Genomic DNA, 72,089 nt, shown 5'->3' on the forward strand with positions numbered 1-72,089 from the left:
CCAAAATCCCATTGGCTTTTTTTGCTGCCACATCACATTGTTGCCTCATGTTTAACTCGTCCACGCGGACTCCAAGATCTTTTTCACGCGTACTGCTCTCGAGCCAGGCATTGTCCCCCATTCTGTATCTTTGCATTTCATTTTTCCTGCCAAAGTGGAGTATCTTGCATTTGTCACTGTTGAACTTCATTTTGTTAGTTTTGGCCCATCTCTCTAATCTGTCAAGATCGTTTTGAATTCTGCTCCTGTCCTCTGGAGTATTGGCTATCCCTCCCAATTTGGTGTCGTCTGCAAACTTGATGATCATGCCTTCTAGCCCTTCATCTAAGTCATTAATAAAGATGTTGAACAGGACCGGGCCCAGGACGGAACCCTGCGGCACTCCACTCGTCACTTCTTTCCAAGATGAAGAGGAAGCATTAGTGAGCACCCTCTGGGTTCATCCATTTAACCAATTACTGATCCACCTCACCGTAGTTATGCCTAGCCCACATTGGACATGGCAAAGCCTTTCTAGCATAGCACCTTTTAAAAATGTCCTACCATTAGAGATCCAGGCATCTTTATTTATTGAGCCTCTAGGTTAAAAAAGGAAGTGCCTTATTTGTATTTTACTGTTTCTTTGCATTGTTTTATTGTAAGTTTGTCAGTTATTTGTAACTTATAGTTTTAGATTTTTAAAATTTATGATGTCAACAGTATATTTTGTTTTATAATATTAACTGCACTGGATTCTATGAGATTGGGCACATCATATATTTATATGGTCCATATTATTCCAGGGCACCACAGGCAGATCCCCTCCAATCAGTCAGACTTGGGTAAGACTGCTATTGGATAAAACATTATTCTACATATCTTCCATTATATCGGTATTTGATCCTTGACTGTATCCCATGAGATCAACTGTAGCAAATTCAGATGTTTCATATGATGTTTAAGATATTCATTCATCATGAGCCAACAATGTGATGTGGCGGCAAAAAAAGCCAATGGGATTTTGGCCTGCATCAATAGGAGCATAGTGTCTAGATCTAGGGAAGTCATGCTACCCCTCTATTCTGCTTTGGTTAGACCACACCTGGAATATTGTGTCCAATTCTGGGCACCGCAATTCAAGAGAGATATTGACAAGCTGGAATGTGTCCAGAGGAGGGCGACTAAAATGATCAAGGGTCTGGAGAACAAGCGACTAAAGGAGGAGGGCGACTAAAATGATCAAGGGTCTATGATTCTATGATTCTAAGTGGTGCTTCTATTACTTATAATGACCCTGCTCTCTTTGATCCTTGAACATTGCATAGAAAAACTTTGTTTGCTATTTTTAGCAGCCTTCATATTCAGTTTTGCTTTCCTCATTTTTTTTGATGTGTAATGGCCCAGCATGGCAAATACGACCTTTTAGGAGTTTGTTTTATTTATTGCTCTGCAGTTACCAATGTGACTCACACAGTTTGTCTCTCAGGTTGATTTTATTCCTTGAAGGTTCCTCTGTTTACATTGTAGATTTTTCCCCCTCCTCCTCTTTTTCTTCCTTTCATTTTATAGGGAATGTGTCCAGAGGAGGGTGACTAAAATGATCAAGGGTCTGGAGAACAAGCCCTATGAGGAGCAGCTTAAGGAGTTGGGCATGTTTGGCCTGAAGAAGAGAAGGCTGAGAGGAGATATGATAGCCATGTATAAATATGTGAGAGGAAGCCACAGGGAGGAGGGAGCAAGCTTGTTTTCTGCTTCCCTGGAGACTAGGACACGAAACAATGGCTTCAAACTACAAGAGAGGAGATTCCATCTGAACATGAGGAAGAACTTCCTGACTGTGAGAGTCATTCAGCAGTGGAACTCTCTGCCCCGGAGTGTGGTGGAAGCTTTTAAACAGAGGCTGGATGACCATCTGTCAGGGGTGATTTGAATGCAATATTCCTGCTTCTTGGCAGGGGGTTGGACTGGATGGCCCATGAGGTCTCTTCCAACTCTTTGATTCTATGATTCTTATACAATAGACCTGCTGTTCTGATGCTTGTTGAGAAAGAATTATTATTTCATCTGCTCTGTTGAGGGCACGGTACCTCTCTGCATAAGTCTGATCATGCTCCTGCTGTGTATTGATTAGAAGGAGATACCCCATAGCTTGCCACAGCATGACAGTGAAACCTGAATACCTTGGTGCTTAGTTGACATTAGCATTACATCCAGGAAGAATAGACAAGTCCTCATCAACTATTTCCACTGTGCTGCATATAAACACTGAAGTTTTGTGAGGAACACTTCCCCTCTCCACAAACCCTGCAGAAACCATATTTACATGAAATGTTAGCAGACAAGCTTTCTGTAGGTTGTAACATTTCAGCCTATTTCTTATTCTTTGCTCTAACTAGAGTGGAGTCACTGAATCAATTTGATTTATTTATGATATATTTTGTACCCTAGCCAGAATTAAACAAAAGCATGCCAATCTTTGTATCTTATTTGTCTCATGGACAACATCCGGACTTATCATCTGTCCTCTACTAGGCAGAGAGCCTTCTCGATCGTAGCCCCTTATTTATGGAATGCCTTGCCAGTTGAAACACGATCTATCCGAGACCTACTTGCTTTTCGGAAAGCCTGTCAAACCTTTCTCTTCCGACAAGCTTTCGATGGGTGAATAACTCGGGACTATGTCTGTTCTTGTTTTATTGTATTTTAAAGTTAATTGTATTGTTTTAATCTACTGCTGTAAACCGCTCTGAGCCAAATAAATAAATGAATAATAATAATAATAATAATAATAATAATAATAATAATAAATGCAGTTTGACACTACTTTAATTGCCATAGCTCAATGCTATGGACACATGGGAGTTGTACTGTTACAAGGTCTTCAGCCTTCTCTGGCAAATAGTGCTGGTGCCTCACCAAACTACAACTCCCATGATTACATGGCATTGAGCCATGGCAGTTAAAATGGTGATGAACTATATTAATTATATAGTGTAGATGCAACCTCTGCCTCATTATCTTCCCAGTCTCATTTGGTGGGACCAAAGGGAGCAGTACATGTGAAAAAGATCTTGGAGTCCTCGTGGACAACAAGTTAAACATGAGCCAACAATGTGATGTGGTGGCAAAAAAAGCCAATGGGATTTTGGCCTGCATCAATAGGAGCATAGTGCCTAGATCTAGGGAAGTCATGCTACCCCTCTATTCTACTTTATTTAGACTACACCTGGAATATTATGTCCAATTCTGGGCACCACAATTCAAGAGAGATATTGACAAGCTGGAATGTGTTCAGAGGAGGGCGACTAAAATGATCAAGGGTCTGGAGAACAAGCCCTATGAGGAGCGGCTTAGGGAACTGGGCATGTTTAGCCTGAAGAAGAGAAGGCTGAGAGGAGATATGATAGCCATGTATAAATATGTGAGAGGAAGCCACAGGAAGGAGGGAGCAAGCTTGTTTTCTGCTTCCCTGGAGACTAGGACGTGGAACAATGGCTTCAAACTACAAGAGAGGAGATTCCATCTGAACATGAGGAAGAACATCCTGACTGTGAGAGCCGTTCAGCAGTGGAACTCTCTGCCCCGGAGTGTGGTGGAGGCTCCTTCTTTGGAAGCTTTTAAACAGATGGCCATCTGTCAGGGGTGATTTGAATGCAATATTCCTGCTTCTTGGCAGGGGGTTGGACTGGATGGCCCATGAGGTCTCTTCCAACTCTTTGATTCTATGATTCGATGATTCTTTGCTGCCAATATTTTTATATCTGCTACAAGTTTTAAAAATATTGGCAGCAAAGGCACAAATAAAAACTCTTGGTAATAATCTGCTTTGACAGGGGGTGGGCCAAAATATAGTAGCCAATATTTTTATATCTGCTACAAGTTTTACTGGAGCCCCCGGTGGCACAGTGGGTTAAAGTGCTGAGCTGCTGAGTTTGTTGACCGAAAGGTCAAAGGTTCGATAACAGGGAGCAGCGTGAGCTTCTGCTGTCAGCCCTAGTTTCTGCCAACCTAGCAGTTCGAAAACATGTAAATGTGAGTAGATCAATAGGTTCCACTTTGGTGGGATGGTAACAGCACTCCATACAATCATGCCGGCCACATGACCTTGGAGGTGTCTACGGACAACGCCGGCTCTTCGGCTTAGAAATGGAGATGAGCACCACACCCCAGAATCAGACATGACTGGACTTAATATCAGGGGACAACTTTTACCTTTACAAATTTTATGTGTACTGTTTATACTGTATTATCGTATATGAGAAATTTTTTTTACACATTTCTGTTTTGTGTCTTTTGGAATTCTGTTTTAAAAACCTTGCATTTTTGTTTGTTTGTTTGGGATCTTATATCTAAGTAATCATTCATTACATCAAAGTATTGAATCGTGCTTATTGCATTTCTTTCTTTTGCTTTTGAAATATGCAGTCTATCTAGTAGCTTTTATTAGAATACAAGTATAAATTGTTCTCCCAGAATATGAATGCCTTGAAAAGTTTTCAGCCCACTCTTCAATAGTCTATTCCCTATGAACTTTTAAAATTCATTGTGTCATTACAATATCTGCTGGCGCAGCAAAAATAAGTGAGAAATGTAAGTCAATTGTATGGAGTACATGATACTAGCATGCCCCCATGTGGCAGTCTAATGTATACTTCTAAATAATTCAGATACTGTGTTCTGCTCAGGAAAACAGTTTACACCTAGCTGAAAATACAAATTTTGCAAAAGCATATAATTGGAATCAGGGCTTGGAAACCTCACTTTCTGGAATCATAGAATCATAGAATCAAAGAGTTGGAAGAGACCTCATGGGCCATCCAGCCCAACCCCCTGCCAAGAAGCAGGAATATTGCATTCAAATCACCCTTGACAAATGGCCATCCAGCCTCTGTTTAAAAGCTTCCAAAGAAGGAGCCTCCACCACACTCCGGGGCAGAGAGTTCCACTGCTGAACGGCTCTCACAGTCAGGAAGTTCTTCCTCATGTTCAGATGGAATCTCCTTTCTTGTAGTTTGAAGCCATTTTTTCACGTCCTAGTCTCCAGTGAAGCAGAAAACAAGCTTGCTCCCTCCTCCCTGTGGCTTTCTCTCACATATTTATACATGGCTATCATATCTCCTCTCAGCCTTCTCTTCTTCAGGCTAAACATGCCCAGCTCCTTAAACCGCTCCTCATAGAGCTTGTTCTCCAGACCCTTGATTATTTTAGTCTCCCTTGTCTGGACACATTCTAGCTTGTCAATATCTCTCTTGAATTGTGGTGCCCAGAATTGGACACAATATTCCAGGTGTGGTCTAACCAAAGCAGAATAGAGGGGTAGCATTACTTCCTTAGATCTAGACACTATGCTCCTATTGATGCAGGCCAAAATCCCATTGGCTTTTTTGCTGCTACATCACATTGTTGGCTCATGTTTAACTTGTTGTCCACGAGGACTCCAAGTTCTTTTACACACGTACTGCTCTCAAGCCAGGCCTCGTCCCCCATTCTGTATCTTTGCATTTCGTTTTTCCTGCCAAAGTGGACTATCTTGCATTTGTCACTGTTGAACTTCATTTTGTTAGTTTTGGCCCATCTCTCTAATCTGTCAAGATCGTTCTGAATCCTGCTCCTGTCCTCTGGAGTATTGGCTATCCCTCCCAATTTGGTGTCGTCTGCAAACTTGATGATCCTGCCTTCTAGCCCTTCATCTAAGTCATTAATTAATTAATTTATTTCTTTATTTTGTTATACCCTTTTGGATTATAAACCTGAGAGCAAATGCAATTCTATTTCTAATCTATTTGAAATTCTCTCTGAACTATTTTCCACGTAACAGTGCCATGAAATTATCACCATCACAACCATCATCCCCTGGAACCTCCAAATTTTGCATATCTTGCATTTGTCACTGTTGAACTTCATTTTGTTAGTTTTGGCCCATCTCTCTAATTTGTCATGATCGTTTTGAATTCTGCTCCTGTCCTCTGTAGTATTGGCTATCCCTCCCAATTTGGTGTCATCTGCAAACTTGATGATCATGCCTTCTAGCCCTTCATTCAATCTTATGAAAGATACACCCTGTTCTTGATACGTCTGTCTTTCATCCCATTGAAAATAATAGGATTCACTCTTATCCATGGTTTCATGTATCCATGCAACGTCTGGAACAATACCCCCAGTGGATATGGGAACCAAGGATATCGAGGTGGATACAAGAAAGAACAAAACCATGGTATGATTAAGTTTATTTATGATTGTAAACTAACAAAGAAAATGACATTTCTTTTGTGATATAAATGCAACACAGCCAGCTACTTTTTTAAAAATATTGGGAGATATAATCCCACTCCTTAGTTGAAATTTGTACAACAGGCCCATGGCTCTTAGTGTTCTGCCAAAAGGTTTTAGTAACTTGCAAATAACAAGTTTAGCTATTTGCATACTTGCAATATAGAATATTACTTTAATAACATTGTCACAATTCAGCTGCCAGTCAAGAATTGAGAAATTAACCAATGCACATGAGCTAAGCTTAACTCTTAACAGATAATTTAACTGTTCCTTTAATAAAGTGTGATCCCCCCTCCCCCCGTTTTCTATTTTTGTCTGTTATCTAATCAAATACTTTGAACTCATTATGCAGAAGATATCTTTCAAGGCATCTGTATTAATAAGTAGGCATATCCCTCCTCTCAAATCCATCTTTTCTGAAGGTTACTTTGAAGTTAGCTCAAGTGAAATGTAAATGGAATGTCAAATGTATTATTATTTCCTGTCATTTATTAATGAGAAAGATTGGTTCAAACATATTTCTTTCAGTTTCCCTCTCTCAAGAGATGGTGGACACACAGGGCAAGGGTGCTATTCATAGGTGGCTTTGCTTGTCATGAAAGAGAGTATATTATGAATTATTTGCTTTGCTATTATGGTAGGCCCTCTACTTTCACAGGAGCCAAGGATACTGGACCCAAACAAAAGTAATAAAATGGATTTTATAAACCACTAGCCGTCCCCTGCCACGCGTTGCTGTGGCCCGCATGGGAGTTCAGTGTGGGAGGTTTGGCCCAATTCTATCGTTGGTGGGGTTCAGAATGCTCTGTGATTGTAGGTGAACTATAAATCGCAGCAACTACAACTTCCAAATGTCAAGATTCTATTTTCCCCAAACTCCACTAGTGTTCACTTTCTGGCATATTGAGTATCGTGTAGAGTTTGGTCCAGATCCAACATTGTTTGAGTCCACAGTGATCTCTGGATGTAGGTGAACTACAACTCCAAAACCAAAGGACACTGCCCACTAAACCCTTCTAGTATTTTCAGTTGGTCATGGGAGAACTGTGTCCCAAGTTTGGTTCAATTTCATCGTTGGCGGGGTTCAGAATGTTCTTTGATTTTTGGTGAACTATAAATCCCAGCAACTACAACTCCCAAATGACAAAATCAATTTTTTTGGAGTGAAGGACATACATTGGGTTGTTAGGTGTCTTGTGTCCAAATTTGGTGTCAATTCGTCCAGTGGTTTTTGAGTTCTGTGAATACCACAAACGAACATTACATTTTTATTTATATAGACTTGAGAGAACATCTCTGTAGGTTCTCCAGTGTGACTGTGTGGTGAGCTTCCAGCAAAAGGTGACCTAGAGATTCCTACAGAGAACATTTTAAGCAAATCCATGCATTATCAAAATGGCAAAAGTTAAACCCACTAATGTGGAGGGCCAACTGTACTGCAGAGGTCTTCCTTCAGGAAGACAGGAAGGAGATGAGCAACCTACTTGAGATCCTCCCAGGGACAGAGAGGACTCACCTGCTGCTGGCAAGGGAAGAAGGAAAACCTTCAAGCTCAAGAAGGAGAGGAAGAATTGCATTGTGGAGAAGTGATGGAGGCACCAGGAGCATTTGGAAAGATATATCTGGAAGATATGTGGGGATGGGCTGGTGTCTCAGAATGGCCCCTATGAGTTTATCATCCCTAGGACAGTGCCTTGCACAGTCTAACATAGACAAGCTCTTGTTTGGGAGGTATGCATCATCAAAAGGGAGTACAATTTGGTACTTTCTTTCAGGTAACAAAATGATTTGGGACAGGAAACATGTTCTCCATATATTCGCCTAGGCATCAGGATACTGTGAGTCTCTATCAGCCCACTTCCAACACCAAAAGAATTGTTGTCAAAGTCCTCCGTTAGCTAACAGAAGATATTCTCCACACAAGGGAGGCTCTTTACCTTGGATCCTCTCTCAGATGAAAGATTTTTGTTCATGTATGGGCAACTTTTCATTTTTGCATAGTCTCTAAATGTACAACTAATGCGATCTTGGCAGTGGGCTTGTCATCAGTGAAGAATATGGTTGGTCTGCACTGCCTTATGCACCCTTACCACACATGCTTTTAATGGAACAATTGGATAATGAGACTGGATCTTGATTCTAACTACTTACCTCTCCGAACGCATCTCCACCTATGAACCGACCAGGACATTAAGATTGTCTGGGGAGGCCCTGCTCTCGGTCCCGCCTGCATCGCAGGCGCATCTGGCGGGGACGAGAGACAGGGCCTTCTTGGTGGTGGCCCCTCGGCTGTGGAATGCCCTACCTGCAGACATCAGACAGGCCCCCTCGCTGTTGGCGTTCTGGAGGAAGGTGAAGACCTGGCTCTTCGAACAAGCGTTTGGCTAATCAGTGCAATGGAATATAGGAACACGGTGCAATCGAACATAGGAATATGGAACAAGGATTACGAGAAAGGATTCTGATTTGTTGTTGAGGCAATATGATTATGATAATGATTGTCTTTTGATATTGATTGTTATGTAGAATGTATAATGTGTTTTAACCTGCTTTTGATACTGTCTTGTGATTTTGTATTATGTAAACCGCTTTGAGTCGCCTAAGGGCTGAGAAAAGCGGTATAGAAGTAAAGTAAATAAATAAATATGAGATGTTTTACTGATGTTTAATTGATTGTTTATTATGCTATTGTTTTAATTGTTTTAAACTGTTTTATGATCTTTTGAGCATTGAATTTTGCTGCTTTTAACCGCTTTGAGTCGCCCGAGGGCTGAGAAAAGTGGTATACAAATATAGTAAATAATAAATAATAATAATAATGCAAGAGAAGGGTTGTCCAAATATTTCCCGTGTGTAGATTGGAAAAAACCCTCAAAATCATCAGAAATGACTGTTGCTGGGATAGTAATAAACAATTCTTAAAAGATGAAAAAGGATGGTAACAAACACCACTATCACCTTTCGTCCATGTCTCAGCATTATTTCCATTTTAGCTTTACATTTGGCCTTCCCACTGTTTTTAATTGCGTGTTGTCTTATTGATAATGTATATTTTATTGTCTATGTTTTATTTTAATTGCTTGTACTGTTGTTGTTTTGCTTGTATTGTTGTATTCGAGCTCGGCCTCATGTAAGCTGCACCGAGTCCCTTGGGGAGATGGTAGCGGGGTACAAATAAAGTGTTGTTGTTGTTATTATTATTATTATTATTATTATTATTATTATTATTATTATTATTTCCAGACTGAAACATTGGCCTCAGATTTGTGAAAGAACCATACTGTGTGATCTATAAGAATGGAGTAGTTATTCTGGACATCTATATATCTCTATCAACAAAGTTAACCTTGCTGCAATGCCTTACAAGTATCACACCACAGTCCCAAATGTCTCATATAGAAAGCTGCTCATTGCATAAACTATACGTTCAATCTTTCAAAATAATTGATTGCTTTACTCTTCACTAAAATGAAATTAAATGTCCTTCACTTGACAGATTTGAACAGGTACCCTGAACGAAGCAAGAGTCTTTAATAAATAAATAAAAATAACTCCTTAATTATAGAAGGGAATGCCCAGTTTATTTTAGAAATAATAATTATTCAGATTTTATTTATTTATTTATTATTCGAACTTATACGCCACCACTCTCCTGGGGCTCAGAACGGCTTACAAGAATGACTAAAATCTAACACAGTTTAAAAACAATTTAAAACAATTTAAAAACAGCAATATCAACATTAAAAGGCCTGTCGAAACAGGTATGTCTTACAAGCCCTGCGGAAAGCTGATAAGTCCCGCAAGGCACAGACTTCAGGTGGCAGAGTATTCCAGAGTGATGGTGCCACTGCTGTAAAGGCTCTGCGTCTGGTTGCTGTTAGATGCAAGGTCTTGACACTGGGAATTTCCAATAGATCTTGGTCCTCAGAACGGAGGGATCTCTGGGGTTGGTAGGGGGTGAGGCGGTCCCTGAGGTACATCGGCCCCAGACCATGCAAGGCCTTAAAGGTGAGTACCATCACTTTGAAAGTGATCCGGTGCTCAATTGGTAACCAATGCAGCTGTAGTAAGATTGGTGTTATGTGGCATCTCATCGGAATTCCCACAAGAAGCCGAGCAGCTGCATTTTGTACCAGCAGTGACCGACAGAGGAAGGCCAATGTAGAGGGCATTACAGTAGTCCAGTCTTGAGATGACCGTGGCCTGGATCGCCGTAGCTAGGTCGTCCCTGGACAGGTAGGGGGCCAGGTGTCTAACCTGCCACAGATGAAAAAAAGCGGTTCTGCTAACGGCGGAGACCTGGGCCTCCATCGTCAGCAGAGGGTCCAAAAGGACTCCCAGACTCTTTACCAATGATGACGTGCGTAGCACCTCACCATCCAGGGTAGGCAGAGTCAATCTCCACTACCCGGTCGACCCAGCCATAGGATCTCCGTCTTTGCTGGATTCACCCTCAACCTTGCTGGCATGTAGCCATCCAGTAACGGCCTCGAGGCACTGATGGAAATAATCGGGTACAGAGTCCTTCCATCTTCAGCACCAGCTTAGGGAAATAGGGAAATAGTGACTGAGATGATAAATAGTGACTGAGATGATAAAGTGGTCACCTTCAGAAAAGTTGTGCTTTTGAACAAATATGCAGCTTTTAGAAGTGCGGAATTTTTAGCTTTGTCTTTGTGTGCAAAGACCAAAGATGATCTTTGTAGTACATATATGTAATGCCTGTTTGCAATTAATAATACTAGGGCTGGGCGGTTTTGTTTCGTTAATTTGTAATTCGTTAATAATTCGTTAATTTTTAAAATTACAAAACGATAACGAACCATTCTGGAGCAATTTTTTTAAAAAACGAATTTTTAAACACGTTTTGTAAATGCTTCGTATTTCGTTATTGTATTTGTTTCGTTATTGTTCTGAGGTCGTTTCGTTATTATTTCCGCATGTCTGGGGCAAGTTTTTTGTTTAATTAGTGAAAAAAAATTATAATATCACACCAACAGTCAACAACAGAGGGAGAGGGAAGCTTCAGAAGTTTTTGGAGGTTTTTTAGCGTATTTCGCGGTCGCGTCCGCCATTAACGAATCGATTCATTATTGTTTCGGAAATCGATTCGTTAATGTTTTGTAATTTTTCACATTTACGAAATTTCGTAAATATCGAACTTTTTAAAAGGAAAATTTTGTAATTATTTTAAATAATGAAATGCAAACCCCCCCAAAAAACGAATCGATTTTAGAAACAATTTTTTCCGTTGTTACCCAGGCCTAAATAATACATATTTAACCAACTGACTGTTCATTTCTGTCAAAATATGATAACAAATTGAAGGTTATATAGTTCATTTTTGATCACGCAGAAACTTTCTGTGAGCTGGATTGCATTTAATGAACAAAATACATGAAATCCATATGTAATTAGTGAAACAGGGGGACAGACCTCAAATGTGGTGGATATAGAGAGCATTCCTTTCTTAGTCCATGAATTTCCCATTGACTATTATTATTGTATGAGAGAAATGGGGACAGGGGAGGGGATGAGCATCCTCTTGCTCCTTCACGCTCCAGGAGGCCAGAGAACTGGGATGGCTATAGGGATTGGCCCCCAGAATCATGGAAGGCGGTCCGAGAGTCAATCCCCACAGGCCCAACACCTGTTTTTTTAAAAAAATTCAGAATAAATTGGGAAATCCCAGTTTATTCCGGATTAAACTGAGAAAATCCATCATGAGTTTTGGGCCTCTGTGGAAGTGCCCCAAGTTTCATTTAACAATACATTGACTGTTAATTCTAACGCTAGCATTGTCCTCATTTTTTGCTTCCCAGTGCTATGCATGTTTATTTCTGTGCAAGAACTCTTGATGTCAGAGAAACTTGCATATCACATTGGCTCTAACCAGAAGCAGCCTACATATGGAGCAAAGAGAAAGATGTGGAAAAGGGAAGTAATAGAATAAGGGGAAAAGAGCTAGAAAAGTCCACAGTCCTTCAGATTCTCTTTGATTATAATGTCTGTCACAGCATCAAAGACAAACTTAACATTCTGGGTGTCTGTAGCACATGTCATGTGGGCATAAATCTCCTTATCTTCTTTTCGTAGATTCAGGTCTAAGAACTGGCTCTTAATGTAATTTGCTGCATCTTCAAAGGTGTTCGTTCCTATTTGGTGCAAGATGAAAAAAAGGATACAAACTTAAAAAATCTTGCCTTTCCTTTGTCATGTTATAACAATTATAACAGCAGTCATAGCACTAATAACAACTTTATACATGATTTTTTTTTGTCGTGTCAGGAGCGACTTGAGAAACTGCAAGTCGCTTCTGGTGTGAGAGAATTGGCCATCTGCAAGGACGTTGCCCAGGGGACGCTCGGATGATTTGATGTTTTTATCATCCATGTGGGAGGCTTCTCTCATGTCCCCGCATGAGGAGCTGGAGCTGATAGAGGGAGCTCATCCGCCTCTCCCCGGATTTGAACCTGCGACTTGTCGGTCTTCAGTCCTGCCGGCACAGGGGTTTAACCCATTGCGCCACCGGAGGCTCCATATACATGAACTCACTAGTGCACATTTAAAAGGTTTCATACACGCATTTGAAGGCAATTCAGTTCTCATACTGAGTTTAAGGAATGCCATTTTTCTTCACATTGTAGAATCCATGAACAATGACAAAGGATAATATTTATCAGTAATATCCATATCTCTTTTTAAAAAACCCTAACCCTCATTAAAATGGGTTTTCTTAGCATGGTAATCTAAATGTGCAATTTAAGCGTGTGAAAATTGGTAAATTTCTTTCTTATTGAATTCCTCAGTTTTTTTATAGCCATTATCAATCTGCCTTATTTCTGTATTTGGTTGTGAATTTTTGCTACATACACTTGTGCATGGTTTTACCCAAAATATATGCATGCCTTGTGCATATTATATGAATTTTTCTGTGTAGTTTTTCATGCTCCACCATTGTTTTTCCTGCTACTTTCAAATGAGGGAAAACAAGAAAAATGCATTGCTATAGATACCAGTTAGCACACATTACTTAGTACTAATTACTAACAAATTGGGTTGTTGTAGGTTTTTTCAGGCTATATGGCCATGGTCTAGAGGCATTCTCTCCTGATGTTTCGCCTACATCTATGGCAAGCATCCTCAGAGGTAGTGAGGTCTGTTGGAACTAGGAAAAAGGGTTTATATATCTGTGGAATGACCAGGGTGGGACAAAGGACTCTTGTCTGCTGGAGCTAGGTGTGAATGGGTTGTTGTAGGTTTTTCCGGGCTAGGTGTGAATGTTTCAACTGACCACCTTGATTAGCATACAATGGCCTGACTGTGCCTGACTCTCGCAACCACCATGTCAGACTACACAGAGAAGCCATTGAAATACACAAGCATGTGGACAATTTCAACAGATAGGAGGAAACCGTGAAAATGAACACAATCTGGCTACCAGTATTTAAAAACTCTAAAATTGCAACAGCACAACAACAGAGAGGAAGCAGGCAGGGACATCTAATTACCTCTCAACAACAGTTTGCCCCAGGCACAGTCAGCCCATTGTATGCTAATAAAGGTGGTCAGTTGAAACATTCACACCTAGCTCCAGCAGACAAGAGTCCTTTGTCTCACCCTGGTCATTCCACAGATATATAAACCCTTTTGCCTAGTTCCAACAGACCTCACTACTTCTGAGGATGCTTGCCATAGATGCAGGCGAAATGTCAGGAGAGAATGCCTCTAGACCATGGCCATATAGCCCGAAAAACCTACAACCAGCCAGTGATTCTGGCCATGAAAGCCTTTGACAATACTAACACATTACTTAGAACCATGTACCAATTACTTAGTGGACAACGTTACTGTTTCACTATTCGATCTGTCCACATCCCATAGCACAAATTTTACATTAAATTTATTTCATTTTTCTAGTTTTCTTTATGCATGGCACTTCTCCCTGAATCTAGAAAATTAGTATCCCAGATTTTTTGTATATTTTTATCATACAAGCTTTTACATTTAGGAAGCAGCATCTTCTGTGGTCGGAGAAGGTGTGCAAAATCTTCATTTATTTCATTTTTGTACATAATGACGAATTTACTTGAATAGCTTGACCCATAGTGAAGAAAAGAGACAGTGAGAGTGAACCCTTGGTATTTAGTACCTTGACACTTCCCTCCTTTTAGTTCATCCCAGAGTGATTTGGGGGGCGGGGGGAATAAATAAAAAGTGTGTGTGTGTGTGTAGGGGAGGCTGCAGTTTGATACCATTTAAACTGCTTTGGCTCAGTGTTATGGAATCCTGGGAGTCATAGTTTCATGAGGTATTTAGCTTTCTTTGCCAAGGATTCCATAGCATTGTGCCATGTCTCTTAAAGTAGTGTCAACTCCATTGATTCTACAGTGTAGAGCCAGCCTTGGTTTGTGATATAGCACAGGAGTTGGACAAATTTGTATTCCTAAGGATGCTGGGAGTCATAGGCCAAAAAGTGACTTTTTCAAGTCCTTGCCATCATTTATTTATTTATTTATTTATTTATTCATAATTCAAACTTATATGCCGCCACTCCCCTGGGACTCGGAGAGGCTTACAAGAACAGGCTAAAATCTAACACAATTTAAAAACAATTTAAAACAATTTAAAAACAATTTAAAAACAACAATATCAGAGATCAAAGGCCTGTTGAAACAGATATGTCTTACATGCCCTGCGGAAAGCTGATAGGTCCCGCAAGGCACGGACTTCAGGTGGCGGAGTATTCCAGAGTGATGGTGCCACTGCTGTAAAGGCGTCTGGTTGCTGTTAGACGCAAGGTCTTGATACTGGGAATTTCCAATAGATCTTTGTCCTCAGAATGGAGGGATCTCAGGGGTTGGTAGGGGGTGAGGCGGTCCCTCAGGTACATTGGCCCCAGACCATGCAAGGCCTTAAAGGTAAGTACCATCATTTTGAAAGTGATCCGGTGCTCAATTGGTAACCAATGCAGTTGTAGTAAGATTGGTGTTATGTGGCATCTCATCGGAATTCCCGCAAGAATCCGAGCAGCTGCATTTTGTACCAACTTGAGCTTCTGGATCACCGACAGAGGAAGGCCAATGTAGAGGGTGTTACAGTAGTCCAGTCTTGGGATGACCGTAGCCTGGATCACCGTAGCTAGGTCTTCCCTGGACAGGTAGGGGTCCAGCCATCTAGCCTGCCGCAGATGAAAAAAGGCAGTTCTACTAACGGCAGAGACCTGGGCCTCCATCATCAGCAGAGGGTCCAAAAGGACTCACAGACTCTTTACCAATGATGATGGGCATAGTGCCTCACCATCCAAGGTAGGCAGCTGGATGCCCCCACTGCCCGGTTGACCCAGCCATAGGATCTCTGTCTTTGCTGGATTCACCCTCAACCTGCTGGCATGCAGCCATCCAGTAACGGTCTCGAGGCACTGATGAAAATAATTTGGTACAGAGTCTGGTCGGCCCTCCATCCTCAGCACCAGCTGAGTGTCATCAGCATACTGGTAACACTCAAGCCCAGAACCTTGAACCAGCTGAGCAAGTGGTCACATATAGATGTTAGACAACAGAGGGGAGAGAATGGCCCCCTGAGGAACCCCACAAGATAGAGGGGACCTCTCAGAGACCAGGCCTTCCCTCTCCACTCACTGTCCACGGTTGTGAAGAATGGAGGAAAACCAATTTCAAGCTCTCCCCCTGACTCCAGCAGCAGCAAGGCGGTGGGTCAAAAGATTGTGGTCGACTGTGTCAAATGCTGCTGTGAGAGCTAATAACACAAGCAGCGCCGACCCACCCTGGTCAAGCTGGCATTGAAGGTGATCCGTGATAGAGACCAGCACAGTCCCATGCCCCGCACGGAAGCCGGACTGGAAGGGATCTAGTCCACCTGTGTCATCTAAGAATTGCTGCAACTGAATGAATGAAAGTAACAGTAGACTGATCTTTGCTTTCAATCACTGTCATAAAGCACCCCTAAAATAAAATAAAAGGAGTGAAAAGTCTAGACTTACCATCATATTCCGGAAAACAGACACTGAGGTGGACTTTGGTGATTTTATCATGGAACAGATCTTTCTTATTTAGAAACAGCACAATAGAGGTGGTATTAAAGTACTTGTGGTTGCAGATGCTGTTGAACAGGTGGAGGCTTTCATGCATTCTGTTCTGTTAAAGTGGAGAGAAGGTGGCCATTAGATCCCATCACCATCCGTCATTCTGACTCTGATGGACCTTTTCCTATCAAGGTAGTTGGAATTCAGTGATGCAACCTCTTTGAGGTTAGCAGAGCACAAACTATGAATAATGTGCCTAATAAACTATCCAAAGCTAACAATCCTCTTCAAAGCTTAAGAAATCCTTCTCTTTCTAGTCTTTGGCCTGTTTCTCTTCATTTTCTGTTTGTGACTCACCACTTCTTCATCTTCTACCAGGACCATGTCATAAGCACTGAGGGCTGCGCAGAATATAATGCAAGTGACTCCTTCAAAGCAATGGATCCATTTTTTCCTCTCCGATCTCTGTCCTCCCACATCAAACATCCTAGGGAATGAAAGAAGTGAGTAAGGTGTACGTCCATTGGATATATCCCTGGTGCTAGTTGAGTAGAATATAAACATGCTGCATTTCAGTTTTTTCTTTTTTTTTTTTTTAAAAAAAAACTTATCATGCCCCCCCCACCCCCCAAATTGTGGTGGTGGTGTGCATATTAGATAGAGATGGAAAGAAAATTCACTGTTATTTGTTTCCCTGCAAGGGAAAAAAATCTCTCAGTGAATGTAGTTGGAAGGAATGACATAGTGACATTTTCACCCAACAATTACATATTTCAAAAGCCATTGTGATGTAATAGTCTAAGCACCATGCTATTACTCTAGAGACCAATGTTCAAATCTCTCATTGGGTTGTTGTAGGTTTTTGGGGGCTGTATGTCTATGGTCTAGAGGCATTCTCTCCTGACGTTTTGCCTTCATCTATGGCAAGCATCCTCAGAGGCAGGGCCGTAGCCAGAAATATTTTTTGGGAGGGTTGAAAAAAAATTTGGGGGGGGGGGTTGAAAATTTCGGGTGGGGGTTTTGAAAATTTCGGGGGGAGGGGAGTTGGAACCTGCCTCTTAGCTCATGCTGAAGCAAAGAGCACAGCAGGGGCAGAGCAGCCTTCAATAGCCTGCAGCTCCACCCCTGTCAACCACCTCCACCAAGTCTGGCCTCCTTAATGAGAGCATTCAACATCCCCCCCCCCCAAAAAAAAACTTGGTTGCTTCGCTACATCGGCTATTGCTGCAAGTAATGTCAATGTGAATAAATTGTCAATATTTGCTTGAGATAGTGCTTGCAGTTCTGGAGGGACTCTAAATTTATTGCGTCTCATAGACTTAGCATGGGGATTTGGTTAACCAGTTAAAATTCATGAGTAAACCAGGTTTATTTTTTAAAACCTGAAAAATTTCGGGGGGGGGGGGGGGTTGAACCCCTACCCCCCCCCCCCCCCCCCCCCCCCCAGCTACAGGCCTGTTCAGAGGTATCCTCATTACGTCTGAGGATGCTTGCCATAGATGCAGGCGAAACGTCAGGAGAGAATGCCTCTAGACCATGGCCATACAGCCCGAAAAAACAACCCAGTGATTCCGGCCATGAAAACCTTCGACAATACAAATCTTTCATTGATCACAAAAGACACTAACTAACCTTTGCAGGGCATATTGTCTCAGCCTCAGAGGTCAGCAGTGGAAAGACCTCTTGTTATGGAAATCCTACCACAGGGATCCTCAAACTTTTTAAGCAGAGGGCCAGTTCACAGTCCCTCAGACTGTTGGGGGCCCAGAATATAGTTTGAAAAAACACATACCAATTCCTATGCACACTTCATACCTCTTTTTTTTGCAGTGCAAGAAACTATGAAAGAACAATACAATGTTTAAAAGGAAGAACAATTTAAACCAACAGAGACTTGCCAGTACTTCAAGGGGAAGTGTGAGTCTGCTTTTGGCTGTAAATTGTGAAAATGTTCACTTCTGAGGACATACCAGTTGAATATTAATGTCCCTAACATTAAGACAAGGCTAATATGCCAGATAAACAACACAAAATTACATGCATAGCACATTAAATTTTTCTTTGTTTTTAAATGCAATGTATTACATATGTATGTTGTAAACCGCTCCGAGCCTTCGGGGAGTGGCGGTATATAAATTTGATTAATAAATAAAATAAATTAGCATGTGGTTTAGAAAGACTACGGCTGGATCTACATTGCTTTATAATCTAGTTTCTTTTTGAAATTGTAAGTCAATTGTAAGAGGGTGAGACCTATGGGATTCCTGTTGGAAAAGAAAACCATATTCTCAATCTGTGAAGACGTTTAGGAAAAGCATGGAGATTTATGAGCGAATGAGCTTAAAGGATTTCTGAGAAGATTCACATCCTTTTGCTCTCTGTCTAGTTCAAAACCAATTAGGAAAGGGCAGATATATCGATAAAAGGTCTTCACTGCACATTTTCACATCTAATTAGGTAGATAGATAGATAGATAGATAGATAGATAGAATTATTCCTGATGGATAGGAAGTTGTTTTATGTTTTAAATGATGGAATGCTGTTTTTCATAGCCAATCAACAGAGGTTTTATGTAAATGCAAAAATCTATAATTCCTGTTCATCTTGGAAATTTTGGAAACTGCATCTTGGAAATTTTTTTGCCAGTAAATAATAGTGCTTGAATGAAAATCACATATAGTTTAAACTGCATGTTTCAGTAGTGCATGGATCAAAACAATGGAGGTGTGTAAAATCGATAAGAGTGTCATATTTGGATTTCCCTGTTAAAAAGGCCATTTATGAGTTGAAGTAGTCAGCCAGATGCTGGAACTTTTGTGTTTATGAGGAACTGTGCAATCTTGGATTCAAAAGAAACATTGCTGATGTATGTGTGTATAAAGGTACCAAGGATGAGTGAATTGGACTTCTCATTTATGTAGATGACTTATGTTTGATTTGTTTACCCAACAAATCAAAGGTAATGGGAGGAATAAAGACCAGATTGAAATTGCAAAATATATGATAGCAGCTATCTAAGCAACAGTTGCCTTAGAGTGGAAAGATGAAAGGAAATAAGAATTTTAAAAATGGCTCGAATATTTATCAGAGTATATGCTCCAGGATTGCACAACTGAAAGGAGAACAAAATATATGAACGGCCATCCAAAGGAATTCTGGGAGTTGAAGTGGAAAGAGCTTATAGCCAGAGTGAAAGGGAAAGAAAAATGTAAGTAACTGAACCAAAAAAACCCTTCATGATCGAACAAATAATATAAATCAGAGTAAAGTCGCACTTGTTCCCACAAGGGGGGGGGGGGGAGGATGGGAGGAAGAGGGAGGGGAAAATTGAAAGATATAGAGATTCCATCCCTCTGACCAGGGGCCCCATCCCGCAGTCAACAAATTTTGAATGCGTTCACCTGAGGGTGGGTGACCGGGACAGAATAGGGATTCTGCTAGTGTACCGTCCACCTCGCTGCACTACAGTCTCCCTACCTGAGCTAGCGGGGGTGGTCTCGAGCCTGGCATTGGAGTCTCAACGGCTCCTCGTGCTGGGAGACTTCAATGTCCATGCAGAGGCGAACCTCTCAGGAGCGGCTCAGGACTTCATGTCTGCCATGGCAACCATGGGGCTGTCCCAACAAGTATCTGGCCCCACCCACTGTGCTGGACATACATTGGACTTAGTTTTCTGTCAGGGATGGGAGGAAGGTGGCAGTGTGGAGGAGTTGACGATCTCTCCGCTGCCATGGACCGACCACTTCCTGGTCAGATTTAGGCTCACTGCGCCCCCTAACCTCTGCAGAGGTGGAGGACCCATTAAGTTGGTCCGCCCCAGGAGGCTTATGGATCCGGATGGATTCCTGACGGCTCTTGGGGATTTTCCCGCCACCTCGATAGGTGATCCTGTTGATGCCCTGGTGGCTCTCTGGAATGGGGAGATGACTAGGGCAATTGACACGATTGCTCCGGAACGTCCCCTCTCAAGTAGCCAAGCTAAACCAGCTCCTTGGTTCTCTGAGGAGCTGGCAGCGATGAAGCGAAGGAAGAGGGAACTAGAGAGTGTGTGGCAATCGGATCCGAGCGAGCCAAATCGAACACGGTTCGTGTCCTTTTTAAGGGCATATGCCGCGGCAATAAAAGCCGCAACAAAAACTTTCTTTGCGGCTGCTATTGCATCTGCAAAGAACCGTCCGGCTGAGTTGTTCCGGATTGTCAGAGGCCTTTTAAACCCCGTCACTCTAGGCAGGGTCCCTGACAATTTGGCAGCTTGCTGCGAAGCTTTTGCTCGGTCATTTGCAGACAAAGTCGCTTTGATCCGTTCTGGTCTGGACACCATATTAAGGGCAGTCTCTGAGGATGTAACACGAGCACCTGCTTGTCCTATTTTGATGGATTCATTTCAATTGGTGAAACCTGAGGATGTGGACAAGATACTTGGAGGAATGAGGCCTACCATGTCCATCCTAGACCCCTGCCCATCCTGGCTTCTAAAGGAGGCCAGAGGGGGATTGGCTGAGTGGGTTGAGGTGGTGGTTAACGCCTCCCTTCGGGAAGGCAGAATTCCAGCGAGCTTAAAACAAGCTATAATAAAACCGCTGTTGAAAAAACTATCACTGGACCCCACTAAATTTGACAACTTTCGGCCAGTTTCCAATCTTCCCTTTTTGGGCAAAGTCCTGGAACGCGTGGTGGCCTCACAACTCCAGGTATTCTTGGGAGACACGGATTATCTGGATCCGGCACAGTCTGGCTTCAGACCAGGACATGGTACCGAGACAGTCTTGGTCGCCTTAGTGGATGATCTGCGCCGGGAGCTCGACAGGGGGAGTGTGTCCCTGTTGGTGCTGCTGGACCTCTCAGTGGCCTTCGATACCGTCGACCATGGTATCCTTCTGGAGCGCCTTGCGGGGATGGGTCTCGGGGGCACTGTTTTACAGTGGCTCCGGTCATTCCTGGAGGGTTGCTCTCAGAAGGTGTTATTGGGAGACACCTGTTCAACCCCACAACCCTTGCCGTGTGGGGTTCCTCAGGGCTCAATACTGTCCCCCATGCTGTTTAATATCTACATGAAGCCGCTGGGTGAGATCATCCGGAGTTTCGGGGTACGGTGTCATCTGTACGCAGATGATGTCCAACTCTGTCACTCCTTTCCACCTGCTACTAAGGAGGCTGTCGAGGTCCTGAAGCGGTGCCTGGCCGCTGTAACGGTCTGGATGAGAGCAAACAAATTGAAATTGAATCCAGACAAGACAGAGGTACTCCTGGTCAGTCGCAAGGCTGAACAGGGTATAGGGTTACAGCCCGTGCTGGATGGGGTCGCACTCCCCTTGAAGGCGCAGGTTCGCAGCTTGGGTGTGATCCTGGATTCATCGCTGAGCCTGGAGCCCCAGGTCTCGGCGGTGACCAGGGGAGCATTTGCACACCTTAGGCTCGTGCGCCAGCTGTGCCCATATCTTGGGAAGTCTGACTTGGCCACGGTAGTCCACGCTCTGGTTACATCCCGCTTAGACTACTGCAATGCTCTCTACGTGGGGTTGCCTTTGAAGATGGCCCGGAAGGTCCAACTGGTCCAGCGTGCGGCAGCCATGATACTAACAGGAGCGGGACGCAGGGAGCATACAACCCCCCTGCTGTACCAGCTCCACTGGCTGCCGATCTGCTACCGGGCTCAATTCAAGGTGCTGGCATTGGCCTATAAAGCCCTAAACGGTTCCGGCCCAAAATACCTAACTGACCGCTCTCGGCCTATGAGCCCACGAGGACTTTGAGATCTTCCGGGGAGGCCCTGCTCTCGATCCCGCCTGTGTCACAGGCATGGTTGGCGGGGACGAGAGATAGGGCCTTCTCGGTGGTGGCTCCTCGGCTGTGGAACACCCTTCCCGTGGACATCAGGCTAGCCCCCTCCCTGTTAATATTCCGCAGGAAGTTAACGACCTGGCTATTTAAGAAGGCATTTGATCAAGAAGTTCAATGACTGGTAATTGACCATAGGAATGGAACAATGGAAATGATATCGGATTGTGGATTGACGATGAGACGATTCGGAATGTAGTAGTAATTTTGTAATAATGTTGTTGTTTTGATAAGATGTTTTTTATGATTATGATGAATTGTGGACTATTTTGCACTATGTTTTGTAAATTACACTTGTTTTTTCATGTTGTACACCGCAATGAGTCGCCCTTGGGCTGAGAATTGCGGTATATAAGCGCAGTAAATAAATAATAAATAAATAAATAATATTAGTAATGGATATATAGCGCTGTAAAAGATAAAATGTAACCAACATAATGTGTTATATGTGGTAAAATAATAAATTGTTGTGTATATACAATTGTGACAATGTTACAAAGTACTTAAAAAGGTAAAGGTAGTCTAATTATTTTTTTAAAAAAATCAAGGAAAAGTAGGGACTACTGGAGCAAATGTCTAACTGGCTTGCAAATCTGGCAGTGCAATTTGTCACGACTTGATATTTGCTTACCTAATATTGTAAATAGCATGCAAAGCATTCTACAAATACAATCCGATTTGCCTAAGTGGCTAACAACAAGAATCGCTTTTTAAATATTAGATGTAGAAACAATACATTGTGCCCTCAAATCAACATGCTTCTCATGCTACAACATCCAAAATGAAAATTGTTGAAAGTTACACAAAAACTCTCAATCTCAGCCAGTAGGAAGGAAAACATAATTGATAAAGGAAAACATAATTGGTAATAATAAAATGTTTAGTATTCAGAATATGACCCTATCCAGAATTAACTTTTTAAAATGTCAGCCTAAGAGATTTTGGAGTTGTAACTCAAAATAATAATAATAATTGTAGTAGTAATTGTTGTAATTTCACTCCGTTTAGTTATGCTTGTTTTTGGCTTATCAACAGAATGCTGTGTTGTCCACTCTTGCTCTAAGATGAGCTTTTAAAAATAGTTCAATAGTACAATGGAACTAATTGAAAATCATTTGGATGGTAGTTCCTACCATAAATTAACTGCATGTGTGGAGCAGATGATTGTATAAACTGGATAATTTCCTTCATGAGGCCACACATTTTACCAGCAGGATATTCTGGTGAATTTAGATATTTTAACCCGAAACCATATCGCTACAAGGAGCTCCTCTTCTCCAAGTTTGCTTGATATTACTAATTTCAGCCTCCTTGAGCCCAAAAATAATGGAGTCAGGTGGCTCCAATAGAGATAAGTAAGGAATCCTCTGTTCAAAGAACTGCCCAAGTCCTGTAGCTATTTTAGTGAATAGGGTGCAACACCTTTAAAGTCTTCAGTAAAATAAAGTGTGGGCTTACTGGACCCTCCAGCATTGTGGTTGTGTTGGCCACACAAAGCTTCCAACTGATTGTCAAATAGATCTCATTTCAGACTTAACAGTCTGAATGCAACTTAGGGTACTTCACCTTTTATCTAAAACTTCATGCCAATCTCTAGGATACAGAAAGAACCGTTTCCATACCGAAAGTGCAAATCCTTGAAGGAAAACTGAGTCTCTATAATCCCAGTTGTCTTCACACGCGAGCGAAGGACATCTTGCTCATTTGGGAGATAGCCAGGCGCAGTCAACCGGTCCAGATCATTGAGATAGCTACAGAAATCAGAGAGCAATTAGGAATTATGTAACTGCCAACATTTTCCAAGATGAAAAGAGGGACACAATGGTTGTGAATGAATGGGTGAGGTGGGAGCAAAGTCTGGCAGTCCAAAAATATGACCGGTGGACAAAGAAATGACAAAGTACTTCATGTGCAAAAAGGTCCACAAGAAGAAAGCGAGAAACAAAAAGTACTTGCAAGCTGATTAGTCCAACTGACAAACAGCGAGATATTTAACAAGGAGAGTCAGATGTTAAGTGTTACATTTGTTAAATGTATTAGAAAGATACACATAATTATTAGGGCTGGGCGGTTTCGTTTCGTTAATTCGTAATTCGTTAATAATTCGTTAATTTTTTCAATTACAAAACGATAACGAACCATTCTGGAGCAATTATTAAAAAAAACGAATTTTCAAAAACGTTTTGTAAATGCTTCGTATTTAGATATTGTATTCGTTTCGTTATTGTTTTGAGGTCGTTTCGTTATTATTTCCGCATGTCTGGGCCAGTTATATGGTTTAATTAGTGGAAAAAAATTATAATATCACACCAACAGTCAACAACAGAGGGAGAGGGAAGCTTCAGAAGGTTTTGGAGGTTTTTTAGCATATTTCGCGGTCGCGTCCGCCATTAACGAATCGATTCGTTATTGTTTCGGAAATCGATTCGTTAATTTTTTACCATTTATGAAATTTCGTAAATATCGAACTTTTTAAAAGGAAAATTTTGTAATTATTTTAAATATCGAAACAAAAAAACCCCCCAAATACAAATCGATTTTAGAAACAAATTTTTCCGTTGTTACCCAGGCCTAATAATTATACTGTTTCATGTCTGTACCACTTTGATCTGCTTGTGCCTAAAGTGCACTGAGGCACAGTACGTAAAAGAACAACTCAAGATCACTCTAACACAATATTTGTTCCTAGGTTATAAATGTCAATTCTTTACTGAGGGATCTCTGGGGTTGGTAGGGGGTGAGACGGTCCCTCGGATACATTGGCCCCAGACCATGCAAGGCCTTAAAGATAAGTACCATCACTTTGAAAGTGATCCGGTGCTCAATTGGTAACTAATGCAGCTGCTGTAAGATTAGTGTTATGTGGCATCTCACTGGAATTCCCACAAGAAGCCGAGCAGCTGCATTTTGTACCAACTTGAGGTTCCGGATCACTGACAGATGAAGGCCAATGTAGAGGGCGTTACAGTAGTCCAGTCTTGAGATGACCGTAGCCTGGATCACCGTAGCTAGGTTGTCCCTGGACAAGTAGGGGGCCAGCCGTCTAGCCTGCCGCAGATGAAAAAAGGCGGTTCTGCTAACGGCTGAGACCTGGGCCTCCATCGTCAGCAGAGGGTCCAAAAGGACTCCCAGACTCTTTACCAATGATGACGGGCGTAGTGCCTCGCCATCCAGGGCAGGCAGCTGGATATCCCCACTGCCCGGTTGACCCAGCCATAGGATATTCGTCTTTGCTGGATTCACCCTCAACCTGCTGGCACGCAGCCATCCAGTAACGGCCTCGAGGCACTGATGGAAATAATCGGGTACAGAGTCCGGTCGGCCTTCCATCTTCAGCACCACCTGAGTGTCATCAGCGTACTAGTAACACTCAAGCCCAAAACCTCGAACCAGCTGAGCAAGTGGTCGCATATAAATGTTAAACAACAGAGAGGAGAGAATGGCCCCCTGAGGAACTCCACAAGAGGGACCTCTCAGAGACCAGGCCTCCCCTCTCCACTCGCTGTCCACGGTTGTGAAGAAAGGAGGACAGCCAATTTAAAGCTGTCCCCCTGACTCCAACAGCAGCAAGGCGATGGATCAAAAGATTGTGGTTGACTGTGTCAAATGCTGCTGTGAGATCCAATAACACAAGCAGCACCGACCCGCCCTGGTCAAGCTGGCATCGAAGGTGATCCGTGATGGAGACCATTGTACTTTGTGATAAGTACAATACTAATATTGATGCATTAATAAGTTGACCCATTTATTTATAGGGATGATTTTTTTTATTAAAACCTTTAGACTTATACATGAGTATATGCAGTACATATAACTCTGAGAACCAAACTATATACAGCATGTGCATGGTTTGCCATTGAGAACCAAACATTTATTCCACAGGTGTAGACTGGGATTGGGAATCTTTATGAAATTGAGGTTTTAATGCCCCCCCCCCCCACACACACACACAGACTGTGGTCACAATCTAGATCAGGCCTCTTGTTACTCTTATTTGAATTAAAGTGTTCATTAGATGGAGATAGCATTGTTGTCCTACTCTTTTTATAAATGCTGAGAAAGAAAGATATAAACATTCCAAAACATGAAGCTTACTTTGTGTCCATGCAAATGGGCAGACACAGCTGTCCCCAATGCAAATAAGGGGCACAGTAAAGAAAAGAGATAATGTTCCCTTTCCATGAACTCACCAAAGTCCTGATCCAAATTAAGTAATATTTGTTAGTTTGTTTGTTTGTGGGGGGAAAAAGAGCAAATGACGGAAAAAAATATTGCATGCTATTTGTTTAACAGGCAAGCATATCATTATGGAAAGCAGAAGGTGTTTAATGTGTCTAAACAGCCACAGAGGCATTTTGAGACTGCTGCATATCATGGTAAACCTGTCACTTACTAGGCAGCTGAATCATTGAGCTGGTACTCTGATGCTCTTTCAAAACAGGCCTGAATCCCTGGATCCTTCCACAGTCGTTTGATTATTTCAGCCAATTCAGGAGGCATTGTGCCATCTTCCATGGAATCAGCTATAGAATAAAGCTGCCTTTCATCTTCCTGAAATGAAATTATTAATAATGGATTACACTCATTGTATTGTTGAAGGCTTTCATGGCTGGAATCACTAGGTTCTTGTGGGTTTTTTCAGGCTATAGGGCCATGTTCTAGAGGCATTTCTTTCGGGCTATAGGGCCATGTTCTAGAGGCATTTCTTTCAGGCTATAGGGCCATGTTCTAGAGGCATTTCTTTCGGGCTATAGGGTCATGTTCTAGAGGCATTTCTCCTGACGTTTCGCCTGCATCTATGGCAAGCACTCACTACCTCTGGATGCTTGCCATAGATGCAGGCGAAACGTCAGGAGAAATGCCTCTAGAACATGGCCCTATAGCCCAAAAAAACGCACAAGAACCTAGTGATTACACTCATTGTTTTTGTCTATAATATCAGTCAATTGGATGATATAGAAAAAACCCACAAGAACCTAGTGATTACACTAATTGTTTTTGTCTATAATATCAGTCAATTGGATGATATAGAAAAAACCCACAAGAACCTAGTGATTACACTCATTGTTTTTGTCTATAATATCAGTCAATTGGATGATATAGTTTTTTGGTTGATGTTTAAATTTTATCCACATCTGCCATATTATATACTAGCCATCCCCTGCCACGTGTTGCTCTGGCCCACATGGTGTTCTGTGTGGGAGGTTTGGCCGAATTCTATCGTTGGTGGTGTTCAGAATGCTCTGTGATTGTAGATGAACTATAAATCCCAGCAACTACATCTCCCAAATGTCAAGATTCTATTTTCCCCAAACTCCACTCCACTTAGATATTGAGTATTCTTGTAGAGTTTGGCCCAGATCCATCATTGTTTGAGTCCACAGTGATCTTTGGATGTAGGTGAACTACAACTCCAAAACCAAAGGACACTGCCCACCAAACTCTTCCAGTATTTTCTGTTGGTCATGGGAGAACTGTGTGCCAAGTTTGGTTCAATTCCATCGTTGGTGGGGTTAAAAATGCATTTTGATTGTAGGTGAACTATAAATCCCAGCAACTACAACTCCCAAATGACAAAATCAATTTTTTGAGTGAAGGACATACATTGGGTTGTTAGGTGTCTTGTGTCCAAATTTGGTGTCAATTCGTCCAGTGGTTTTTGAGTTCTGTTTTTGAGCCAGATACTGGTCAAAGGACATTTAATCAACTACCAAACTCACAATTTTTGTATTTTGTCTGTTTTTTTTTTTGCTTTGTTCTGTTAGAAATGTAATATAATCGACTGATTGCACTGACACGATAAATAAAAAAATTAATGCATATTTTATTAGATATAGACTGATATTTATAGTGTTGGATATTCCCCCCTCCCCGGTGCTATCCCCACTTCCTCTCTTTAGACTGTGCTCGAATAATCTCGTGGGTTGAGTTAGGTTTTAATAATTACTTGTATCTGATTTTAGCTTAGATTTTAAAATTAAAGTTTGAAGTATACAATCCCTTGGGTTTGATGTGAATGTGTCATGAATTTAATATGAAGTGTGGGGATGAATGGAAGAATGGAAAGATGTGTGGTTGGAGTTAATAATTTTGGAAACACCAGTATAGTATTAAGGCCTGCAATGACTAGCTACTTGCTTGCTTGAACTGTGATCAAAACCTGCTAATAAGAATTGATAAGAACTGTGACAATGGTTCTTTCAAGTTAAGGAAATGTTTGCAACATTCCTTATCTTAAGAAAGAAGTCAACATAAGATCAACACCAATCAAGAAGATCAACATCTGGCCAGGAAACTGAGATGGAGCCAGAATGGAAGTAGTCTATTATTAATTTACAACTTTGGGACTACATCAACAGAATATTCCTATAAAAGACTCAGTCTAATAATGCTCAAAGTGTGACCAACCTGAGGAGTCTGGTTCACCCGCTATGCTCTGCTCCATGGGAAGGAGAGAGATAGTGTACCTAAGGAGAGGGACAGATATGCTATGGGAAAGCATGATTCTGGTCACTTTAGGGCTTCTTTCTCAAGGGAATAGGAAGAAGTGGACTTTTGGAGTCTTGGATTTTGTGCAGGGAGTCAGGTTCTGCTGTATGCAGAGGTCTGGTCCTTGGCACTGTTCTTAGGGAAAGAAGTTTTGGCATTTCAGCATTTTGAAGTTATGGCGTTATGGGAGTTATGGAACTATGCATTGGCAGGTTGCAGGAAATCAGGGTCTGGCCTAACAGGTGTTTCTCCAAGGAGGGGGAAAAGGATATGGTAATATTTTGGATGCATGTGATGAATACGTGTACATGTGTGTGAATGTTGAGTGAAAATGTAATTCCCCTTTGTTTGTCTGTTAACCAATGTAATTGTAAATCCAATGTAGTTGCATAGAATCTGTATGTCTGCATGTCCAATGTCATTCTTTGTTCAAATGTTTTCTGTAATCTGATATACTAGGGCTGGGCAACCACGGAAAAATTTGTTTCTAAACTCGATTCGTTTTTAGGGGGTTTTTGCGTTTCGTTTTTTAAAAAAAAATCCGAAATTTTTCTTTAAAAAGTTCGATATTTACGAAATTTTGGAAATTACGAAACAATTTCGAAACAATAACGAATCGATTTGTTAATGGCGGACGCGATTGCGCAATACGCTAAAAAACCCTCCAAATGGGACAGGGGGAACTTCTGAAGCTTCCCTCTCCCTCTGTTGTTGACTGTTGGTGTGATAATTTATTTTTTATCACTGATAAAACAAACAACAACCATAAAACTTGCACCAGACATACGGAAATAATACCGAAATAATAACGAAACAATTTCGAAACAATTACGAAACAATTACAAAACAATTACAAAATAAATTTTAAAAATTCGTTTCGATTTTGAGTTGCTCCTGAATGGTTCAATATCGCTTCGTTATATATATATAAAAAATAACGAATTAATAACGAATTACGAAATTAACGAACGAAAACGCCCAGCCCTATGATATACCCTCTCACACTGGAAATTGCAATAAAAAGAACATATGCTTCAAAGTTATTGAAAAGTCATTCATGACAGATGTACGGGACTGGGTCCCCCTGTTATGATCTGGTCATCAACCGTAGTAAAGTTTAAAACTACTACTACTCAGCTTCCCATACAGGTTGGAATTTTACGTTTTTTCCAAATAGCTAGGACAGTCAAATATAAACCAGACTAAGTGTACAGTGAACAAATAGTGAGTAAAGCACAGGAATGGATAACACAGACATAAAGTTTATTAGCTAGTTTTAAAGTGATCTCTAGTCCAGATAAAATCTGAGATTTGTGCAATCTAAGCCTACACACATTAGATTTTATGTATGTTTCCATATTTGTACATTATACCTGTAACTTGTTTTATCTATTTATTTTCCTCCTGGAAAAGATTAAAATAAAATAAATACTGCTAATAGTAAAGGTCTCTTTCACCCACAAACCTTTTGCTAAAACCTTCCTAAATCAACAAAATGAAAGGAATTCACTATCCTTGAATGGTGTAGTATTTTTAAATATGGGAAGGGGGTTAGAGAATTTTATCTCACCAGACCAACATTAGAATCATAGAATCATAGAATCAAAGGGTTGGAAGAGACCTTATGGGCCGTCCAGTCCAACCCCCTGCCAAGAAGCAGGAATATTGCATTCAAATCACCCCTGACAGATGGCCATCCAGCCTCTGTTTAAAAGCTTCCAAAGAAGGAGCCTCCACCACACTCCGGGGCAGAGAGTTCCACTGCTGAATGGCTCTCACAGTCAGGAAGTTCTTCCTCATGTTCAGATGGAATCTCCTTTCTTGTAGTTTGAAGCCATTGTTTTGTGTCCTAGTCTCCAGGGAAGCAGAAAACAAGCTTGCTCCCTCCTCCCTGTGGCTTATTATTCCTAAACAGGTCTTGATCTGATTTTTTATAACTAACAAAATGCTTTGAGATTCACAGTGTACCTAGTCAGAAGTAGGTTTTATTGAATCCACGTGGATTTACTTCCAAACATATAACTTAGGGCACATCTACACTGACACTGTAATGCAACTTGGAACTGATTTTGGAGGAACATGTTTTGCTGCACAGGTGGCTAAACTGACATGCTTGGAACTGATTTGATGCCAGAAGGTGATTACATTGAACATGAAAGATGGCCTCAAACTGCTGTGCAGTCATCATCCCCACCCCATTTTCTGTTTAGATGCACATCACCGGGATTGTGGCGGAGCAGGCTGATTGTCAGCTGCATTAAGATCACTCTGACCAAAAAGATCATGAGTTCGAAGCCAGCCCGGGTTGGAGTGGGTTTCCAACCAATTGTGTGTAGCCTGTTGTCGACCTTTGCAACCCGAAAGACAGTTGCATCTGTCAAGTAGGAAAATAAGGTACCACCTTAAAGTGTGGGGAGGCTAAATTAACTGATTTATGAGGCCATAAAGAAGACTCCAGCAAAAGCATTCCAGCGGGGAAGCATGCGGGGAATGCGGAAGTACTTCATCAGTGTAGCAAATGGACGATGAAAGTGAAAGCTCCCCTGGCGGCCAAAAAAAAATAGCCTCTGTGTATGTTGGTGTATGTTTGTATGTCAAAAATTGGCATTGAATGTTTGCTATATATGTGTACACTGTAATCCGCCCTGAGTCCCCTGCGGGGTGAGAAGGGTGGAATATAAAAGCTGTAAATAATAAATAAATAAATAAATAAATCAGTGCTCTGGAGGCATGTGGGGTGAAAAAAGTTACAGTAAGGAGTAGAGATAATCAGTTATCCATCCCAAGTAGTGAATGCTGCCCAGCCATGTCCTTGAGGTGTTTTTTTCAGCAGACCCCGTAATGGATTATACAATATGCTTATGCAAAGAGCTGATTTTGCTCTGAATCTGAAAAAAAATTGGGGTCGGCTGCAGCACAATACAGAGCTTGCTTTGGACTTTTCTGTGACTTTTTAAAAAGGATTAGGATGTCGGAATAACCCTTATCACTGCAAAAAGGGAAATAATATTGACCTACCTTTCTTTCAAAGGTTCAGGTTAAAATATATAAGTCCTTGAAGAATGTTCAAAAAATCTAAAAAGGTATTACAGTATGCCTGAATATTATATGAAGAATCTGTTCCAAGACTCTTTGTACAATATGATTTTCAGATATCGTCTGCAATCCTATTTTTCTTGTTTGAAATGAGTTATATCCAGAGGCGGCCGTAGGTAATTTTCAACGGTAAGCAAACAGTATTTTGGCGCACACCCGCCCCCCAACCAATCACTGATATATATATTCTGTTCATCGTGGGAGTTCTGTGTGCCATATTTGGTTCAATTCCATCATTGGTGGAGTTCAGAATGCTCTTTGATTGTAGGTGAACTATACATCCCAGTAACTACAACTTGCATATGTCAAGGTCTATTTTCCCCCAAGAACGCCTCAAGAGTGCCCCTGGGCAAAATCAACTATATTGCAAATGCTTACTTTGCATAATGGGTTGGGCCGCCTCTGGTTATATCTCAAGCTTCTGGGGGAAATTGATCATAGAATCATGTTGTAGGCCTAGAAGGAATACTTCTCTATATGTCTCTATGTCCTTCAACGTGATTTTACAGTATTCAGTGCTCTTTACATATAACTAAATTCATGTTCAATGAGCTTGTGTAATAACTAAGCAGACCTCTCATATTATCACACTGAACTTTTATAACTGCAGATACAAATGTCTTTATCATCTTTATGAGATAAAATTCAATGTGATTAAAAAGTTGACTTTGGAGCAAGATTACTCATAGTGAAATAGGTCCATACAATTCTATTAAAAATAGATCAGAAAGACTCCCACAGAACATAAAATTACAGCGATTGAGATAGATTGTACATAGATAGGTTACATTCAGGCATAGACCTTTGATATAGGCTGTCTTCACAACTTCCCTAGAACACATGAGGGTTCAAAGTGTATTGCATGATGGCATTATATATATATATTGTGGAAAAATATACTTACTTTTCTTTCTAAGTTCCCATATTCAATTCCCAGGGTGGACATTGCCTTTACAATAGCCAGAATGGATTGTAATGTGTTGCTATAAACCACAGACTTGTATTCTCTGCATTCCTGGTCTGTATAGCCATCTTTATGGATGATTCTATGAAGCAACAAGAAGACCATTTGCAACAGGCTAGAGAACTGGAATCAGATAGGCAGTTCTCTAAGAACAGGAAGTATACACAGGCTGGCATAAATACGTAATCATTGATGCCTGGTGAAGTAATCACTAGGAGTATTCATAACATTTTCTGTCACATTTATAGCCAAAACAGTTTGATAGCAGCAGGAGAATGTCAAAATTCAATACACCAGACAAAGTGCTAACCATAGGAGCACAGAGTATCCACCCCAGATAAAACTTTAATTATTGTATATACTCAAGTATAAGCCTGGTTTTTCAGCCCTTTTTTAGGTTGAAAAAGTCCCCCACGACTTACACTCGAGTCAAGTTTATTTATTATTTTACTCTGCTATTATTATTATTATTATTATTATTATTATTATTATTATTTTACTCTATTTATTATTATTGCATTTCCATTATTTTACTATATTATTATTATTATTTCATTTATTATTTTATTCTCTTTATTATTGGAAAGATGTGTAGGCACATTTACATTGAGAAAGGTTAGAATAATGGTTTAATCAGAGTTGGAGTTATTATTGTTTTTATTACATTTATTATTTTACTCTATTTATTGTTATTATTGCATTTCCATTATTTTACTATATTATTATTATTATTTCATTTATTATTTTATTCTCTTTATTATTGGAAAGATGTGTAGGCACATTTACTGTTGTAGTTCGGCGTGATGGTAACGTTACTACTATTGGTAGGAAGGAGAAGAGGGCTGCGCATGTGTTGGAAGAGGAGCAGCAGTGAAAGCGGATTAGAGAAATAATCATGGCCCCGAGTGATTCTGAAACCTTTGAGGGCTTCTCCGACTGTGAAATGGGTGATGGGGAGTCAAGCGGGCTACTCGCGAACAAGAGTCTGACGAGGAAACTCAAAGGAAGCGTATCTGTGATATACTTAACACTCTGACACAGGACAAGGACTTTATGGGCTTTGAGGGGAATGATGGGACTGGGAGTGACATGGGGGAGGAGGATGGGCTTAATTGGATCAGGAGATTAGGGATATCTATAACCAACCCACCTCCAGCGATGACTTCGAGGGGTTTACAGAGGAATGGCAACCGGGGAGCACTTGGCAAGATCTAAGTCTTGACAGACGCTGGCAGAGGTGGAGGGATGGGCGCTCGGGTTCAGCTGCAGGGAATGGGGCAGCTGAGAGCGATGATGAAAGGGTGGGGAGCACCTCATCTTCTGATGAGGAACTTTAGGATAAAAGTGGGTTTTCTTTGCATGCATCTTTGCAGAAGGCAAAGTGTCTCTTTTGGGATGTGAATCTTTGTTCCTGCCACAATTCTCGAGCTTGGGTCCTTGGACTACAGATTCCTGTGTTTTCCTCTTGTGTAACCGTGACCGACGACTTCTACTCTACTTTTGCCTTTCCCCAACGTGTTTTTGGACTATTATTGTACTCTGTGAGTTTCAAGCGGTTTGCTACATATTTCTGTTATACTGGATTATATACCAGGATAATCCGGATTATATTTAAATTGCGTTTTTCACCTTGTTTTGGCTACAGACTCTCAGTTCTTACTTGAGACACTGAAGTAAGTGTCTCCAAGTCTTTTTTGTAATCAATAAACTTGTGTTTGGACCTTTTTCAACGTGTTTGGCTTCTTTAAGGCTTCTGGGTCTTGACATTTACATTGAGGAAAGTTAGAATAATGGTTTAATCAGAGTTGGACAATCTTATCTTAAATTACAGTTTTATGTAAATATTCAAAAACATTTCATCTACAAATGCCTCAATTAATGCAATTTGATTGGTATCTATTTTTATTTTCAAATTTACCAGTAACTGTTGCATTTCCCACCCTAGGCTTATACTCAAGTCAATACGTTTTCCCAGGTTTTTTTGTGGTAAAATTAGGTGCCTCGGCTTATATTTGGGTCGGCTTATACTCGAGTATATACAGTAAGCTGGATTCATGGCAGCATGTATCGTCTACATACTTTATCTGCATTCTATGGATCAAAGCTGTTATCTATGTTCTGCTCTATATGCAAGAACATCTATGTTGGCTCAGACTCTTGCTGACACTCCATGTGCTGGCTATCCATGCAATATGAATGTTGTGTACCCACTGTTGTAAATGGGATTTTTGAAGTCAGCATTTAGGATCTTTACTCTGCATGTTGAGGTATTTTAAACACCTGTTTAAACACCTTCGCCCGGTGGTGCAGTGGGTTAAACCCTGTGCCGGCAGGACTGAAGACCAACAGGTTACAAGTTCAAATCCGGGGAGAGGTGGATGAGCTCCCTCTATCAGCTCCAGCTCCTCATATGGGGACATGAGATAAGCCTCCCACAAGGACGATAAAAACATCAAATCATCCAGGCGTCCCCTGGGCAACGTCCTTGCAGACGGCCAATTCTCTCACACCAGAAGCGACTTGCAGTTTCTCAAGTCGCTCCTGACACGACAAAAAACAACAACAAATCAAACCACCTGTTACTAGTTTTTTTGTCCTATATCTGCCTCCTATTTACATACTGTTCTGGTGCATCTGTAAAGGGAACATAAAAGCCCACAAAACACCAAATAATTCTTCATTCCACAGATATAGCATCATTAGGGCTTACCCAGTTTACAATAGACATCATTTTACATGTATGAGTTTGCTCAGTATATTTGTGAAGTACTACCACATTGATTATAACAAAGGTTGGAAAAGTTATTTATTGGACTATAAGACTATAACTCCTGAGCAAACATATCCACTAATTATTTTTCTAGTATGTGTGTGTTATACGACATCATACGACATTAACCCGGTGGCGCAGTGGGTTAAAGCACTGTGCTGGCAGGACTGAAGACCGACAGGTCGCAAGTTCAAATCCAGGGAGAGGCAGATGAGCTCCCTCTATCAGCTCCAGCTCCTCATGCGGGGACATGAGAGAAGCCTCCCACAAGGATGATAAAAACATCAAATCATCTGGGCGTCCTCTGGGCAACGTCCTTGCAGACGGCCAATTCTCTCACACCAGAAGTGACTTACAGTTTCTCAAGTCGCTTCTGACACGACAATAAATAAATAAATAATAACATGAGGAAATTTTAGCATTATGGACACCGCTGCCCTAGTTAAGTGATGGAGCCCCACAATGCTCATCACATGACGTAGCCTCACTTTCAGTGAGGTTCTGTTGCTCAACTGGGGTGGTAGCATGGTATGATGCTGTGTTGCCAACAAAGAAGCCTCCCCATGATGGGAAAGTGTAGCTGCTAGTCGGGTGGGGTGTGGGGCACCAGAATTGCCCCGCTGCCCTACCGATTGACCATGGAAGCCAGCAAATCAGCACCAGAGACCTCATCAATGTGATAAAGTCCATAAGTCTGAAACAGGAGATTCCATCTGAACATGAGGAAGAACTTCCTGACTGTGAGAGCCGTTCAGCAGTGGAACTCTCTGCCCCGGAGTGTGGTGCAGGCTCCTTCTTTGGAAGCTTTTAAACAGTGGCTGGATGGCCATCTGTCAGGGGTGATTTGAATGCAATATTCCTGCTTCTTGGCAGAGGGTTGGACTGGATGGCCCATGAGGTCTCTTCCAACTCTTTGATTCTATGATTCTAGGAGCGAGATTACAAAATGTTTCCATGTCCTGGATTGCAGCTTTATGTGGAGAGATAGGTGCCATGATTAAACAACATTTATACCTACTGACCTCTTGTATAAATTGATGGTAGGATTGGGGGACAAAGTTATGGATTTTGATATGATCCATAGACAAGTCAATCCATTTTTGGGTGTATTGTTGAAGACTTTTATGGCTGGAATCACTAGGTTGTTGTAAGTTTTTTGGACTGTGTGGCCATGTTCTAGAAGCCTTCTCTCCTGATGTTTTGCCTGCATCTATGGCAGGCATCCTCAGAGGTTGTGAGGCCTGTTGGAAACCAGGAAATATACCTTCCACAGATATATAGACCCAGTTTTCCATATAGCTTGAAAAACCTACAACAACCCAGTTTTTTGGGGATTGGGGGGGGGAGGGGTTGACTAAAATGTATAATTTATACATGTAAAATATACATGTAAAACTTATAAATGAGTATACAGTCTGACCTTATTCTCTAAAAACTACCTTCATAAAATACAGAACAGACATAATAAAATTAGGATGCAAATCAATATCCAAATTAATACAATGGAAAATCTTGCCATCAAGCAAAGAGCATATTTGCTTTTGTGATTGAGTAGCATAAGCATTATGATGATTTACAATGACAGGAAAATGTCTGCATGCGCTTGAAGAAAAGCTGTGAAGATTTGTATGTATCTCCCAGTCTTTTTTAAACAGTAAGTATTGACTTTGGGTGGATCAGGCTATTCACGTGTTAAGGTATTGTACTGAATAAATCACCTAGTTCCTTGCCCAACAGCATATCACTGCTATTTTGCATTTCTAATTTATATGTTTGCATTAGAATGACTATTTGATTGGTTTTTCCACCCTCCTTTGCACTGTAGTTAGCATATAGCCATTTAGTCCCTTGATGTGACATGCATATTGATGTACCTACTTCATTTGTTTCACAATAGTACTCTTCCCCGATTCTCCAGCTCCTGAAAACAAAGAAAATAAGAGATGCAAATATTGGTTGCATGGGTAATATTATTAAAATGAAATCAAGTAGGAAAAGACAAAGACCTAAAACAAGAGTGGTAAGCATAACAACCCACTGGTACTAGTGCCTCCTCCACTAGCCAGCATTGAAAACGGCTCGAAAATTTCAGCTAGTCCAACGGGCGGTGGCCAGGATGTTAACCGGTGCTCCTTACAGAGAGAGGTCAACCCTATCTTCAAGGAGCTCTATTGGCTGCCGTTCATTTTCCGGTCCCAATTCAAGGTGCAGGTGCTCACCTACAAAGCCCTAAATGGTTTGGGACCTGCCTACCTGCATGACTGCATCTCCGTCTATGAACCCGCACGCTCCCTTTGTTCATCTGGAGAGGCCCTGCTCACGATTCCACCTGCGTTGCAAGCGTGGTTGGTGGGGATGAGGGACAGGGCCTTCTCTGTGGTAGCCCCCCGACTCTGGAACGCCCTCCCCAAGGACATCAGACAGGCCCCTACGTTGGCAGTCTTTAGGAAGAGCTTGAAGACTTGGCTATTCCGGTGTGCCTTTCCAGAATAGGAAACCCCAGCAACATGTCCCAAAAGCACTTTACTAGAGACTTAAGATTGTCCGCACATTGCACTTACCCAAAAAATCCTTATATTTCAACTGTCATACTCAGCACTTTTAATCTGTACCCATCTACACTGGGCCCGGCCTTAGTTTTATTGTGCTACGGTGTATTGCTTTTACTGTTTATTGTTATTGCATAATGTTTTGATTTGCTTTATGGTTTATGTGTATTGTTGCATTGTTGTTTTATTGAGGTCTTGGCCTTTGTAAGCCACATCGAGTCCTTCGGGAGATGCTAGCGGGGTACAAATAAAGATAATAATAATAATAATAATAATAATAATAATAATAATAATAATAGTCAATAATGAGATTGGTTTACACTGGCGTAACATGTGGATTTCTAATGGTTTTCACCTCTGGCCTCAGTCCCAAATAAAGTAAACTCATTGAATCAATGGACACTTGATAATTTAACCACTGTGTATGTTCTATTAATTTTATGGGTATATTCTAGTTTAGTAATAATAATAATAATAATAATAATAATAAAACAACTTTATTTTTGTACCCTGCCTCCATCTCTCCGAAGGTACTTGGGGCAGCTTACATGGGGCCAAACCAAATCAACACAGTTAAAAACATAATACAATAAAATACAATATGAAATACAACAACAATAAGTTCTTGTGGGTTTTTTTCGGGCTATATGGCCATGTTCTAGAGGCATTTCTCCTGACGTTTCGCCTGCATCTATGGCAAGCATCCTCAGAGGTGAGGTCCACATAGGGACCACCAAACGCAGCACCCAAACAAGAATCCAGGAACATGAAAGGCACTGCAGACTACTCCAACCAGAGAAATCAGCCATAGCAGAGCACCTGATGAACCAACCTGGACACAGCATTTTATTTGAGAACACAAAAATGCTGGACCACTCTCACAACCACCATGTCAGACTACACAGAGAAGCCATTGAAATCCACAAGCATCTGGACAATTTGAACAGAAAGGAAGAAACCATGAAAATGAACAAAATCTGGCTACCAGTATTAAAAAAAAAAATCTAAAATTGCAACAGCAAAAACAGCAGAGAGAAAAACAGGCAGGGACATCTAATCACCTTTCAAGAAGAGTTTGCTCCAGGCACAGTCAGGCCATCGTATGCTAATCAAGGTGATCAGTTGAAAGATTCACACCTAGCCCAACTTACAAAAGCCCTTTGTCTCACCCTGGTCATTCCACAGATATATAAACCCCTTTTTTCCCAGCTCCAGCAGACCTCACCTCTGAGGATGCTTGCCATAGATGCAGGCGAAACGTCAGGAGAAATGCCTCTAGAACATGGCTATATAGCCCGAAAAAACCCACAAGAACTGAGTGATTCCAGCCATGAAAGCCTTCGACAATACATACAACAACAATAACATTATAACAATATATAAAGTCAGACATCAAAACCAACAACTAATAATAACATTCATTTCTCGTAACGAGTGGGCAGACTGGTGCAACAACAGTTTAGAGAACAGGGCTGGTAAGTAAAATGTATAAGTCATATGGCAGTAGTAAGGATAGAACTAAGTGATAAGGGGAGATATGCCCAATTAAATGCACAATTCCAGAGGTTAGCCAGAAGAGATCAGGAACTAAAGCCCGACTGGTCATTAGAGGGAAGGATATTAGAGACAAAGTTGAAGTACTTTGGCCTCATCATGAGAAGAAAGGAAAGCTTAGAGATGACAATTATACTGGGGAAAATGGAAGGAAAAAGGAAGAGGGGCCGACCAAAGGCAAGATGGATGGATGGGATCTTTGAAACAGCTGTAGCTATATAGTGTAGATGTGCCTTAGTCATGGCATTAAAATATGCATAATGAATACATTAAAAAAGTAGATAATGAATGAAATCTGGCCCAGATTACCTCCCCGAACATATTTCCTGTTACGAACCATCACAAAGTTCAAGATCTTCAGGAGAGGCCCTGCTCTTGATCCCACCACTATCACAAACGTGGTTGGTGGGGACAAGAGACGGGGCCTTCTCGGCAGTGGCCCCTCGTCTGTGGAACTCTCTCCCCAAGGACATCAGGTTGGCCACTTCCCTCCTGTCCTTTAGATGACAATTGAAGACATGGCTTTGGGACCAGGTGTTTGATTAGTGGACAGCGGCAATTGGAAAAAAGATTTGGGATATTTGTGACATTGAATCTGCCCAGACTTGGATTTGGTTTTAACTGGCTTGTTTAATTTACTGTTTAATGAACTGTATAATGTGTTTTTAATGATTTTTGATGTTTTTAATGTATTTTGGACTGTTTTGCATGTTGATAGCATTGTACGGTGCTTGTGTGAGGTCGCCCAGAGTCCCCCTTCGGGGGGAGAAGGGTGGGGTAGAAATGCATGAAATAAATAAATAAATAAAATACCAAAAGGGCATTTGGGAGAAAAGCAGGAGGGAAGATACAGTTAATCCTTTTCCTCCATTTTCCTATCTCATCAATATCACTCCCAAAATTTTTAGATACCTCTATCTAGATGTCTATCGCCCAGTTTCAAACCTTCCATTTTTGGGCAAGGTGATTGAACGGACAGTGGCGGGGCAGCTACAGCAATTCTTAGATGAGACTACGGGTTTGGACCCCTTTCAATCAGGCTTTCGTTCAGGTCATGGGACAGAGACTGTCTTGGTAGCTATTACTGACGAAATTCGTCCTCAGTTAGACCGAGGCGGATCAGAGCTATTGGTACTCTTGGACCTCACAGCTGAATTCAACACCGTGGACCATGACTTGCTGATTCATCGATTGGCTATGTCTGGTGTACGAGGTTTAGCCCTGAAATGGTTCAATTCGTTCCTCCGGGACGGGAGACAGAGGGTGGAGTGGTTAGGCCAAAGCTATGAGAGCTCCTGCCTTTGCTGTGGAGTCCCCCAGGGTGCTATCCTCTCGCCCTTGTTATTTAACATCTACGTCCGGCCACTTGCTGGACTGGTGCAGAGCTTTGGCATAGAGTGCTACCAGTATGCAGAGGATACCCAACTACTCTTGCGTCTCGAACCTGGGACAACCGCGATTCCTGAGAACTTTAGGCTGTGTTTGGAAGCAGTGATGAGTTGGCTGTGAGCGAGCAGACTTAAAGTGAACCCTGAAAAAACTGAGATACTCTGGCCCGGCCAGCCGCCAGAATTAATCCAGTCTCTGCCTGATTTCGATGGGGAAGCTCTGGTTCCGTCTGCCACTGTTAAAAGCCTTGGGGTTGTGTTGGACTCATCGCTGACGATGGAGACCCAGATCACTTCCATAAGTAAGCAGGCCTTTTTTCATCTTCGCCAGACAAGGAAATTGGCATCCTACCTTTCTGTAGAAGCATTGGCAACAGTAATCCATGCAACAGTCACCACGAGGTTGGACTATTGCAACGCCTTATATGCCGGCCTTCCAAAGTCAACAACCCAGAAGATTCGGATGGTCCAAAATGCAGCAGCCAGGCTGCTACCGGGATCATCTATAAGATCCCATATTACACTGATTCTGCAACAACTGCATTGGCTACCAATAGAACATTGGATGTCTTACAAGATACTGATCCTGACATTTAGAGCTCAAAATGGCCAAGGACCTTTATATCTTAGGGACTGCCTCATTCCTTTTCTCCATCAGTGGTCACCTTGATCCACCCAGGAAAATCTCCTCTACATACCGGGCCCTAGGGAGGTACACCTGGAAGCTACAAGGCATAGAGCTTTTTCGACCTATGCTCCAATTCTGTGGAACTCATTGTCTCCATACATTAGAGCAATGTTGGAGTTGCAACCTTTTGTAAAGGCACTCAAGACTTGGCTGTTTGTAGTAGTAATCAGATCTATTTTGCCAAATAGTCACAGTTGAATGTTTTTATGTTGAATGTTATATTGTGTAAATGCTATTTTAGATTGTAAGTCCCTCGGAGCACCTTGGTGGAGAGCTCAAGAGATTAACACCTCCCAGCAAGAGATTTTCCCAGGCTCAGGCAGGCCTTCAAATGCTAATGAAGGTGATCAGCTGAAACATTCAGACCTAACTGCAGCAGGGAAGGGCTCCTTGCCCCACCCCAGCCATTCCACAGATATATAAACCCATTGTCCTAATTCCAACAGACCTCACTACCTCTGAGGATGCTTGCCATAGATGCAGGTGAAACGTCAGGAGCAATGCCTCTAGAACATGGCCATACAGCCCAAAAAAACCCACAAGAACCTAGCTCAAGAGATTATTCTGAAGCACTGAGTGGCAGTGGGGAGGACTGGAGAGAGCCATTTGGTGAAGAGGTTATATTACCCCCCCCCCCCTGTCTCCGCTTCAACCATTTCACCATTAAAAATAAGTCTGTAGAGCTTGCTTTTCAATTCTCATTTTGTTATTCTCCCCCTGCCCCACCCCAAAACAAGGTAACAGAGATTTATTACACAAATTTACATCTACTGTGTAATTTGTCCCTAATTCAAGCAAATGAATAATGACAAACAGTCAAACGTATGGAAAACAGTCTCTGAAACCTACAATGTAAGAGAAAGGAAAACATGGAAGATTTATTCAGTCAGTGGTTATGCAAAATTGCTTGAAACAGCCATCTGCTAACTCCACATAATGATGACAACTTTGTCAACTTTTGCATTTGAGACTTGCAAATTCACAATCAGTCCCTGGTAGCTTTTAAATGCATTTCTGAATAAACCAGAACCGATTTTTAAAATGTCTTTGAATGCAATGTTTTTACTATGGAACAGAGATGGCTCATGAGACTCATATACATGCAAAGTACAGGAAAGGCTGAAAGATCACAGCCAAATGAGGTTCTGTTCACTGCATCTGAAGCACCAAGCTAAATTACAAAATATAGTTAAAATAGTATTTCCCAAATTATCTCCAAGTACATCGATGTGTCATGAGAACAAAAGTATTGCCTGCAGGTGAGTCTACACTGTACAATCAATGCAGTTTGATACCATTTGAACTGTAATGGCTCAATGCTATGGAAACCTGGGACTTGTAGTTTGGTGAGGCACCATCTCTCCGGCACAGAAGTCTAAAGACCTTGTAAAATTGTAGCGCCTATGAGTTCATAGCATGAAGTCATGGCAGTTCAAGTGGTGTTCAGTGGCATTACTTCTGCAATGTACGAGGGATATTTTTTAAATAAGGTCCATTTTGTTGTAGACACTAGTAGTTCACGCGCATACCGCAATGAGCGTGTGCGTCATGTACCGGCATGCCTCGGGAACAACTGTGCTCAGTTTCCGCTCTGTAGCTAACCTGTACGGTTCTGTTCTGTGCTTTAAAAATGTTTAAGACATCAATTCACCCTCCGCATGTGAGGTTCGCTCAGAGATACGGTTTTTGTCAGCAAGGACCCAGCCTGCTGCTGAAATTCATCGACAGATTTGTGAAGTGTTCGGTGATATTGTTATGAGTGAAAGCAAAGTGCGTAAGTGGGTACGACAATTCAAAGATGGCCGTGACAACATCCATGATGAAGACTGCTCCGGTCACCCTTCTTTGATTACAGACGATTTGGTGGCTTCAGTTGAAGCGAGGATTTGTGAAGAGGGTATTTTAAAATTGGTTCAGAGGTATGATAAGTGTTTGAACAAACTTGGCAACTATGTCGAAAAATAGAGTGAAGTATGTACTTTCTGAAAATAAATTTACTTTTTTGAAATAAACTTTCGTTGTGTACTTATGTTCAAACGGATCTTACTTAAAAAAATACCCCTCGTAGATGCACATTATATTAATAGTATTAATTACTTTAATTCTACAAGGTAGATCCCTCCATAATAGAATTATAACACTTTGCACAGGGATGGATCTATCTGTTTACTTCAGTTATATCCATTTTTTAGTCTTCAGTTGAATCCACCCAATTTCTTTATTTATTTACTGTATTTGTTTACCGCCTTTCTCAGCCAATTGGCGACTCAAGGCGGTTTCCAACAAATCAGTATACATAAAACATAATATAGATAAAAAACGTTAAACAGTATAAGACATCACAAAAGCAATAAAAAACAACATCATCAGCGTCTCATTATTCTCAAGCATTGAACAATTCAATTGTCAGGTCATTCAATTTCCTATATTAGCTACTCTGTATTTGTAAACGCATACTCGAATAGCCACGTTTTAACTTGCCTCCAAAACATCAAGAGGGAGGGAGCAGATCTGATCTCCTTTGGGAGAGCGTTCCATAACTGAGGGGCCACCACTGAGAAGGCCCTGTCTCTCGTCCCCGCCAAACGTTCTTGTGATGAAGGCGGGACCGAGAGTAGGGTCTCCCCAGATGACATTAAAGTCCTCAATGGTTTGTAAGGGGATATACGTTCGGACAGGTAAGTTGGGCCAGAACCTTTTAGGGCTTTATAGGCCAAAGCCAGCACTTTGAATTGGGCCCGGTAGCAAACTGGCAGCCAATGGAGCTAGCACAACAAGGAGGTTGTATGCTCCCTGAGTGCCGCTCCTGTTAGCAACCTGGCTGCCATTCGTTGGACTAGTTGAAGCTTCCGGACTGTCTTCAAAGGCAATCCCATGTAGAGAGCGTGGCAGTAGTCTATATGGGATGTAACCAGAGCGTGGACTACCATGGCCAATTTCCATATTAGTCCATATTAGTCTCCAATATATTCTTTTAAAAGTAATTTTGTCCCAATTTCTGGTTCATTTCTCCAATGATATGCATATTTGTGTACACATCTGCCTGGAGCACTAAATCACAAGACTCAAAAACAAGATGGATATCAATGTTTCTCATACTAACTGAATTATTCCAGACCTTTCTCGCTGTAAACTTTCCTTTCCCATGATAAGGACAATTATTGTATGGAGTGGACAATAAATCCCAATCCCTCTCCCCCTCCCCCCAACACACATAAACACAACCTCAGACATACATACAAACATACTATTGTGTGCATCATTGGAATGGTGTAGCCATGAGCAGGGAAAAATTAGGTCATTGCATTCAAAAAAGGATTTTTTTGTCCAAGTTCTATAATTAAAGTTACTAAAATTTTCAGCCATTTAGAAACAGTTTAGACAATCCAAGAAAAGATGCAGGTAACATTACCAAGGAATGAAAACACAGTAAATATCAAAAGCTCTAAGCATGAATACTTTTCAGTGTTTTACTATCTGAAATACTAGAAATGTAGGGATTGGTTAGACCACGCCTGGAATACTGTGTCCAATTCTGGGCACCACAATTCAAGAGAGATATTGACAAGCTGGAATGTGTCCAGAGGAGGGCGACTAAAATGATCAAGGGTCTGGAGAACAAGCCCTATGAGGAGCGGCTTAAGGAGCTGGCATGTTTAGCCTGAAGAAGAGAAGGCTGGGAGGAGATTTGATAGTCGTGTATAAATATGTGAGAGGAAGCCACAGAGAGGAGGGAGCAAGCTTGTTTTCTGCTTCCCTGGAGACTAGGACACGAAACAATGTCTTCAAACTACAAGAGAGGAGATTCCATCTGAACATGAGGAAGAACTTCCTGACTGTGAGAGCCATTCGGCAGTAGAACTCTCTGCCCCGGAGTGTGGTGGAGGCTCCTTCTTTGGAAGCTTTTAAACAGAGGCTGGATGGCCATCTGTCGGGGGTGATTTGAATGCAATATTCCTGCTTCTTGGCAGGGGGTTGGACTAGATGGCCCATGAGGTCTCTTCCAACTCTTTGATTCTATGATTCTATGGAGGAAAATTTCCCTTGGGGGTAGAATTCTTATTTGGGGAGGGGCAGCACCCTCCTACTTCACAACTATTTGCAGAACTAGTGATGGAGAAGAATTTCATTGGTGAATGATACTCAATGAAAGTATCCCATTCACAACTCCTGAGTTGCACATCACTTTGTAAATTGACACATGGCGATGCTTGGCGTGAATTTTTGAGAACATAATGTACACCAGATCATGCTATTTCGATGTTTTGATGGGGAAACAGATTAAAAAATGCAAGAAAACTTGCAAAATTTATTTTGCAATTTATAAAAAAAAATCTTGTAACTTGTAAACTAAGAGTGAGAATGCAAGTGAAATTACAAAAAAAGGGGAGAAATAAGGGCTGAGGGGATTTCATCCCTACCCAGAGCTAACATTTCGTTTGCGGAAAGCTAATTGCTGGGGGTGGTGACGGCCGACAGGGAGCTCTGGCGTGGGCTGGTCCATGAGGTCACGAAGAGTCGGAGACGACTGAATGAATGAACAACAACAATTGCTGACTAGCCGTCCCCTGCCACGCGTTGCTGTGGCCCACTCTGGTGGTCATGGGGGTTCTATATGGGAGGTTTAGCCCAATGGTATTGTTGATGGGGTTCAGAATGCTCTGTGATTGTAGGTGAACTACAAATCCCAGCAACTACAACTTCCAAATGCCAAGATTATATTTTCCCCAAACTCCACCAATGTTCACATTTGGGTATATTGATTATTCTTGTAGAGTTTGGTCCAGATCCATCATAGTTTGAGTCCACAGTGCTCGCTGGATGTAGGTGAACTACAACTCCAAAACCAAAGGACACTGCCCACCAAACCCTTCCAGTATTTTCTGTTGTTCTTGGGAGAACTGTGTGCCAAGTTAAGTTCAATTTCATCGTTGGTGGGATTCAGAATGTTCCTTGATTGTAGGTGAACTATAAATCCCAGCAACTACAACTCCCAAATGACAAAATCAATTGAGTGAAGGACATACATTGGGTTTTTAGGTGTCTTGTGTCCAAATTGGTGTGAATTCGTCCAGTGGTTTTTGAATTCTGTGAATACCACAATCGAACATTACATTTTTATTTATATAGATGAACTAGTTTCTCTAACTTTGGTAGCTTCGTTTAATTTTGACTACGTTACCATTAAAGCCTCTTGCCAATATTTGAAATGTTCCCCTTCATTAATGCAGGACTAGGAGCAATAAGAGTGTTGGTTTTCTTTCATGTAACAAGGCTTTCTTAGTCACTAGGTGCCGATCTTTTCTTACTCGTACATTTACTGGCTTGCATATTGCAAAAGAAACAATGCCGACATCTGGTCCTTATGTGATAATAATCTATTCTGTGGAGCTCAGGATAATCCTTGTGGAAGTAAAGCATGCCTAGCGAGTATAAAGTTCTGCAGTGTATCATAAAGTTGCTGTGAATATTTGACCTAGAAAGACTTTCAAATTAAATTTGGAGGTTCCAGGGGATGATGGTTGTGATGATGATAATTTCATGGCACTGTTAAGTGGAAAATAGTTCAGAGAGAATTTCAAATAGATTAGAAATAGAATTGCATTTGCTCTCAGGTTTATAATCCAAAAGAGTATAACAAAATAAAGAAATTAATAAATAAATTAATGACTTAGATGAAGGGCTAGAAGGCATGATCATCAAGTTTGCAGACGACACCAAATTGGGAGGGATAGCCAATACTCCAGAGGACAGGAGCAGGATTCAGAACGATCTTGACAGATTAGAGAGATGGGCCAAAACTAACAAAATGAAGTTCAACAGTGACAAATGCAAGATACTCCACTTTGGCAGGAAAAATGAAATGCAAAGATACAGAATCAGGGACAATACCTGGCTCGAGAGCAGTACGTGTGAAAAAGACTTTGGAGTCCTCATGGACAACAAGTTAAACATGAGCCAACAATGTGATGTGGCGGCAAAAAAAGCCAATGGGATTTTGGCCTGCATCAATAGGAGCATAGTGTCTAGATCTAGGGAAGTAATGCTACCCCTCTATTCCACTTTGGTTAGACCACACCTGGAATATTGTGTCCAATTCTGGGCACCACAATTCAAGAGAGATATTGACAAGATGGAATGTGTCCAGAGGAGAGCGACTAAAATGATAAAGGATCTGAAGAACAAGCCCTATGAGGAGCGGCTTAAGGAGCTGGGCATGTTTAGCCTGAAGAAGAGAAGGCTGAGAGGAGATATGATAGCCATGTATAAATATGTGAGAGGAAGCTACAGGGAGGAGGGAGCAAGCTTGTTTTCTGCTTCCTTGGAGACTAGGATGTGGAGCAATGGCTTCAAACTACAAGAAAGGAAATTCCATCTGAACATGAGGAAGAACTTCCTGACTGTGAGAGCTGTTCAGCAGTGGAACTCTCTGCCACGGAGTGTTGTGGAGGCTCCTTCTTTGGAAGCTTTTAAACAGAGGCTGGATGGCCATCTGTCAGGGGTGTTTTGAATGCAATATTCCTGCTTCTTGGCAGGGGGTTGGACTGGATGGCCCATGAGGTCTCTTCCAACTGTATGATTCTATGATTCTATGATTTACTCTTAGGACCTCTTCACACAGCCCTTGGAGCTGTGCCGTTTTGCTGGTAGTTGCCGACAAAACAGCAGGAGCACAGGGTGCCTTGTGGCACCCCGCACACCCTTCCTCCTTCCCTCATCACATGGTGGGGATGGGACTCTGTCCCAGTCCCCATCAGATGGAGGAAAGGGCAAAAAAATGTGGGTAGCTCAATTGGAGCTACCCAAAACACACTTTCCTCTCTGACTTGTGATGCTTCCCACCACTTTGGGCAGGCCCGTAGCCAGGATTTTGATTCGGGGGGGGGGGGGGGGGGGCTGAGTCTGAGTGAAAGAGGGTCTACCCTAGCAAAACATTTGTATCATTACCCCAATACCCCATGCATATGAGATATATTGAGCATGGTGATCTGATCATGATATGAATAAACATAACAGTCTAAATAAAGTACCAGTAAGGCCTTTTCGCAGACCACCATGAACATTTCGGGGGGGGGGGGGCTTTGGGGGCTTTGGGGTCTAAACCCAGCATTGTCTGATGGTGCTCAGCAGGCCCCATTCAGAAGAGGAAAAGGGCCCCCAAACCCTCCAATGTGATGAGGTGGTGAGACTCATTCATTTTTCTATTTGGCAGTCAATGGGTTCTGTACAACTCTGCACTGGCATTACATTCCTCCCCCCACCCCCATGCCACCTAAAGAGCTGGTTTTCTTCACTGTTCACCTTCCACAACCAGAGATAAATATTGAAAATACTATGGCCTAGATTATTCTAATTTTGTATTTTCTGATTTATCTCTATAATTGAAAATCTCATCTAATTCCTTCATAGTTGCCCTTCCAAGTCTTAGTCTTATTGCATTTATTTGGTCTGCAGTTTCCCTTTTGATTAATGACTGAGTCAAAGTATACAAAGCCAAAGTAGTCAATGTCTTCATTATCCAATTTTACAGCAACTTTCAAGTCTTAGTTTTCTTCTGACTTCATGATTGATTATAGTCTTCATCTTGATTAATAACTGAGCTAAGGTATGTATGCACTTTGACTATTCTGATGCCTTCAGTAGATGCTTTTACAATACCACAACACATGTGTATTCCAAAGGACATCTGAGGAAATGTAATGCCTAGGTACGTCTGTCCACCTTTGAAGTCTTAGGATAAAATCCAGCCCTTGGTCCCAAACAGAGTAAAACTGTAAGGAACCCCAAATCTGGGCTCCTGTTGAAGGTCTGGTCGGGGGAGGCAAACAGGCAAAATGTCCAGTCTCAGGAGTAGATCAAAAGCAAAGTTTATTCCATCATGGCCATACGGAGAAAGATCAGCCGTACTCAGAGGCGGCCCTAGGTAATTTTCAACGGTAAGCAAACTATTTTGGTGCCCCCCTCACAACCAATCATTGATTTATATTTTCTGTTTGTCATGGGAGTTCTGTGTGCCATATTTGATTCAATTCCATCATTGGTGGAGTTCAGAACGCTCTTTGATTTTAGGTGAACTATACATCCCAGTAACTACAACTCACATATGTCAAGGTCTATTTTCCTCCAAGAGCACATCAAGAGCGCCCCTGGGCAAAATCAACTGTACTGCAAACACTTACTTTGCGTAATGGTTGAGCTGCCCCTGGCCGTACTGCACACGTAGGTCACAGTACTTGAAAAGGCTGCCGTGCCACCACACCCCTTAACCACACATTATATTGGGTTTTCTTATCTATCAAGATTCTACTGCACATGTATTTTGGGGCAAATCTCAGCCAAATATCTGTTGCCACTCAAGTCCCAGACCATGTTCAGCCCATGTTCAGCAAGCCCTACCTTCGCAACTAGCTTATCTATTGCAGAACACACAATTTCTCGGAGCATTTCCACCCTGGTGTTGATATGTTGCTCCTTCTCTGCAGGGAGGGGTACCGTCTTCCCATTTTGTTACCAAAACAAATCTAACATTTAGAACATGTTTACTACTAGATCTAATGATAGCAAACCACGTGGTGGTTGTGAGAGTAGTCCAGCATTTCTGTGTTCTCAAATAATATGCTGTGTCCAGGCTGGTTCATCAGGTGCTCTGCTATGGCTGACTTCTCTGGTTGAAGTAGTCTGCAGTGCCTTTCATGTTCCTTGATTCGTGTTTGGGCGCTGCGTTTGGTGGTCCCTATGTAGACTTGTCCACAGCTGCATTGTCTACATAGGGACCGCCAAAGTCTACATAGGGACCACCATGTCAGACTACACAGAGAAGCCATTGAAATCCACAAGCATGTGGACAATTTCAACAGAAAGGAGGAAACCATGAAAATGAACAAAATCTGGCTACCAGTATTAAAAAAAACTCTAAAATTACAACAGCACAACAACAGAGAGGAAACAAACAAGGACATCTAATTACCTCTCAACAAAAGTTTGCTCTAGGCACTGTCAGGCCATTATATGCTAATCAAGGTGATTAGTCAAAACATTCACACCTAGCTCCAGAAGACAAGTCCTTTGTCTCACCCTGGTCATTCCACAGATATATAAACCCCTTTTCCTAGTTCCAAAACACCTCACTACCTCTGAGGATGCTTGCCATAGATGCAGGTGAAACGTCAGGAGAGAATGCCTCTTAACCATGGCCATATAGCCCGAAAAAACATACAACAACCCAAACTACAAGTCACTTGTGGTGTGAGATAATTTGCCATCTGCAAGGATGTTGCCCAGGGTATGCCCCAATGTGTTACTATCCTGTGGGAGGCTTCTCTCTTTTCTCTGCATGTGAAGCTGGAGCTGACAGATGGGAGGTCACCCTGTCTTGTAGATTCGATCTTTGCGCCACCACTGCTCCAGTCCAACACTTAAACCAGTGCATTATGTTAACTACTTATTCAACCACAACACCAACTAGGAACCAAAACAAAGAGGCAAGACTACAAATATAAAAATTAAAAAGTAGAATGTTATTGTGAAAAACATAGAAGATGCAGAACAATAGGAGGCTGTAGGTGATGAAGTGTTTCTCATTGTTAGATATGTATTCAAGCATCTATATAAATAAAAATGTAATGTTCGTTTGTGGGATTAACAGAACTCAAAAACCCCTGGACGAATTGACACCAAATTTGGACACAAGACACCTAACAACCCAATGTATGTCCTTCACTCAAAAAAAAAAAAAAGATTTTGTCATTTGGGAGTTGTAGTTGCTGGGATTTATAGTTTATGTACAATCAAAGAGCATTCTGACCCTCACCAATGATGGAATTGAACCAAACTTGGCACACAGTTCTCCCATAACCAACAGAAAATTCTGGAAGGGTTTGGTGGTTTTGGAGTTGTAGTTCACCTACATCCAGAGATCACTGTGGACTCAAACTATGATGGATCTGGACCAAACTCTACAAGAATACACAATATGCCCAAATGTGAACACTGCTTGGGGAAAATAGAATCTTGACATTTGGAAGTTGTAGTTGCTGGGATTTATAGTTCACCTACAATCACAGAGCATTCTGAACCCTGGCAACAATAGAATTGGGCCAAACCTCCCACACAGTACCCCCATGTGGGCCACAGCAAAGCGTGGCAGGGGACGACTAGTATCTTTATATAATTGTTCCTATTGACACAGCCACTTCAAATGGATGTATGATGAGCAGCACATTCCTTTCAATTAATTATGCACCTGTCCCAGCAGTGATACAACTAGGTATCTTCTCCTTGTGCCAACGTCTGTATACATATTTGGAGCCCTGCAGCATTTGAGATTGTAACTAACCCTAACAATATCTTAGGAGCACAGCTATAGTCTACCACTAAGTTGTACTGGAACTATGAAATGATAGTACCAGATGTTATGTCATTGCACTGCACCTGAAAAAGCTACACTTGTGGTACAAGTTGAAGCTGTATTAGATAACTTCCAAAGGCAGGATTAGGTGCCAAATAAACTAATTCAGTCATAATTCAGGCCTTCCTTTGTCAGTGATCCGAAAACTGAAGCTGGTGCAAAATGCGGCGGCTCGTCTTCTCGCCGGGGTTCCGGCGAGGTGTTGTATCACCCCAATTCTACAACAGCTGCACTGGCTACCGATTGAGTACCGGATTACTTTCAAGGTGCTGGTACTAACTTTTAAGGCCTTATATGGTCTGGGGCCGGCATATCTGAGGGCCCGCTTATGCCTCCTACCAACCCCAGAGATTACTTCGGTCTGAAGACCAAAATTTGCTTGAAGTCCCCAAGATACGGACTTATCAGCTGTCCTCTTCTAGGCAGAGAGCCTTCTTGATTGTAGCCCCTTATTTATGGAATGCCTTGCCACAGGCCCGTATCCAGGATTTTGTTTTGGGGGGAGCTGAGTTTGATTCGGGGGGGGGGGGGGGCTGAGTCTGAGTGAAAGAGGGTCTACCCTAGCAAACATTTAAACATTTTTTATCGTTACCCCAATACCCCCATGCATATGGGATATATTGAGCATGGTGATCAGATCATGATATGAATAAACATAACAGTTCAAATTATATACCAGTAAGGCCTTCTTGCGGACCACCATGAGAATTTGGGGGGGGGGGGGGGGAGGCTGAAGACCCCAAGCCTCCCCCCCCCCCCAGCTACATGTCTGCCTTGCCAGTTGAAACCCGAACTATCTGAGACCTACTTGCTTTTCGGAAAGCCCGTAAAACCTTTCTCTTCCGACAAGCTTTCGATGGGCGAATAACTCTATGTCTGTTCTCGTTTTTATTGTATTTTAAAGTTAATTGTATTTTTTTAATCTACTGCTGTAAACTGCTCCGAGCCAAATTGGGAGTAGCGGTATACAAGTCAAATAAATAAATAAATAAAAATAAATATGTACAGTTCCTATCTAGAAAGTAAACTTGGCACAAAGAAGATTCACTTTGTCAATTCAGTGAATAATTCTGATGGGTGTGGTTTGTGAAAAGCAGTTTATATACAATCCCATCACATCTATTATTTCATATATGATGTCCTTTTCACAGTTTAAATAAATACTGTAGGATATCAAATACTTTCATATCCGTTAATGTCAATAGAAACAATGTCTGTGACTGATGTAGCTTTTACACGAATTAAAAATGATATATTTACCTAATAAGAGCAACTTGATTGTCCTGGCATCTCTCACTGCATCTTCTTGGAGCTTTTTTTCAAGTTCCCGTGACCTCTTGGCTGATTCCTTAGACTCAGAGCTGACTCCACTGCCCATCTTATTGAACTAAATGCTATTAACTTATTGCCCCAGCACAATGCCAGGTGTAGAAATTGGCTGCGTAGCACAAATATTACAATGGTACTGTGAATACTATGTCTTCTTCCACCTTCTCTCTCCCTCTGCAGGCTGTCCTCACAGTATGCACGCAGTGGCTTTTGATCTGTCACATGTCCCAAAGAATAGGATACAAGGGATTTTGCCAATGCCTATCAACTTCGGCTTAGTATGATGTCAGACATGTAAATCTACCACATTGTTGTTTTTACGTTCTGGAAATAATTTCTAAAAGCATAACAAGACGGAACGACCATGTGCAGATACTATAACTGAATATGTTCAAATCTGTCTCCTGTTTATCCTTGTTTCTGTTTTGTCTTCTTGACTTTGACCTACCCTATGTACTAAAATATGAAACTAGAATTGGTTGTCAAACAATCATCACTCCCCCCCCCCCCAAAAAAAAACTAGGACAACATATCCACAGAGCTATGTAAGTACTGCACCTTAAAGGTAAAGGTAAAGGTAGTCCCCTGACATTAAGTCCAGTCATGTCTGACTCTGGGGTGTGGTGCTTATCTCCATTTCTAAGCCGAAGAGCCGGCGTTGTCCGTAGACACCTCCAAGGTCATGTGGCCGGCATGACTGCATGGAGCGCCGTTGCCTTCCTGCCGGAGCGGTACCTATTGATCTACTCACATTTGCATGTTTTCGAACTGCTAGGTTGGCAGAAGCTAGGGCTGACAGCGGAAGCTCACGCTGCTCCCCGGAATCGAACCTGAGATCTTTCGATCAACAAGCTCAGCAGCTCAGTGCTTTAACCCACTGCGCCACCGGGGGCTCCTTAGCTCTGTACCTTAGCTCATATAAAAAAAGGAACCATGCCTGTTTCTTAATACAGTGGCAAATGGCAAAAGCTTAGTCCATCTGGAGAGAACATAAAACAAACAAAACCTCTCTTTATTCAAATGTGTATTTGGGGAAAATGCAGTGGGGCAGCTGGCCCCTTGCAGCAGGATTGTCCTTTATGTGGCATGACCCTTGACTTAGATACAAGTCATATTAAAATCGATAATTTTGGTACCAACACCTGTCCTTGACTTATACATGAGGTTGACCTATACATACTACTCATTAGTATCCATAGGATATCAATGCAATTAAACACATGATAGATAGATGATAGATAGATAGATAGAGACATATATAGATTATTTGTTTAATTGCATTGATATCCTATGGATAGTAATCCTTCTCAGCACAGAACATATGTAAGATTATTTATTTATTTACAGCTTTTATATTCCGCCCTTCTCACCCCGCAGGGGATTCAGGGCGGATTACAGTGTACACTAGGCCTGGGTAACAACGGAAAAAATTGTTTCTAAAATCGATTCGTTTTTTGGGGGTTTTTGCGTTTCGATATTTAAAAGAATTCCAATTTTTTTAAAAAAAAAGTTCGATATTTACGAAATTTCGTAAATGGTAAAAAAATTACAAAACAATAACGAAACAATAACGAATCGATTCGTTAATGGCGGACGCGACCGCACAATACGCTAAAAAACCTCCAAATGGGACAGGGGGAACTTCTGAAGCTTCCCTCTCCCTCTGTTGTTGACTGTTGGTGTGATATTATAATTTTTTTTCACTAATTAAACAAAAAACAACTATAAAACTTGCCCCAGACATGCGGAAATAATAACGAAACGACCTCAAACCAATAACGAAACGAATACATAACGAAATACGAAGCATTTACGAAACAAATTAAAAAATTCGTTTCATTTTTAAGTTGCTCCAGAATGGTTCGTTATCGCTTCGTTAACAAAAAAATAACGAATTTTTAACGAATTACGAATTAATGAAACGAAACGGCCTAGCCCTAGTGTACACATATATGGCAAACATTCAATGTCAATTTTTGACATACAAACATATACAGACATACACAGAGGCTATTTAATTTTTTTTAGCCACCAGGGGAGCTGTCGCTTTCATCGTCCATCTGCGATGCTGATGAAGCACTTCCGCATTCCCCGCATGCTTCCCCGCTGGAATGCTCTGCTGGAGTCTTCTTTATGGCCTCATAAATTAGTTAATTTAGCCTCCCCACACTTTAAGGTGGTACCTAATTTTCCTACTTGACAGATGCAACTGCCTTTCAGGTTGCAAAGGTCAACAACAGGCTACACACAATTGGTTGGAAACCCACTCCAACTTGGGCTGGCTTTGAACTCATGACCTTTTGGTCAGAGTGATCTTAATGCTGACACTCAGCCAGCTGCGCCACTGTAAGGTAAAGGTAAAGGTAGTCCCCTGACATTAAGTCCAGTCATGTCTGACTCTGGGGTGTGGTGCTCATCTCCATTTCTAAGCTGAGGAGCCAGCGTTGTCCGTAGACACCTCCAAGGTCATGTGGCTGGCATGACTGCATGGAGCGCTGTTACCTTCCCGCCGGAGCGGTACCTATTGATCTACTCACATTTACATGTTTTCAAACTGCTAGATTGGCAGAAGCTAGGGCTGACAGCGGAAGCTCACGCCGCTCCCCGGAATCGAACCTGCGACCTTTCGATCAACAAGCTCAGCAGCTCAGTGCTTTAACCCACTGCGCCACCGGGCGCCAGTGTAGATTAGGCTTATATGTCTTTTTTCTTCTGGTCAATATCATTTGAGAGAAAGGGAAGGGACTTTATCATAGGTCCCATATGTGTGGCACATGAAAAAAATAGTACTCTATCCTTATGAAGTGGAGTTATGGGAAATCAGTTTGTATTCTTTTTTAAACTCAGCAATCCCAATAGCAACTGATTGACAGGTTGAGCATCACTTATCTGTAAATCCAAAATTGATCCCATAGGTGAGTGAGATTGGAACCTCTTTGCTCTCTGATGTTTCAATATGAAGAAACATTATTTCATGCACAAAATTTTTAAGAATAATCACCACCAGATACTTTCAGTGGGACAATGAATTCTACGAACATAAAGATGGAGTAGCTATGGGGAGCCCTCTCAGCCCGGTCATAACTAATTTCTATATGGAACACTTTGAAAAACAAGCCCTGGAAACAGCAACAAATAAGCCCACGATATGGTTCAGATATGTGGATGACACCTTCACCATTTGGAGCCATGGAGAAGAAGAACTCAAGAGGTTCCTGGACCATCTGAACAGCATCCACCCAGGGGCGGCTCAAGCATTACTCGAAGTAAGCCCTTGCGGAACACTTTATTTTGCCCTGGGGCGCCGCGAGCGAGGGACGCAGGAAGCTAGCAGAGGCCAGAGAGCCTGCTGCTCCTCCTCCTCCTCCCATCCTCCTCCTTCTCCGCCTCCACTAGCAGCAGCAGCAGCAGGGTCCCTCTTCCTCCCCGCCCCCACCGAGCGGCGCAGCCTGCTGCTCTTGCCCTGGCTGCTCTTGCCCCGCCCCTGTGGATGGCCCCTCTCACTGCCGGCGCCCCCTGTCACTCCAGGCTTGAGAGGGAGACAGGGGCGGGGACAGCTCAGCTGGCCACCACCCCCGCCAGTCTCCCTGGTCATGGGGCCTTCCGTTCCTCCTCCCCGCCCCCCCCCCCATCCTCTGTCCCTTTCTCTTCCTCCTCCTCCTCAGGCCGCGCCGCTCAAAGATGCCGAGGGCGAGGGGGGGAGGAAGAGGAGGAGGAGCGGCAGGCTCGGTTATCAGGGAGACCGGTGGGGTGGTGGCCAGCTGAGCTGTCCCTGCCCCCGGCTCCCTCTCAAGCTTGGAGTGACTGGGCAGCGGCGGCAGGAGGGCCCATCCATGGGGGCGGGGCAAGAGCAGCCGAGGGCGACCTCTCCCACCGACCTCCTCACTCCACTCCCAGCCACCCACTCCCCGTGAGTATATGGCAGTGTAGAAGGAGGTTTAGGGCCCTTCTGCACACCTACATAATCCAGAATATCAATGGCAGGGGTTTGGGGGGTGGGGCCTGCAAAAACCCCAGAGTTGAGTTTTTTTTCTTATTTTCTTTTTCATATTATCTGCTTTGAACTGGATTGTCACAGGGCCCTTCCAGGCAGACCTTATATCTCAGGATCTGATCCCAGGTTGTCAGTTTATCCCAGATTATCTGGCAGTGCAGACTCATATAATCCAGTTCAAAGCAGAAAATCTGGGATCAGATCCTAGGATATAGGACCTTCCACACAAACATATAACCCAGAATATCAAGGCAGAAATCCCAAAATATCTGCTTTGAACTGAGTTATCTGAGTCCACACTCAGATAATGTGGGTTTTTCTGCCTTGATATTCTGAGATATGGGGCTATGTGGAAGGGCCCTGAGTCTACAGTGCCATATAATTCGGTTCAAAGCAGAGAATCTGGATACAGCTGTGTAGAAGGGGTTTTGGACCTACACTGCCCTATAACCCAGGATCTAAACCCAGATTATTTTCTTATCCCACATTAATAAATAAAGCTTATTATTATTATTATTATTATTATTATTATTATTATCATCTGGCAGTGTTTAAACCAGTTTAAAGCAAATAATGTCAGTTCAGATCCCAGGGTATAAGGCAGTGTAGAAAGGGTTTTCAGCCCCTTCTATGCTGCCATATAAAATACAGATAGAATCATAGAATCCAAGAGTTGGAAGAGACCTCCTGGGCCATCATCCAGTCCAACCCCATCCTGCCAAGAAGCAGGAATATTGCATTCAAATCACCCCTGACAGATGGCCATCCAGCCTCTGTTTCAAAGCTTCCAGAGAAGGAGCCTCCACCACATTCTGAGGCAGAGAGTTCCACTGCTGAATGGCTCTCACAGTCAGGAAGTTCTTCCTCATGTTCAGATGGAATCTCCTCTCTTGTAGTTTGAAGCCATTGTTCCATTGCATCCTAGTTTCCAGGGAAGCAGAAAACAAGCTTGCTCCCTCCTCCTCCCTGTGGCTCCCTCTCACATATTTATACATGGCTCTCATCATATCTCCTCTCAGCCTTCTCTTCTTCAGGCTAAATATGCCCAGCTCCTTAAGCCGTTCCTCATAGGGTTTGTTCTCCAGACCCCTGATCATTTTAGTCACCCTCCTCTGGACACATTCCAGCTTAGAGTCAATATCTCTCTTGAATTGTGGTGCCCAGAATTGGACACAATATTCCAGGTGTGGTCTAACCAAAGCAGAATAGAGCATGGGGAGCATGACTTCCTTAGATCTAGACACTAGGCTCCTCTTGATGCAGCCCAAAATCCCATTGGCTTTTTTTGCTGCCACATCACATTGTTGGCTCAAGTTTAACTTCCTCCCCACGAGGACTCCAAGATCTTTTTCACACGTACTGTTCTCGAGCCAGGCATTGCCCCCCATTTTGTATCTTTGCATTTCGTTTTTCCTGCCTAAGTGGAGTCTCTTGCATTTGTCACTGTTAAACTTCATTTTATTAATTTTGGCCATTCATCTCTCTAATCTGTCAAGATCGTTTTGAATTCTGCTCCTGTCCTCTGGACTATTGGCTCTCCCTCCCAATTTGGTGTCGTCTGCAAACTTGATGATCCTGCCTTCTAGCCCTTCATCTGAGTCATTAATAGAGATCCTGAACAGGACTGGGCCCAGGATGGAACCCTGCTGATGGCCCTCCGCTTGTCACTTCTTTCCAGGATGAAGAGGAGGAAGCCTTGGGGAGAATCACCCTCTGGGTTCGTCCTTTTAACCAATTCCAGATCCACCTCACCGTAGTTTTGCCTAGCCCACATTGGACTAGTTTCCTTGCCAGAAGGTCATGGGGGACCTTGTCGAAGGCCTTCCTGAAATCCATTCTCTGCTTTGAACTGGATTATATGGCAGTGTGAACTCAGATAACCCAGTTCAAAGAAGATAATGTGGATTATCTGCCTTGCTATTCTGGGTTACATGGCAATGTTGAAGGGCCCTTTGATACTTGATGAATTGCACTTTGTTATGTTTGCCTTAGGGTACCCATAAATTGGAAATGACTTGAGGGCACACAACAACAACAACAATTTAAAACACTTTAATCTGATCAGAGGATAACCTTGTTAGTCAGATAATGTAACAGAGCTGCTTATTTGTGCTCCAGCTGCATTTACTTAGATGATTGTTAGTTAGGAAATTCTGCCTCAAATGGATATTTTTGTACTGCATGGCCATCCAGACCAACTCCCTTCACCAGAGCAAGAAAACATAATCAAAGCCCTCCTGACAAAGAGCCATCCAGCCATAGATATAGATCTATATGATTCTCTCTCACACACACACATATGGAAGATGTAATATCATAGATTTGAAAGGGATCCCTAAAGAAGAACAATGATATGTTGCATGTTCCAGAGTAGGCAAACCAGACAATCTCCATATCAACACTGACAAAGAAACAAGAAATACTGTTTACCCACAAGCAGAAAGGCATTACATAGATTAGAAACCAACTTTCTCATTACTTTCTTTTCAAGATCACCAGACTGGATCACAGCAACGTGTGGCAGGGGACGGCTAGTGTGTGTGTGTGTGTGTATGGATGGCATAGGCCAACTTTGGCCCTCCATGTGTTTTGGACTTCAACTCCCACAAATCCAAACAGCCAGTAGGAAGTCCAAAATACCCGGAGGGCCAAAATTTGTCCATGCCCATATGTGTGTGTGTGTGTGTGTGTGTGTGTGTATCGCAGTGATTGGTTTGGGGGGGGGGGGGCGCCAAAATATTCTTTGCTTACCATTGAAAATTACCTAGGGCCGCCTCTGATTGGACACAATATTCCAGGTAACATGGACTAACCAAAGCAGAATAGAGCATGGGGAGCATGACTTCCTTAGATCTAGACACTATGCTCCTCTTGATGCAGGCCAAAATCCCACTGGCTTTTTTTGCCGCCACATGACATTGTTGGCTCATGTTTAACTTGTTGTCCACGAGGACTCCAAGATCTTTTTCACACGTACTGCTCTCGAGCCAGGCGTCTTCTTCTGAATGCGCACAGAAGACATTGTCATCTGCATATTGGAGTTCTATGTGACCTACCCAGCACCAACCAATGGGTTTCCTTAACTGAGCAGGGATTTGCACCCAGGTTTCCAGAGCCATACTCCAATAGAAAGGACTTTAAGGGACATAACGACAATGACAACAGGAACAGCAGCAACAACAACAACACTTGTGCTCAATGTTCAATGACAGGCCGAGCTTCTCGTATGCTTCTGCGAAGGTGGCTTGTAGGTCTTCTTCTGAATGTGCACAGAAGACATTGTCATCTGCATATTGGAGTTCTATGTGACCTACCCAGCACCAACCAATGGGTTTCCTTAACTGAGCAGGGGTTTGCACCCAGGTTTCCAGAGCCATACTCCAATAGAAAGGACTTTAAGGGACATAACGACAATGACAACAAGAACAGCAGCAACAACAACAACACTTGTGCTGGTTTTCTCAATGTTCAATGACAGGCCGAGCTTCTCGTATGCTTCTGCGAAGGTGGCTTGTAGGTCTTCTTCTGAATGCGCACAGAAGACATTGTCATCTGCATATTGGAGTTCTATGTGACCTACCCAGCACCAACCAATGGGTTTCCTTATATGAACAGGGATTTGAACACAGGTTTCCAGAGCCATACTCCAATAGAAAGGACTTTAAGGGACATAACGACAATGACAACAGGAACAGCAGCAACAACAACAACACTTGTGCTGGTTTTCTCAATGTTCAATGACAGGCCGAGCTTCTCGTATGCTTCTGCGAAGGTGGCTTGTAGATCTTCTTCTGAATGCGCACAGAAGACATTGTCATCTGCATATTGGAGTTCTATGTGACCTACCCAGCACCAACCAATGGGTTTCCTTATCTGAGCAGTTTGCACCCAGGTTTCCAGAGCCATACTCCAATAGAAAGGACTTTAAGGGACATAACGACAGTGACAACAAGAACAGCAGCAACAACAACAACACTTGTGCTGGTTTTCTCAATGTTCAATGACAGGCCGAGCTTCTCGTATGCTTCTGCGAAGGTGGCTTGTAGGTCTTCTTCTGAATGCGCACAGAAGACATTGTCACCTGCATATTGGAGTTCTATGTGACCTACCCAGCACCAACCAATGGGTTTCCTTAGCTGAGCAGGGATTTGAACACAGGTTTCCAGAGCCATACTCCAATAGAAAGGACTTTAAGGGACATAACGACAATGACAACAAGAACAGCAGCAACAACAACAACACTTGTGCTGGTTTTCTCAATGTTCAATGACAGGCCGAGCTTCTCGTATGCTTCTGCGAAGGTGGCTTGTAGGTCTTCTTCTGAATGCGCACAGAAGACATTGTCATCTGCATATTGGAGTTCTATGTGACCTACCCAGCACCAACCAATGGGTTTCCTTAGCTGAGCAGGGGTTTGAACACAGGTTTCCAGAGCCATACTCCAATAGAAAGGACTTTAAGGGACATAACGATGACAACAAGAACAGCAGCAACAACAACACTTGTGCTGGTTTTCTCAGTGTTCAATGACAGGCCGAGCTTCTCGTATGCTTCTGCGAAGGTGGCTTGTAGGTCTTCTTCTGAATGCGCACAGAAGACATTGTCATCTGCATATTGGAGTTCTATGTGACCTACGCAGCACCAACCAATGGGTTTCCTTAGCTGAGCAGGGGTTTGAACACAGGTTTCCAGAGCCATACTCCAATAGAAAGGACTTTAAGGGCTATAACGACAACGACAACAACAGCAACAACAACAACACTTGTGCTTTCTTCTGGTTTTGCTTCCATGTGCTTGAAGCAAGAGTCCCATTGTATTGTCGAAGGCTTTCATGGATGGAATCACTAGGTTCTTGTGGGTTTTTTCGGACTATAGAGCCATGTTCTAGAGGCATTTCTCCTGACGTTTCGCCTGCATCTATGGCAAGCATCCTCAGAGGTTGTGAGGTCTGTTGGAATTAGGACAATGGGTTTATATATCTCTGGAATGACTGGGGTGGGACAAGGAGCTCTTCCCTGCTGCAGGCGTGAATGTTTCAACTGATCACCTTCATTAGCATTTGAAGGCCTGCCTGAGCCTAGGAAAATCTCTTGCTGGGAGGTGTTAATCTGTGCCTGGTTGTTTCCTCTCTAAAATTACAACAGCAAAACAACAGAGAGGAAACAACCAGGCACAGATTAACACCTCCCAGCAAGAGATTTTCCCAGGCTCAGGCAGGCCTTCAAATGCTAATGAAGGTGATCAGTTGAAACATTCACACCTAGCTCCAGCAGAGAAGAGCTCTTTCCCCCACCCCAGCCATTCCACAGATATATAAACCCATTGTCCTAATTCCAACAGACCTCACTACCTCTGAGGATGCTTGCCATAGATGCAGGCAAAACGTCAGGAGAGAATGCCTCTAGAACATGGCTCTATAGCCTGAAAAAAACCCACAAGAACCTAAGAGTCCCATTTTTTTCCCCGAGGCCTTGCCTCTCTCTGGGAGTGTTCCTTTTTCTAAAATAATGATTAATTTGTGGAAGGAAAATAATTTGACGGAACAAAAGGAAGGGAAAACGGTGAAGCCGAGCGCTCTGAGGCATGCCAATAGGAGGACGTTGCGCATCCATTCTTTGCAGTGGGATTTACAAGTGTAATTATATTTTTCATTTAGCCAGGTGCTGGGAAGGGAAACAAAAGGCTTCTTTTTGAAAAAACCATTCCAAATGCAGCTGCTTGGATTCCAGGCTGCCACGCAGGGCTGGCGCTCGGTTTCTCCAGAGACGGTTTGAAGGCTCCTTTATAGCCAAGCGTGGGGTCAGTGCGAGGCGGAAGGATGCCAACAAGAGAGGAAGAGGGTGCAAGGAGAGCGTGTGCATGTGCCCAGGGGCGGCTTGTCCATTACGCGAAGTAAGCGGTCGCAGAACACTTTTTTTGCCAGGGGTGCAGAGGCGCCTCTGTAAATGCCCCTCGACCGCCACTTGAGGAGCGCCCCCTCAGCTCACAACAGCCCTAGCAGTCCGGGGGGAGCCTCGGCTTTCTTGCCTCGCTGCCGGGCGATCTTCTTTCCAAAGGGGCCGGGCTCTTGAGCCTCGCCTAGCCCCTCTCGTTCCTGCTCCACCTGGCCACCGGGTACGCGAGCAGAGCCGGCGCTCAATCGTTCTCCGCATTCGATCCCTTCCCCATGACCGGCTCCCTTTCCTGATCCCCGGTGCTCCACCCACCTCCTCTCCTCTCCCCAATCTGCGGGTGGGCCAAGGGGCGGAGCCGCCATGCCTGGCCCGCTTCGGGTCCGGAGGCGTGTCTGAAGACCCCAGCGTGCACACCAAAAGTCGCCTCTTCCCATGACTTTCTCTTCAGCCATTGGGACCAAGAGAGAGAGAGAGAGAGAGAGAGAGCCCCTCCGGCTGGAGGTATCTCCCACCTCCGCTCCCTCCTTTGTTTTTGCGCCTACCTTCAGGAAAGGTGGGCATCTCCACCTCTCTCTCTCTCTCTCTCTCTCTCGGTCCCAGTGGCTGAGGAGAAAGTCAGGAGAAGAGTTGACTTTTGGTGCACACGCCGGGGTCTTCAGGCACACCTCCGGACCCAAAGTGGGCCAGGCAAGGGAGCAAGTGCGGCAAGTGTAGTTACTGGGATGTATAATTCACCTACAATCAAAGAGCATTCTGAACTCCACCAATGATGGCATTGAACCAAATATAGCACACAGAACTCCCACGACAAACAGAAAATATATATCAATGATTGGTTGGGGGGGGGGGGGGCAAAATACTGTTTGCTTACCGTTGAAAATTACCTAGGGCCGCCTTTGCATCCACCCAAACATCCAGTTCACCATGGAAAAAGAAAATGAAGGAAGACTGCCTTTTCTAGATGTCCTAGTCATCCGTAAACCAGATCAACAGTTGGGTCACACTGTTTACAGAAAACCCACACACAGAGATAGATATCTACATAAAAACTCCAACCATCACCCAAGTCAAGGGGTAGCATGACTTCCCTAGAGCTAGACACTACAAGAGAGGAGATTCCATCTGAACATGAGGAAGAACTTCCTGACTGTGAGAACCATTCAGCAATGGAACTCTCTGCCCCGGAGTGTGGTGGAGGCTCCTTCTTTGGAAGCTTTTAAGCAGAGGCTGGATGGCCATCTGTCAGGGGTGATTTAAATGCAATATTCCTGCTTCTTGGCAGGAGGTTGGACTGGATGGCCCATGAGGTCTCTTCCAACTCTTTGATTCTATGATTCTATGCTCCTATTGATGCAGGCCAAAATAATTTACATTCTATGACTCATTTTATATTTTTATATAGTGTAAGGAAATGGAAAATGACTCTTAATTGGTAATTTAGTGGTTACAAAAAAAATACCACAATGCCTGTTTGAAATCCTTGAAAATTGCATCAATACAGTTTGATAGAAATAAAGCTCCATTGATAAACTTTGGTTGACACTCAAGAGTGAAAGTGCAGCCAGTCTTTCTTCCCCCATTGTGCTTCTCATGTATGTTTTCAAGGTTTAAGAGTTGAAAATGACCTTTGATTTGTAGCTGTTGACACTGACAATGTTAAAGAAATCTGAACATGTTTTTCACGTTCTGAAAAAAACTGTCAATTACCACAAGAAATGCTTCCAGTCCATTTGATGGTTTCACTGCAAGTGTGATCTTTTTCAATTTTCTACACCATAGGTCATGCTCTTCCATCAGTGTGTCAGTATCTTGCAGGCATTCATTGTAAAGTTTTGTGAATTTGTTCAAGTTGGATTTTAAATCGCCACAATTAATAGGGATGAACACTTGCAATTCCTGAACTACTTCTCTGTGCCTTGTAAACCTTTCTCGAAGTTGACTGCAGAAAAAGTGCAGAAATGGGATGTAAACATTGGCCCATAATATTCCATTGGTGTTAGTGAAGTTGCCTGGATGTTGCTTTTACAAGTCTGCCTTGAACAGATGTGAGGAATCTCAATGTCTCCATCCATAGATTCCAACACCAAATCTTTCTGTGTCAAAAATGTCCAGAAATTCTTTCAAAGATTCTGTGTACAACTCCCTGGCATTTTCTAAGAGACTGTCAACATGTTGCAGATTACAGAAAATATCAATATTTACTCTTTGCAATGTTTTGCTATGCATGAGGGGGTGATAACAGAAGCTTTCTTAGAATGTGTATGATTAGTATAAATTCAGCATTCATAGCAGCTAAAAGAAGGTGTCCAGCTTGGGAAGACATCTCACTGTTGTATAGAGGACTCTTTTAGTTTTTTAAGAATTTAACACACTGTACAGTTTAATAAAACGTAAAACTGCATCATGTCACTCAACCCAATGGGTTTCACAAAGCGACAACAGGTTGTTTGCTCTTGATTCAGGGAAACAGCATTTTATATTTTCCTTCAACAGTTCCAGTTTGATGGATGATGCTGAATATATTGCACACAGGTGATATTTTTCCTTGGCAGTTTCTGACAGGTGGAATGCTGCAAGTCTTTGATAAGGCTAGATTTAGTGAGCGAGCACTACAGTGGATACAGACAGCAAATGGATACTTCTGTGATATAATTGCCTGTGCACCACTAATATGACCACTCATATTAGCAGATCCATCATATCCTTGTCCACACAAGTATTTCAAATTCAGCCCATTTTTTTAATGTTTTCAACATAATGCATGCAAGTCCTCTCCATCAATGCTCCATCGTGCTCACTCCATCAATGTTCAACATTTACACAAATGACCAGCCACTGCCAGAAGGGACAGAGAGTTTAATCTATGCTGATGACAGTGCCATTACTGCTCAGGTCGCAGGTTCAATTCCGGGGAGCGGCGTGAGCTTCTGCTGTCAGCCCTAGCTTCTGCCAACCTAGCAGTTCGAAAACATGCAAATGTGAGTAGATCAATAGGTACCGCTCCGGCGGGAAGGTAACGGCGCTCCATGCAGTCATGCCGGCCACATGACCTTGGAGGTGTCTACGGGCAATGCTGGCTCAGGCCCGTAGCCAGGATTTCGTTTTGAGGGGGGGGGGCTGAATTTTTTTCAGGGGGGTTTCGGGGGGGGGGGCTGAGTTTCCACACCCCAGAGTCAGACATGACTGTACTTAATGTCAGGGGACTACCGTTACTATTTTTTTTACAATTATAAAATACATAGTTACTTGTTGTATACCTGGAAACATCATAAATTGTATTTAAACTTAAGTGTTTCTGATGGAGTTCAACCTGGGGAGTTTAATTCTGATGTCAATTATAGAATCATAGAATCACAGAGTTGGGAGAACCATTCAGTCCAACCCCCTGCCAAGAAGCAGGACAATGGGCACCACAATTCAAGAGAGATATTGTCAAGCTGGAATGTGTCCAGAGGAGGGCGACTAAAATGATCAAGGGTCTGGAGAACAAGCCCTATGAGAAGCGGCTTAAGGAGCTAGGCATGTTTAGCCTGAAGAAGAGAAGGCTGAGAGGAGATATGATAGCCATGTATAAATATGTGAGAGGAAGCCACAGGGAGGAGGGAGCAAGCTTGTTTTCTGCTTCCTAGGAGACTAGGATGCGGAACATTGGCTTCAAACTACAAGAGAGGAGATTCCATCTGAACATGAGGAAGAACTTCCTGACTGTGAGAGCTGTTTAGCAGTGGAACTCTCTGCCCCGGAGTGTGGTGGAGGCTCCTTCTTTGGAAGCTTTTAAACAGGGGCTGGATGGCCATCTGTTAGGGATGATTTGAATGCAATATTCCTGCTTCTTGGCAGGGGGTTGGACTGGATGGCCCATGAGATCTCTTTCAACTCTTTGATTCTATGATTCTATGAACAGCGTTCAATGCACCCCTAACAGATGACCATCCAGCCTCTATTTAAAAGCTGAAGGAGCCTCCACCACACTTTGGCGTAGAATCATAGAATCATAGAATCAAAGAGTTGGAAGAGACCTCATGGGCCATCCAGTCCAACCCCCTGCCAAGAAGCAGGAATATTGCATTCAAATCACCCCTGACAGATGGCCATCCAGCCCCTGTAGAGAGTTCTGTTCCACTGCTGAACAGCTCTCACAGTCAGAAAGTTCTTCCTAATGTTCAGGTGGAATCTCCTTTCTTGTAGTTTGAAGCCATTGCTTCATGCCCTAGTCTCCAGGGCAGAATAAAACAAGCTTGCTCCCTCCTCCCTATGACTTTCCATCACATATTTATACATGGCTATTATGTCTCCTCTCAGCCTTCTCTTCTGCATGCTAAACATGCTCAGATCTTTAAGTTACTCCTCATAAGGCTTGTTCTTCAGACCCTTGATCATTTTAGTCTCTCTCCTCTGCACAAATTCCAGCTTGTCAATATCTACTTTTGGTGGATTGTGTCATTTTCCTTTCAAAAATGTTGATTAAACACCTGTGACATCAAAAGTTGGTCGCTTCCACTATGTTTGTTATTGCTGCTATTGCAGTGTAAGTTGGCAGAAAAGTAGGTAATGATAGTGTCAATAAATTATCAAAATTTGGTTGCGATAGTTCTTGCAGTTCTGAAGGAACTCTAAATTTTGCTTCTCGTAGACTAAGCATGGGGATTTGGTTAACCAGTTATAATCCATGAGTAAACCATGAATTTTGACCTGAAAATTTGGGGAGATTATAATTTGTAACCCTCTCCCCTTGCTATGCACTTGTGTGTGATTATTATGCGATAAAAAACAATGTGTCTTAGATTTGCTGGTTTCCAGGTTGTTGTCCCCCACTCCCCCCCCCCCAAAAATCCATCTTACCTTCCAGAGAGAGAGAAGGGTTATGAAGGAGAGGCCCCAGAAGGGTGTGACTATTATGCGGTGGTGACTACTACGTTGTTAAACACAGTTCTGGTACCAAGTATTTCGAATAGGGGATATTTAATAATAATAATAATAATAATAATAATAATAATAATAATACTAACAACAACAGCAACTTAAGGACAGTTCAGAATGATAAAATTCGACACTAGAGGGCACTACTATCTTCAGAATAGAGCTGCTGATGAATATTAACAAAACGTAGGAATGGCCTTACTGTTTTGCTTTGGCTGAAATTCATTAAATATTCGACATAAACTGGTTGAATTTGAAAGTTCTTGCAGTTTCTTGAACAAAAGGATACCAAAAACCTATAAAAAAAGGAAGCCATGATATCTTTTCCATTTTTGATCAATGCCCTATTTTAGAATATGAAAGAAAATAAAGCATTTAAGTATGTTTAACTGTTTCTTATATCTGATTTTTTTCAGAGGAATTTGAGGCAAGAGAGTAATTAGATCTCAAAGATGAAGTCACATACAATTTATTTCACACCGAGTAGTAATGTAAAGCTACTCTGCATACATAGATTGATTTTCTTTAACACATTCGTTAAGTATAACACTTGCTAATACCATGCTAAAAATACACAGAACAAAACTAGGCTCAGTTCTTGCCACCATCTGTACAAAAATGTTTTGAAAATCCAATGATGGCAATAAAGTAAAAGCAACATAGGTACACTGATGGGGCATCTACAAGTTCAGGGTCTGTCCACACAACACAATTGTATCCCTATGGTTTCACTTTAACTGCCTTGGCAATATTCTTTGAAAGAGAGTGGGAAAATTGTAGATCTTTTTGTTTGTTTTATTTTTGTGTTAATGTTTTGTTTTTCTGTTTTGTTATTTTTAATCGTTATTAAAAATCATTTGCCAAAGCAGAGCATGAATGGTTACACAATAAATGCCATTTTTATAGAAAATACAGAGTTGTGCATTTCAAATCACCCGCTCCCACCTCCTGCCAGTTTTGAATGTGATTGGCTGGCGCGCTAGCACCTCCTAAGCGCCTGGGCCAATCACAGAGCGGCTGCAGTGAGCCAGAACCAATGGGAAAGTTTCTGCTGCCTCGGTGCTTCAGCGAATCAGGAAGGAGGGAGGCGGGACAAGGGAACACAATGCATTTTTGAATGGATTATGGCTCAGGAAATGTCCAAGAGGCTTAACGAGTTCCGAGGGGATCTGCCAGTCAAGCCAGCCTATTGTTTTGTGAGTGGAGGCAATAAACATGTGGCAGCAAAATCCGGGTTTTTCCTTGACTGCGAGACAGGGGGACAAAGGAAGCAAACTTGGGTAGATGCTATCAATGGGATGTAAACACGGCCGGTGGGAAAGGTTCCCCCTTATCTTGTTGAAAAATGATTAAATTCTGCCAAATGAATCATCTCCTGATGGTCTGATTCTCTGAGGTCAGGAAATGGTTCTTTTTCTATTGTCCATGCAAGAGATGTCCTAATGAGAGTTTCTGTATATGCTAATTGCTTTCATTCCTTGGGGCTGGGTGACTTCCTTACACATTTTCTTAAGTGAAGGGAGTGGGGCAAAGGGTCAGGAAAAGGTCAGAAACATAAGGAAAAAATATAGAAATATAGAGATCATACACAAGGAAGTCATATCTAGGCATCCCTTCCCTCCCTCCCCCCAACAGAGCAATTGATATAAGCCTTTATCATGGCATAGTATAAATTCATAGTTCAGTTTGGGGAAACCATGGGTGAAAACAAGTTCATGAAGGAAAAAGGAGTCCAAAATGTGGCAGGAAGTCCAAAGATCATAAAAAGGAGTTTGATGATTTCCACTAAGCCAAGGTATGGAGCCCCGCAGCGCTGGGGTCGAAGTCTGTCCTTGGTCCTTGGAAAACTGTAACTCTTTCCAAGGGCTGGAGCCCAGAGACCAATCTGCTCTGTGAAAGCCTCATGGGGTCCTTGTTGTTGTTAGTGTCTTGGCAAATTGACCAAGACTTAACCCCTATTGTGCAGTCTGGTGCCCTTGCCCTTTGTTTTATAATTTTATAAAATATATTTGGAGCCATGAAGCCACCACCACAACCTTGGTGACCTTTCACGGGCACTCCTTGACCTGGAATGCCTGCCTGGTCTTTACCTCAACAAATTACTCAAGCACCCATCATATTTGGAATCAATCCACCTCTATTTATTCCAGTTTGGACTGACTGCACAAAGGATGACCAGACCCTGAATTGGGCTAATCTTCTTTTGTGTGGCCATATGGACATAAAGGACTCATAATCCCCTGGCACCCTTCCTGGAGTTTGGAAGATCCTGCCACTGTTTTTCTGAATGTAATTTCCCCTTTTCCAGGAATGGATTCCTTAATCCCATCACTCTGGACAGCATGTTTGTAAGGTCAGCAATGGACACAAGCGCCATGGGCACCAGACCCACCTGATGGGTCATTCAATCGACAGTCACCAAAACAATAATTCTAAGGGATTTGATCTTGAGGTTGAGACACTGTCACCCATTCATAAAGTGTTATTCTCCTTTGTTTTTCCTGACCATCCTGCCCCCTGCCTGCCATTGGAGAGCAAAAATCTGCATTGGAAGTGGGGAAAACTCTCTGATTGGCTGCTGGGTATTGCAGCCCCTCCACGTGGAGAGAATCCTCCCAGCTGCTTGTGATGACACAGCCGGCTCCACCTATCAACATGAAGCCCCAGCTGGGCATGCATGTGAAAAACAAAAGGCAGAACTGTATAAAATGTGAGTTTTATATGTACAATGGCATGTCAGCTTCTTTGAGTGGCTCACCACTGATTGTCATCCTTTCTGGCTGGATCGAATAAATTACCACTGTGACTTCTGCTTCAACTGATGAGATTTCTTTGATTGGGGAACATTGGGTTTTAGCTTTGGGTCTCACCAGGCACGGACTCTGTAGCTTAGTGCCGGATCTCATTATCTGCTTGTCAGATCTCGTTATCCATGTATTAGGTTTCGCTATCAGCAGAGGTTGAATGGGCCTTAAGAAGCATTGCTAACAACAAGGCAGCAGGAGACGACGGGATCCCAGCTGAACTGTTTAAAATCTTAAAAGATGATGCTGTCAAGGTGATGCATGCCATATGCCAGCAAATATGGAAAACACAAGAATGGCCATCAGACTGGAAAAAATCAACTTACATCCCCATACCAAAAAAGGGAAATGCGAAAGACTGCTCCAACTTCAGTACAGTGGCCCTTATTTCTCATGCCAGTAAGGTAATGCTCAGGATCCTGCAAGGAAGACTCCAGCAATACATGGAGCGAGAGTTGCCAGATGTTCAAGCTGGGTTTAGAAAAGGCAGAGGAATGAGAGACCAGATTGCCAATATCCGCTGGATAATGGAGAAAGGCAGGGAGTTTCAGAAAAACATCTACTTCTGCTTCATTGAATATTCTAAAGCCTTTGACTGTGTGGATCATAATAAATTGTGGCAAGTTCTTGGTGGGATGGTGTAATAGAACTACCTTTCAGTCGGCTAGGCCGAAGCCTGCATGACAGTGGCTGGCATCTTGGAAGTCAAGCAGAGCAGGAGGAGGAGACAAGCTGACTCCTGATTGGGTATAGCCATTGGGGGGAGGAGTCAGTTTAGAGAGGGAAAATAAGCTGCCTGTTTTGACAGAGGGGAGAAGAGTCTTAACATCGGACAGAGAAGGTTGTGTTTTAAGATAGGGAGTTACAGCAGGGATCTGACAGGAGAAGAAGAGCTTTTAGTGAGCCTTTAGGTTAGGGACATAGGTTGAGACAAAGGCTAGGAGTTTTACTGTGCTGTGAGGGCCAGTAAAAGAAAAATTTGTCTCTGGAGCCTACTACCCTGTGGTGGAGACAGAGAGAGTTCTGTTTCTACAGTGAAACTGTGTCTAAAGATAGAACAGTTTGTTAAAGGTGTCTCACAGTTATTAAAAGCTATTCTGTCAGGGG

General features: G+C 42.5%; 1 protein-coding gene across 1 annotated transcript; it reads right to left on the reverse strand.

Annotated features, from left to right (window-relative positions):
• Positions 1–12,143: 12,143 nt before the first annotated feature.
• On the reverse strand, positions 12,144–53,557 carry GNAT3 (G protein subunit alpha transducin 3). The gene is made up of 8 exons (XM_067468846.1): positions 53,302–53,557; positions 37,333–37,375; positions 32,625–32,766; positions 26,529–26,686; positions 23,758–23,886; positions 16,655–16,784; positions 16,256–16,409; positions 12,144–12,407 (listed from the first exon to the last, which is right to left on the reverse strand). The coding sequence occupies exons 1-8, from the start codon at positions 53,417–53,419 to the stop codon at positions 12,217–12,219; spliced, it is 1,065 nt and encodes a 354-aa protein (XP_067324947.1). The 5' UTR covers positions 53,420–53,557; the 3' UTR covers positions 12,144–12,216.
• Positions 53,558–72,089: the final 18,532 nt, after the last annotated feature.

Source organism: Anolis sagrei, chromosome 5, assembly GCF_037176765.1.
Source record: "Anolis sagrei isolate rAnoSag1 chromosome 5, rAnoSag1.mat, whole genome shotgun sequence".
In the NCBI taxonomy this organism is placed as follows: domain Eukaryota; kingdom Metazoa; phylum Chordata; class Lepidosauria; order Squamata; family Dactyloidae; genus Anolis; species Anolis sagrei.

What these genes read in the sequence shown, in the direction of transcription:
- GNAT3 (XM_067468846.1), bottom strand. Translation starts at nt 53,419, where the DNA reads ATGGGCAGTGGAGTCAGCTCTGAGTCTAAGGAATCAGCCAAGAGGTCA. An exon ending in ACTATTGTGAAACAAATGAA is followed by an intron (nt 32,767 to 37,332) that starts GTAGGTACATCA and finishes GTTGCTTCATAG; the next exon opens with AATCATCCATAAAGATGGCT. An exon ending in ATGGGAACTTAGAAAGAAAA is followed by an intron (nt 26,687 to 32,624) that starts GTAAGTATATTT and finishes ATTTCATTTCAG; the next exon opens with GAAGATGAAAGGCAGCTTTA.